At 38.3% G+C, this 72089-nt stretch overlaps 1 protein-coding gene across 1 annotated transcript; it reads right to left on the bottom strand.

The window, feature by feature from the left end:
• Window positions 1-12798: 12798 nt before the first annotated feature.
• Window positions 12799-68504, bottom strand: si:rp71-46j2.7 (uncharacterized). Its single transcript, XM_028815851.2, has 17 exons — window positions 68029-68504; window positions 64601-64751; window positions 56855-57071; window positions 55838-55977; window positions 55172-55331; window positions 51608-51657; window positions 50946-51052; window positions 41706-41804; window positions 35219-35317; window positions 32445-32567; window positions 32033-32137; window positions 31068-31223; window positions 30392-30659; window positions 29964-30003; window positions 19352-19572; window positions 17845-17927; window positions 12799-14934 (listed from the first exon to the last, which is right to left on the bottom strand). The coding sequence occupies exons 1-17, from the start codon at window positions 68185-68187 to the stop codon at window positions 14824-14826; spliced, it is 2289 nt and encodes a 762-aa protein (XP_028671684.2). The 5' UTR covers window positions 68188-68504; the 3' UTR covers window positions 12799-14823.
• Between the last annotated feature and the right edge of the window lie 3585 nt (window positions 68505-72089).

The following is a 72089-nucleotide window of genomic DNA, read 5'->3' as shown; positions in this document are numbered from 1 at the left end:
GGAATGCAGAGTCAAGTTTTTTTCAGAATCACCTGTCCACAGAACAATATAAAATAAAATCATATTCTAGGTATATTTTGACATAAAAAGGTGGTGACATTTTTTTTTGTGGGCAGTATTTTCCTTTATTTTTACTTCTCACATCATGAAGAACTTTGATAGACTGGTCCTGGAATATATAAGTCCTCATGTGGTAGACCACCTGGACCCACTTCAGTTTGTCTATCAGACAAAAATTGGTGTGGAGGATCCAGTTATCTATGTACTCCACAAAGGGGCAGCACTGTGAGGATTATGATTTTTTTAATTTCTCCAGTCCTTGCATTTGCAGGCTGGGTGGAGTAGATGCTTGAGAGGTGTTTACCAGTCTAGCAGTGAAGAGAATTGTGTCATTTGACAAGTCTTGATAGGGTTCAAATGGGCAGATGTTTTTATAGAAAAAGAAAAAATAGGGTCCCCTCACAGCCATTAAACCTTGATTTGGTCTCAGTGATGCTGAAGAATGTGACAGTGAATAGCAGAAAGTGACCAATATTGCTGATGCAGTAATACTGACGTTGCTTTTGTTGCGGGGGAATAATGCTATACAATCAAATTTTTAACTAACTAGAACTGCAGCTCTGGTCTGTGGCAGGGTTTCATATTGGTTCATAGCATGCGGTTATCTTAATCAGCATGGTAAAATAGCTGTTTTATGTTTGCTCCCTCAGGACTGAAGTGCTAAGAGCTATTCTACATGATGTTTGTCAGAAGTACAAGGTTCCGTGGCATTTGAGTGTAGATTGCATATCTGTGTATGATGCAAATCACAGACTTAAGATATCCACATCCTAAGTGATGGTATTCTTAGTAGGACTGCAGTGTTCAATCAACACTGGAACATTAATGGGACCCCTCATTAGCATTATGTGTATTAGTTGTTATGACTATTAGAACCAATGGATCCTGTGAGACATACTGTAACTAACGGGAGTGTTCCTCTAAGTATATTAACCTAGGTAACCCATCTCTTCTCTTCCTTTCTTGTATTTAAATGTTTCATAAATTACTATTTTTTTCTGACGTCATGGTGGCGCTGCTGCCTCGCAGTAAGGAGACAAGGGATCATGTCCTGCGTCCCCACTGTGTGGAGTTTTCATGTTATCCCCGTATCTGTGTGGGTTTCCTTCAGGTGCTCAGGTTTCCTCCCACTGTCCAAAGACATGCTGGTTAGGTGGATTGGCGATACTGAATTGGTCCTAGTGTGTGTTTGGTGTGTGTGTGTGTGTGTTTGTGTGTGTATGTGTGTTTGCCCTCCAATGGACTGGCGCCCTTTCCAGAGTTTGTTCCTGCTTTACGCTCTTTGCTATCTGGCCAAGGCTTCAGCTCCCCTTCCCACGACCCTGTTTAGGACTCAGTGGGTTAGACAATGACGGACTGACTGTTTTTTCTGGTCCTACTGACACTGTTTTCTTACTCTTAACCAACTTATAATTGCAATGTTTCAAATAAGTATTTGGACGTAAAAGTCAAAATCACAATTTTTTCTCTATGCTAAATCACTTTAATTTAAAAAGAATGAATATGAGACAAGAGTAAAGAATTGCAAGTTTTATGTTTAGATATTTGTACGTGTTTCAGTTGAGGATTAATATGGCAACAATACCTGCAAGGTATTTTCTTGTTGGTCAGGAGTTTCCCGTTTTACTTATTGGGCACAAACCAAAGAGCTTTTAAAATACTGTGTTCAGTGCTGGCATTTCGCTTCCTTGTGGAATCTGCTGTAAGACTCAGCAGACGTAAACTAACATGACAACAACAATATTTTCCAAAACAGAAAACAAGTCTTTATTAAGAAAATGGTTCATAAACGGAGCACTACAGAATCATCCATATACCCATTTTCTGTTCCTGCCTTTCCTATCTGTATGTTGTGAGAACCCAGAGTCCACCCCAGCACCCTTGTGTATAAGGTCGGGAATATCCCACACTGGGACAATGTAATGTCATCAGTTGAACACTTATCTCTTTGGGTAGTAGGGAGAAATTCAAGTATCTGGAGAAAATCCAGGCAGATGGAGGGAACACTTGCAAATGTTCCATATGCAGCTGTTAGCTGCTGTGCAATATATGGTGCCACTGTGCTGCCCATTTGACAAATCAACAATATGGAATATCATCATCACCATTTTAATGCCCATTTTCCGGGTTTCCTCAGGTTTGTTGTGTTCACTCACTGTGGTCCTAAGCATCCTTTGGGGCAACAACTATTCATTTCATATCATTTAACGTCACCTCCATCCATGTCATCTTTGGCCTCCATCTTGGCTTCATCCCTTCTACCTCCATGTGGGGACACCATTTCTGTCAACCATCCTCTGCCTTTCACTCCACGTGCCCAAACCAAACATAGTCAGTTTCTCTTAACTCAGTCTTTGCCATCTTCTAACTCTGTGACACTCAATACATTCACCAAGGCATTGTCTTCTCCGTTTCTTTCCAGCTTTGCTTCATGTTTCATCTTTTATGTTTTACTCCCTATGCCTCATACTGTGCCTCACATAACTTTCGAGACTCTGTTCAATCAGAGAGACTCCATCCACCTGGATGACAAAGCCACTATCCATGCATCAGCCCAACCGCTGACTCTAAAGGCTGCTCTAAAAGACCTGATATTTTCTTTGCTGCTGATCTCAGTAAGCTTATTTCATCTGCCATTTTTAATAAACAGTGCCTTGCTTTTACATTTCTATATTTTGCACACCATGAGTGATTGAAGTACTTATAGTAAGTACATACAGGGCTTTTGGTGTGGGGAGAGTGACACTTTCTTTCCCACAATGTTAGAAAGCTTAGGGGAGATGTCCCCAGCCGAGGACCTCACGGTTGGCAGTAACACATTATTGGCTGGTAAGTGTCATTACCAAGAGGTAAAGTAAGCAGAACCCAAAACAAGTATGTATATGTATTTTAAATTTATATAAAGGAAAAAGGAAAACAAGAAAAAAATTGTGAAAGTATATAATTCCTCTCTCACTCTAAATGTACAATGCATAAAGGAAAAACCTTTACGAAAAGTAAAACGCAATGCAGTCAGCATATGGAAAAAATAGAATGTTCCCATAAACTAGTTATAAACTCATACATCAAAATTTGCAAACACAACAAAAACATCCATCCATCCATTTTCCAACCCGCTGAATCCGAACATAGGGTCTACTGGAGCCAATCCCAGCCAACATAGGGCAGGAACCAATCCCAGGCAGGGTGCCAACCCACCGCAGGACACACACAAACACACCCACACACCAAGCACACACTAGGGCCAATTTAGAATCGCCAATCCACCTAACCTGCATGTCTTTGGGAGGAAACCCACACAGACACGGGGAGAACATGCAAACTCCACGCAGGGAGGACCCGGGAAGCGAACCCAGGTCCTCAGGTCTCCCAACTGCGAGGCAGCAGTGCTACCCACTCCGCCACCGTGCCGCCCCAACAAAAACATGTGTTGTATATATGTCAGTAGAACATGCAAGAAAATATTGTAAATACTGCACAAAGGCAAACAAAAAATAAAATATATATACAGTGACAGTATAATCAATAACAAAATAGAAACCAAAAATATAAACAAAAAAACTATGAACTAACTGAAAACTATCAGCCCTTGTTATTAATAGTTATAAAAAACTAATATATACATTTAAATAACATGTAAATACATAAACTGTAAGTACATTTTAGAAAAAATAAACATGCGATCTTAATGGAAACAACTTTAATGATCTAATTAGCATTCTTGCAACTATGATAAAGGTGTAGAAAAGAAAAAAAAACACTCCATAAGCCTAAACATAAGCAGTATCACTGAATTTAGAACGTATTGATGTGATGCAAGGTATAGAGCTGATCAATGCATTTCGAGGAACAACCTCTTCTTCTTCAGGGCACAGCAAACCAATAATGAACTTAAAAAAATTAAAAATATCTTTATATATAATACGCTATCGTGTCTGTTCGTTTGTCTGTCCAGGATTTTAAATCATCTGTGGCTCGCAAACCGTTTGACCTATTGACCTGAAATTTGGTACACATATACTACGTGACGTCTACTATCCGCTTTCAGGGTCATGATTGACCTCCAAGGTTATTCCTCTTTTTATTTTTATTTTATTTTATTGTAGAATCAACTCTCGGCAGTGATAAGCAGTGTGGCTGTGCGGCACATGTGTATGGGTTATTTTTATTCCCTACCACCTTCTCCATCACTTCCCCTACCTCTTCATATCTTAAATCTTTCTTGAGGCAGATTGAAGACTTAAGTGCCAGCTTAAGTGAAAAATTAAAGAAAACTAAGTAATTGCAACACAAACACTGACTTAATCAGTTTTAGTGTGAAAAGATGCAGATGAAAGAAGAGAAGAAGCGGGCTGATAAGGTGGAGAAAAGAAGAGCTGCTCAGGAAGCAGCTAACGCATCAACCTCTGAGCAAATGAATGCTAAACATACAGAAACAGAGTATGAAAACTATGAATGCTCAAGTCAAGTGTATTCACCGCATGTTATCGTGCAGTGCACCGTTACTGGTATACGTATAATAAAACACTGAAATAATGAAAACTGCTATATGACCATTAACCACCAACAACCAATTTAAACTACCTATGATATAAGAACCAGGACTAATAATAGTAGATCCACCAATCATCCATCAATCAATTGACCAAAAATGAAGGCTGTATGAACGATAAAATAACCATAAATTAATTATCACAAATGTATGACCACATTAGAAAAAAACTACTTAGCAAAAGGCAAAGCTCATCTCACCAGTATGTCAATAAGTAAATACACAAGAAAATCAACCACAGGACTTGTAACTAGCTGGAAGAGAAACCAACAAGAATACAAAACAAGTACCTGTAAAATAGAACTAGAAAAACAGCACAAGTTACAAAGTAAAAATAATGAAAACTTGTGCACCTCACACACTCCACATAACACAGAAATCTGCATCTGTTTGACCAGAAATGAAAGTAAGAGGATGTAGGCACTCAGGGGTATATCACAAAAAACACTCCCAGTCAAATGACTCATTGAGACCAATGGGGTGTAAGGTCTTTAATTGAAAAATCCAGTGTACTTCCCTGTGTGTCAACAGATTGTCTAAATTACCCTGAAGGGGTGGCGGTTTTACTATTTCGAGAACAGTAAACTTAAGGTCTGAGTGTTTGTGATTTGTGGTACTGAAATGCTTTAAAGATTTGTTCCTGATGTTACTTTTATGTTCTGCAATACGATAACGGATCGAATGTGAGTTTTTACCTACATATAGCAAGGAACATGGACAGAACAATAGATAAATGACACATTTGGAACTGAAATGTGCACGATTGATCTCTCCCTGTGGGTTAGTAATAAGACTAACCTTTAAAAGCATTCATGCAACAACTACAATTTAAAGAAAGATAATGTCCTAGAATAATGTGCTTGGAAGTTGTGATAGAAGGACTCGTAATTGCTGCACGGTGATAATTCACAAGATAATTGCAAAAATTTCGACCATGAAAGAAGGCAAAAATGGTGGATCAGACAAACTAAGATGTAATCTTAATATATACCAAAGTTTCAGAATAATATGTCTAATTTGATTAGCGTTGTATGAATATGTAAGATTACACACTATCCTATTAGTAGCTGAAGATTTCTTCTCCGATGTAAGTAATAACTCTCTATTAGTGTGATAAGCATGTTTAAATGCCCTCTTGATGCATGACTTAGAATATTCTTTGTGTAAAAAATGAGCTTTCATATCCCTAGCATAATTAATAAAATCATCCTGTTCTGAGCAAATATGACAAATATGAAAAAACTAGCCATGTGCGCCCAACTACATTACGCATGTTAAAGTTGTCTGTGAAGGGCTCCCTGTTTAAACGCGGCTGCCAGTCATGAACTGGGACCTTTGTCGCACAGCATTATGATTTTGTATAAGGGAAACAAAATTACAAAACAAAACCCTTGGACATTGATTCGATAGGAACGGCCTACTCGGAATCACTGTCGGAATATTAATTATGTGGTGGTGGAGGAGCATTTCTGCTTCTCTCCGTTCACAGGCCGTCTCGTTTTCATGACGCTGTCATTTCCTCTCACGATCTCTTCTCAACCTTTTTGCTTTGTGGCAATCCAAAGAGTAAGGAAGAACCAATGCTTCTTTCTTGAACTCCAAACACCGACTGATGGAAAATCACAGAAGTGTGCCCGACTTATATACTCTGACTGCCGACTCTAAGAAGTGGGTGAACATTCGATTTGGACGAAGTGCTGCCAACGATGGTCGACAGAAACACAAAAAAACACAGTCTCAACAAAGAAGCAGGTGTCGACGCCAGATCTAAACACAAAGAGTGCTATCGACAGTGTTTGTAAACAAAAGTAACAACCAAGGTGTTGTGTATTCAGCCAGTACAAACAGCACGTAGTCTCCTTTAGTTCAATCCTCTTTAATCACCACACTCCAACCTCATCCAATGATCCTCCCCCTCACTTCCTCTCCTCCTCCATCACTACTGCCCTCTACTGAACACAGCAGGAACACCACACAAGGCAGTGAATTCGCGGACAAACAAAGATCAATATCCAAATGAAGATTATATATAAAGATTTAGGTACGGGTATATTATTGATGAAGGTGTGTCAGTCACTATATGCCTAGGCTATTCTCAGATACCAAGGTAGCCTTTAGGTCAAGGTTATATTCAAGAATACCCGTTGTGTTCTTCATGCTAATAGTAGCGAGTTCCTGTGTCTGTGTCCTGTTTCTTCATTATGTAAAGCACTTTCAGCTACTTTTTGTATGAAAATGTGCTATATAAATAAATGTTGTTGTTGTTGTGTGGAGTATTGAGGAGTGACAGGTTGTGCTCGCATCACTCCTAATCAGTGCTTAATTTGATCGGGCCTGTGTATGTGTGTATCTTTCCATGTTTGTGTTATGGTTAGGGTACAGGACCAGGACAACCACTAATGAACTTGGTGAGTTCCACTCATCCCACGATAATGCAACACCCTGTGGACTTCATTTGGGAAACTCATACCCAGGTCAAGATCAATTACCTACACTTTTCAGTTTCTGAAATTGAGACTGAAGTCAGAAACCCACCATGAACAAATAACAAATTAAAACACCAACAGTTTAGTTAAGTTCCTCAAAAGAGCCAACCAAGAGTCTAGAACATCAACCCATAACAAGTGTGATTCAGATACTGCATGTGATGAATTTCCAAGCACAATTTAAAATGGCATTATTGTAAAATGTTATTCAGAAATAAAATATAATATTCTGTGCTTTTATATTATTTTTCATTTAATGCCAGTTGTTTGAGTACGGAGCAAAAATAACAATTTTGATTTCACATCATCTATACTTTTGGAAGGCACTTGATGCTGGGATGTGTGAGTGCTTTTCTTAGTCTTTGTAATTGTGTGTATGTTTTAATTCTTGAGTACTTTGTAAAACATATTGTTATGGTAATATACACTCATTGTCCACTTTATTAGGTACGCAGTGCTAGTACTGGGTTGGACCTCATATTGGCTTCAGAACTGCCGTAATTCTTCATGGCTTCAACAAGGTGCTGGAAACATTCCTCAGAAAATTTGGTGCATATTGACATGACAGCATCACGCAGTTGTTGCACATCCATGATGTGAATCTCCTGTTCCACCACATCCAAAGGTGCTAAATTGGATTGAGATCTGGTGACTGTGGAGGCCATTTGAGTACAGTGAACTCATTGTCATGTTCGAGAAATCAGTTTGAGATGATTTGAGCTTTGTGACATGGCGTGTTATCCTGCTGGAAGTATAGCTATCAGAAGTTGGGTACACTGTGGTCATAAAGGGATGGACAAGGTCAGTAACAATACAGTACTCAGGTAGGCTGTGGCATTTAAATGATGCTCAGTTGGTACTAAGGGCCCCAAAGTGTGCCAAGGAAATATACCCTACACCATTACACCACCTCCAACAGCCTGAACTGTTGATACAAGGCAGGATGGATCCATGCTTTCATGTTGTTGACGCCAAATTCTGACCCTGCCATCCAACTGTCATGGCAGAAATCGAGATTCATCATACCAGGCAATGTTTTTCCAAGCTGCTATTGTCCAATTTTTGTGAGCCAGTGTGAAATGTAGCCTCAGTTGCCTGTTCTTAGCTGACGGGAGTGGCACCAGGTGTGGTCTCTTGCTGCTGTAGCCCATCTGCTTCAAGATTCAACGTGTTTTGTATTCAGAGATGCTAAACTTCGGTTATAATGAATGGTTATTTCAGTTACTGTTGTCTTTCTATCAGTTTGGAAATTTTCCTCTGACCTCTGGCATCAACAAGGCATTTTCGCTCGAGAACTGCTGCTCACTGGATAATTTCTCTTTTTCAGACCATTCTCTGTAAACCCTAGAGATGGTTGTTCGTGAAAATCCCAGTAGATCAGCAGTTTTTGAAATACTCGGACCAGCCCATCTGGCACGAACAACCATGCCACATTCACAGTCCCTTTCTTCAGCAGGTCATCTTGACTACGTCTGCATACATAAATTCACTGAGTTGCTGCCATCTGATTGGCTAATTAGATACTTGAATTTCAACTGTACGTTATAAAGTGGCCCATGATTGTATAAACATAAAATTTATTGAAAAATTAATGTAATTAAGAAAGCAAAATCACACAAACCTAATTTTATTTAATTTTTGTAAAGCATGCAACTCGAATACAGCATTTTGACTGGTTGTCAGTCATTGTCCAACCTGCTATAGAAATAATTAAGAAGATTGCGAAAAACTTTACAAATAGATTATTCAAAAGTAAACGTAACCATGCAAAACCTGCTCAGCTTTCAGGCACATGTATGCTTCAGGTAAGTATGTTAGAATTCTCTGATCCATCCATCCATTATCCAATCCGCTGTATCCTAACACAGGGTCACGGGGGTCTGCTGGAGCCAATCCCAGCCAGCACAGGGCACAAGGCAGGAACAAACCCTGGGCAGGGCGCCAGCCCACTGCAGGGCACACACACCCCCAAACACCAAGCACACACCAGGGACAATTTAGGATCACCAATGCACCTAACCTGCATGTCTTTTGATTGTGGAAACCCACGCAGACACTGGGAGATCATGCAAACTCCATGCAGGGAGGACCTGGGAAGCAAACCCAGGTCTCCTTACTGCGAGGTAGCAGCACTACCCCTGTGCCACCGTGCTGCCCCTACACTGGTTGTCAAAATTCCAAATTGAATCATAATTATAGAATACATTTTAGAGAAAATAAACATGTCATCTCTATGGAAACAACTTAGTTATCTATTAGCATTCTTGCACCTGTGATAAAGGTGTAGAAAAGAAAAAAAAAACTTGATAATTTGCAGTGAAAACTAATTTTAAAAAGTCACCAAAGGTAGAGGGTTGTTATAAGTCAGTTTGGAACTTTATTCTGTCCTTAAACATCCAAGTGGCACAACTCCCAGGTTAGCAACTCTTAAGATTAAATTATAATATATAATACTAGAAGACTCTGCCCAGACCTGGGGACCTGGGTTCGCTTCCCGGGTCCTCCCTGCGTGGAGTTTGCATGTTCTCCCCGTGTCTGCGTGGGTTTCCTCTGGGCGCTCCGGTTTCCTCCCACAGTCCAAAGACATGCAGGTTAGGTAGATTGGCGATTCTAAATTGTCCCTAGTGTGTGCTTGGTGTGTGGGTGTGTTTGTGTGTGTCCTGCGGTGGGTTGGCACCGTGCCCGAGATTGGTTCCTGCCTTGTGCCCTGTGTTGGCTGGGATTGGCTCCAGCAGACCCCCGTGACCCTGTGTTCGTATTCAGCGGGTTGGAAAATGGATGGATGGAAGACTCTGCCCCCTGCTCGCTTTGCTCGCCAACCCTGGGCGGGCACTACACGCTAGCCACTTCGCGGCTCTGCCACTCGCGTATGGGCAAGTGGATATACAATTTAAAAAGATTGTTATTTTCATGGGAATTATTACATATGCATAATAGACCTAACTATTTTACATTACAGCGAGTAATTAACCATAGTAAAAAATAGTAAAACGTAATAAATTGAAAGAAAATTATGTTTCATTGCGTTATACGTTTTTGTTCCATTTGGCTTTGAAATTAACATGCAAATACTTTTTAAACTTACACTTTTACTGTAAAAACAATATTTGGAATTAACTTTTCATCAATATCGCACTGAATTTTGATTCCGTGTTTAGACTTGCATCGTGACAACGCAACGTATAACTGCCCGTGAGTGAATATCGTTTCTTTCTCTCTAATAAATAAACCGACTTTTTCAAATGTTTGTCCCTGTGATTTGTTAATTGTCAAAGCAAAAGCTATTCTAATGGGAAACTGTAAACATTTTAATGCGAATGGCATATCAAGATCTCCTTTTTACATTACCTTTCTTGTCACCTGTTAAAATTTTACATGTCAAAATTGTTCGACCAATTTTGAATACAACTAATCTTGTCCAATTGCATAGCCCATCACTCATACATAAATTACAACAACAACAACAACAACATTTATTTATATAGCACATTTTCATACAAAAAGTAGCTCAAAGTGCTTTACATAATGAAGAAAAGAAGAATAAAAGACAAATAAGAAATTAAAATAAGACAACCTTAGTTAACATAAAAAGGAGTAAGGTCCGATGGCCAGGGTGGACAGAAAAAACAAAAAAAAACTCCAGAAGGCTGGAGAAAAAAATAAAATCTGTAGGGGTTCCAGGCCACGAGACCGCCCAGTCCCCTTTGGGCATTCTACCTAACATAAATGAAATAGTCCTCTTTGTAGTTAGGGTTCTCACGGAGTCACTTGATGCTGATGGTTATACAGACTTCTGGCTTTTAATCCATCCATCATTGTTGGAACATCATGGTGCTTTGGGTAGATGGTGGTGGCACAAGCCACCACCAATAGGACACCGGAAAAGGAAACAGAAGAGAGAGTAGGGGTTAGTACAAATTTTGAATGAATAGTTATTATAATGAATTGGATATACAGAGTGTCAGGATTAAATTACAGTGAAGTTATGAGAAGGCCATGTTAAAGTAATGTGTTTTCAGTAGTTTTTTAAAGTGCTCCACTGTATTAGCCTGGCGAATTCCTACTGGCAGGCTATTCCAGATTTTAGGTGCATAACAGCAGAAGGCCGCCTCACCACTTCTTTTAAGTTTTGCTCTTGGAATTCTAAGGAGACACTCAGTTGAGGATCTGAGGTTGCGATTTGGAATATAAGGAATTAATATAATTGGAATTACGCAATAACATTACGATACATCCTTTTTTCAACAGTAATTTGGCTAGTGGAAGACCGGATGGTGTTAACATTTGTAGATATTCTAGGGGATATTGTAAGTTGATGTTGTCATCTTCCACACCATCACCACCAACTGTTTCAGCATAGTCTATTGATACGCATTTAACCAATTTACCATGTAAACGATCAACAATTTTCGTGTTAATTCGGGAGCTCATTCGTGTACTCATTTCTTCTGTTGATAACCCTTCGGGATGAAAGTCCTTAATATGATTTGGACATAAGAAGTCTTCTTTTGTTGGGAACTTAAAGTGTGAAAACATAAAAACTTGTAAGAGCTGAGAGTGCAGGAACCGTGTCTGACAAAAGCCTTCACACGAATGAGAGGTGAGAGGACCATGGGTGTGGGCCGTTAACCGTAAATGGTTGAGAGGAGGGCGGGACTTGAAAAAATCTGTTGGCAATAGTCTCATCTCATCTCAAGATTTTCTTTTATAATAGAGAGATATAAAGATACACAAATGACAGTGATACTAACTTGCAGTTAACTAAATTGCTTAGGGTTAAACAGTGAGCCAATAGTTGGAATAAACTGGAAGCCATAAGGTCTGGTGGATGGCCAGGGCCCTTGCCTGGCCAGGACACCTCTTCTGTATATGGTCTGGGGGAAGAGGCATCGACTGATCAGTACCTCCCCCAGGACGCTAGATGGGCAGCCCTCCTAGGTGGCAGTGGTGCCTTGGATTCCCGCAGGTCTCCATGGGAGATGGAGTTCTCTACGACCCTGTTGGGATCCGGGTGTGCCACCAGGGGGCGCTGCAGTGGTTCCTGAGCCCATGTGGGTGGTTCTTCCGCCATACCCGGAAATCCAGCTGGAAATGGGCCATCAAACACCTGGAGCACTTCCAGATGGGCTATAAAAGGAGCCAGCAGCCACCACTCCGACAGCCAGAGTCAGGAGGAGGCAGAAAAAGCTTGCCGGAGAGGAGTGGAGGAGATAAAGAAGAGAAGTATTATGGTTGTTGGGACTGTGTTGTGCCTGTGGGAATGGGGAAGGCATTGCCCACAGGCAGAAGAAAAAGAAAAATACAACATTTATTTGTTTTATAAGTGTGCCTCCCGTGTCTGTCTGTGTCGGGTCAGGCATTGATATAACTCCTTTGTCACAAAGATTAAAATTTAAATACCTATTAGGCCACAATATGTAATCTACAATTAAATGAAAATACTTACTCTTGAGCACAGCCATATTTTTGACTTTGTGTGCACTAGGTAGCAGGTATATATTGTATACATTGTTCTACATTAACATTTTAGTCTCTCTTGATAATAACAATTCCATCTTCTCCACTGTTTGTCATTTCAATTTTTATGTACTTACCTTGTGGAATTTATTTTATTTTGCACTGAAAATAGAACACTAGATTCTGAAAAAAAATCAGTGACTGCTTTTGTGGACGGATAAAAGACCAGGATATGGCAAATAATCACAAAATCAATATGGCAATTTAATGTTGAAGGGGTGTATTTTCATAGCACACTTTAGGTCTCCACGAGTGGCATACACACACAAACAACTACAAGTGCTAAATTTCTAAACATTGTTACTAATGATTTTACAGCAGATGGTAATAAAGAACCCATCTCTAGATGGGCCTTTTCACAGATTTTGCTCCTTGTAACTTGGTAGTAAAGTTTCAAAATAGTTACTGAAACATGACTGTAAATTCTGTTCAATGTAGTGGATTCCTCAGCTCCCTGATTTTATTTCAGCCATGCACCCATTATAGCAAAAGATCCAACAAGTACTGTATGTGACATGTATCCAGTGTACTTTTGCTGGACATCTGACATGGCCTGACAGATCCAGCTCTTCTGAGGCAAAATAAAGAACCAATTCACTAGTTTCATGCATAAAATTCTGATTTTGAGCTTGTGATTTCTTATGAATTCTTTGCGATTTAAATAATTACATTTTTTTTACTGTCATATTTTGGTTGCCATTTTGTAGTACCTTTGGACCTGTTACTAGTATGGGATCCTTGGTGACACATTGTGTAAAGTCATTGAGCTTCTGCTATAAAATGGTGGCACCCAGCTTCTCCTATGTACCGTGGTGGATTGAAGAAACACTAAAGAAGTTCTCTCTGGTATAGTTAGAAGCAGTAACTCTCTAGTTAGTTCATAGTTACTTTTGGTTCCTCACTCTATACTTCTGTTACTTTGTCTCCAGGTTTACTTTTCGCTCTTTTGGCTCAAACCCATGCTACTCAGTTCTGTCCGTGGAGGCTGCACTGGTTGCATGTTTTTATTCCAACCAATTTTTAAATGAATCGAACTCCTGTATTACTTCAATATCCAGTTATTTGCCAGTTTCAAATTTTATTGTGTCAATCCAGAAATGCAAAACAGGGTTGATTAACTTTAAAGAGAAATTTAATAAGTATGACTAAGTTGAATTGATCTTTCCATTTAGGATTTGGCTGCTTTCGTTTCTTTGATATTTGTCTTTTTAAATTGATGGCTAATGATCACAAAAGCAGAAAGAGCAGTGAAATAGCTGCTGCTGTCATCTGCATCTCTGTCTGTTCTTTGTTACCTGACAGTAATTCACTTTCAATTTCACTAAAAATAACTGGAAAAAAAGGAAACAGGCACTTCATGCTAAAGAGAAATGGCTGTTTTAATAACATTTCCCCTGTAAAATCATTATCAGTTGACTGCTTAAATAACCATAGCATTTCCAAATAAAGCAAAGTCCCAAGGTGTAGAAAATGCCATGTTTTAATTCCTTGAAAAGTTAATATTATTGTGTTACTTTTTAATGTAGTATTCTGTCTAATGAAGAATATGCTTAATTAAGATGGCCGTTCCAGTTAAAAGTAAGTCTTGGTTAGAATAAAAACTGCCGGCCTCCTTGGACTGCATTAAGTACATTGGGTTTAGACATTCGATTCTCTTTTTGATTTCCAGGTTTTGACCTCTGCCTGCTTTCTGACAGAGATGTTCCATTTTCATTTGGTCAGTTTTTCATCTCATGGTCTTTTTTGCCACAATAATTCAGTCACTGCCAAGTTATCCACAACAAAGTGCACCTAATACTGTGGACACATGGTACACTTATTTTTTTAACACAAAGAAATAACAACAGTGATTCTTTTCAATAGAAATGTGTAATGTAAAATATATTTATAACATTCTTATTTGTTATAAAAGAGAATTCAACATATACTTAACAAAATTAATATACTTGAATAGCAGTTTACATATTTTTAAAATTTACAGTAAAAATAAAACTTTAAAGAAATTTGTATATTTCATAAAATAACGTTAACATATACAATTTTGCCATTTTAAACATGCTGGGAATCCCTATGACTTTTTAACACATACTGCGTGTTCACACCTGCCTGTAGCAGTAGAGTGTTGTATTTCCCTCGTGAGAGGTACTGCAGCAGTTGTTATTTCCTCGTAGGTACAGCGGAATGCTATCTTTGGCACAGATAAGATGCTCATTTTGGTTTTCGTTGGTTGTAGTCTTCAGCATTTATCCAGGGAATGTTTTCAGTTGACAGAATTTTGTTTTCTGGTATGAATATATTTAAGAAACGAAACAGCAGTTTCTAAAGAAAATTTGAAGATGAGAAATTACACACTACAATACATACTGTGCTAAACCCCCTCCAGACATGTCAGAAGCAATGACACTTGTGTCTGATTTCAGAGTCTTCACTGCTAGAAGAGGCCACATTAAATCTCTACTTCCATCTCACAGTCCAGCACCCCTAGAGCTAATCTTTTAACAGTGTTTCTGATTTTATTCAGTCCCCCCCACCCCACACAATACAGTTTTCAAAACTCAGTTATTGAAAAAGTACACTTTATAATGTTGTGTTGCTTTAAGACTTTCAATTTGATGTGCAACTTTTGCAAAAACATCACAGTAAGCCACTGACAAACATACCTGCACAATACACAAATGCTAATCAATCTCTAATACCATTTTATCTCAATAGTGGATATGTTCTAAAGTGTGAAAACTAATGATAAAACAAAATGAATATAATGTAAACGGTCTATTATTTCTTTCATTTTCTAAAACCCATTTATTATTTTACAGAATCACAGAAAGCTTAACTAAACCAAGCAGAGTTAGGTGCAGGGCTGGACAAGCTTTGTAAGGCTGTGTGACGTAGTGGCTAAGTCACTGGACTCTAAACTAGAAAGTGAGAGGTTCAAATCCCACCAGTGACTCGCTGTGTTACCCTGAGAAAATCATTTAACCTGTTTGTAATCCAACTGTAAAAAATATGTGTAAACTGCTGTACCTGTAAAGTGCTTTGAGATGGTGTTTGCTATGGAAAGGTACTAAATAAAATAAAGGTTGTTTGTTAGATAGTGTAAGTTGAAATGGTTCTTAACCTAATATTCGACTTTTTAACACTGAAGAAAAAAATACTACGCTTAGATACAAAATTTGAATTCATAACAATGATTAGATTCAATTATTAATCAATTCAGTCTATAAATGCTTATCAAGCACAGACATTTTATCCAAAAACTTTCTCCATGAAAATATGAGACTAAATTTATTCCTTGGCCATGACTACAAACTACATGGATCAGTAAGGTATCATTTATGGGTGGAGTATTCCTTTAAGGGAAACTGCTTTCAAGATGGACACTAGGAAGGACTTGTTTAAGTGTTGCAGGACTCCGGACAATAACTCCTACGTCTGAATGAAACGTTGCCATGACTTTGCTCTTAGTTTAATGGGATGAGTGGTCATTTCTTATTTGCAAAATATGTTACATTCAATTTTATGATAATTTTTCTTTCACTCTATTTCAGGTTGAATTTTAAAATATTACCATCCAGCCATCCATGTAAAGGGGTAAGCTCAGGGATATGCAGGTGGGTGAGCCTAAGCTGTCCTGGAAAATGGACTGTCGGTCGTATAGACTGTAGTTTGTGAGACTCAAGGACTGTGTTACTGATAGGAATGTGAGCAACACAAGTCCTATCTCCTTTTCTCTTCACCCTGTACACCTAAGACTATAAATATAACACCGAGTCATGTCACCAGCAGAAATTCTCAGATGATTCTTCACTTATGGGGTGCATTGATATTGGGAGTGAGGCAGAGTACATGTCAGGTAGAGAACTTTGTTTCTTGGTGCAAAGAAAATTATTTTCATCTTAACATCAGCAAAGATAAAGAACTGGTTATTGACTTTTGCAGCACCAAAGACCCTCTATGCCTGGTCACTGTAGAAGTGGTGCATTGTCACGCAGAAGAACTATATAAGAAAGGGCAGAGCAGGCTCTTTTTCCTCAAGAAACGGTACTGCTGTATTGTGGAAAGTAACATCCTTCTCATCTTCTACAACTCGGTGATGGCCAATGTGATTTTCTATGCTATGGTGCACTGGGCTAGTAACATCATTTCATGAAAGGCCCACCGAATCAACAAGCTAATTAAAAAGGCAGGCTCAGTTATGGACCCTCTGGATGTAGTAATCAAGGAGAGAAAGAAAACAAAACTGACACTCTAACACTGAGTTCTTTCAGCCAACAAATTATTCAACAAAAGTGTGTCAAGAAACGCTACTGGGGCTCCTTTATACCAACTGCAATATGCCTGCATTGTGCCTCACTGCAACTGGGACAGCCAAGTCAGAAGTTTACTTTCTTTTTCAATTCCTTTCTGTTTAATTACTCTGATGTGTGTTCAGGCCATTGTATGTGTGTGTGTGAGTGTGTGTAAATATATTTATTAATTTATTTAATGAGCTTCTGTGAAAAGCCAAATTTAATACTGGGGACAAATATCTATATATTCCCAAAGAACAGAAATGTTAATCTCTAAACAGCTGAAAAAAATTTTTTTTATCCTGGTACATGAATTATTATTGTCTGAATTATTTATGTCGTATTATTTATGTCTGAATTTTTAGGTGGAAACCCACAGAGGCATAAGAGGAATGAGCAACAACCATGCACAGAATTCAAACCCTGGACACTGAATCAGTGAAGCAGCAGCACTTACTACTTTACATGTGAAGTAAACATTTTAACTGCTTCCTAAATAATAGTTTAACTTAGACCTGCTTCTATATTAATTAAAACAATTCTGGAAAATATCACTGGGGTAGAACAGTGGTGCTGTGGTTAGTCCTGTTGTCACAGGTTCAGTCCCCAGCCGGGTCACTGTGTGGTGTACGCACTTTCTGTGTGGTGTTCATTATGTACTCCAGCTCCCCTCAGATCCCACTGATTGTCAGATTAGGTTTGTTCACAACTGTAACTCTATGGGTGTGCGTGACTCTCTCTTAGAAAAAGTGGGTTCTCTAAATGGATGACTGGATGGGGGACTCATGCTATGAGCAGCTCTAAACATACTGAACACCTTAATTAAAGTAATCAAGCTGTACTATTATAACATCTTAGTTTAGTTATCCCCAAATACTGTTTCACAAATTAACAATAAAAACTAATTGATCTCTGTAATAGTTACAGGTAACAAACTTACATAAAGCAGTATCTTGTTGTCATCAGCATTTTGAAGAAACACAAGCCCCTCTGTGATATGTTTTAATTTCATTAAAACATAAACTGAAAATGAAATAAATAAATAAAACAGGTGAACATACCTACCATTTAAAAAATATTAGTTTAATGAACTGAAATTTATGAAAGACTTTGTAGACTGCCACTTTACACTTCTGCAGTGGAACTGGTAAAAAACATACCGTAAAAGGCCTCAAAAGGCAAAAGGAATTAAAAGTCCAATAAAAATGTGATAAAAAAACATTTTATGAAACCTTTTTATCTAGTACAGGTCACAGTGAGAGGATAATCTCAATTTATAAAAATAGAAATATAATGTCTTTAAGGTATGTTGTAACTATACAAAAATAGCACAGATTTATTTGAATACAATCTGGCAAATGCAAAGCTGTCTATTAGATACAGAACAGATTATTTTGATTTGTGAACACCAAACACTGAGTCAATATGAGACATGTACAAATGTAAGGTCTGCAGAGACTTGGCAAAGGCTGAAAATGACTTAAGAGTACATATAGTACAGTATACTCTATAAAGAATGATGTGGATTGGCTGGCCTCTTTGCTGGGTAAGGGAACATTACCCACCTTAGCCAGGAGACCTTAATAATGGATGGACAATATGAATGGATGGGTATCCTGGCCGGGACGGTTATTGTTCCCTTTCCTGGTAGGGATTCCAGAATAATGGAATGAAGGGGGTAGGCTGCCTCCTGGGGTCATGGGTTCCTCAACTACACTAAAGGGCACCTTCACTATGGCATGCCTCCTGTTTGGAAGCCTGCAGGGTTGCATGGAAGTTGTAGTTCTGGAAGGTATCCCTATTGGGATCCATAGGTGCTGCTGGGGGGCGCTGCTGGGTTTGGCACTGATGTGCCAGAAATGCTCTTGGTTATAGCTTTAAAGGGAGTCACCCACGTGAGTCACAGTTGGGAGTGGAGAAGCTCACCTGGGCTGGAGGTTGTGGAGGAAAAGGAAGGAATGAATGAATAAAGATAACTATACTTGGCTACTTTGTGGAAAAAGTATTGTGCGGCATAAAAGCCTCATTTTGAACCCTGGTCTTGTGTCTGGTGCAGTTGTGCCTAGAGTTTAGGGTCTGAGATACCCCTAGAGGCCACAACACCCAGTTTTTTTTGTTGGTTTGCAATACCTATTTTAAGAATTTGGAAATTACATTTTGTACACATTTTTTTAAGACAAGACTTAATTTAAAAAGTGGAATAGGGATTTTTTTTGTTTTTAGTGTCCTTGTTGCAGAATATCTATAGGATAAAATATTAAGTATCTTTGCCAAAGTTTTTTTTAAAGTGGCTATGGTCCTTCACTTTCTAATTTTCTTGTCAAAAATATTTGCTACTAGGAAATAGTTCCACTGGAATATACCATGGCATATACTTAAAAACAACATTTTTCTAAATCATTAAGTCTTTTGTCTTATTGACCTCAATTTTAAAACAAAATACTCACCCTTATTACCACTGTAAGTAATTAACTTTTCATGAAGCAAATTCTGTACTTGTTCTTTGGTTTTTAATTTCTCTTCAGGTCTTCTTTCAGGATAGGTTTCTTGTGGCAAACCATTAGGCCAGAGTGTATCTCTAAGAGAGTCAATGTATGACTCAATTATTTTCTCATCAACATTAACATGACTCCATATATTTGTGAATTTTTCAGAAATTTTTCTAAGGCTGTAAAGAAAAATTGCACACATGTATGAGGCACATACTACCAAATCAGTTAATAACCATACAAATAATTATTGTAGGAATTAAATATCTGCAGTGGGCTGGCATCCTGCCCGGGGTTTGTTTCCTGCCTTGCGCCCTGGGATTGGCTCCAGCAGACCCCCGTGACCCTGTAGTTGGGATATAGCGGGTTGGATAATGGATGGATGGATGGAATTAAATATAGCACTATAGAATTAATGCTTGTTAAAAAATAGCACTTACTCAATTTCAAGCATATTATATATTACCATAAAATAGGGTATGAATATTGGGTTAAATTCAAGGGAATAGGTCTACATTAATCTGTTTATCTAGAGAACAGCAGTACTAGAAAATTACAAAATGAAAAAAGTTAAGCCTTCTTTTCCAGATACTATCATATCTAATATTAAAGCCAAACTGACTGAACATTTTAGTAGTGAATTTTGCTCAATGTTTCCTGTCAGCACTAATGACATTTATTTTTGGACATTACATTTTAAAATTAACTTGTTAAATTCAATGTTTAACTACAAATTGTACAGTACAGAGAATAAAGCATATTGCACTACATCTTCCTTGCTACCCTTCTAGAGAGAAAAGAAAGAAAAATATTTAATCCACCTTAATAAAAGGATAATTGTATGTACATTTTTGTGTCTTTCCAGTTGTTATAGATAGATAGATAGATAGATAGATAGATAGATAGATAGATAGATAGATAGATAGATAGATACTTTATTAATCCCGATGGGAAATTCACATTCTTCAGCAGCATCATACTGATACAATAAATAATATTAAATTAAAGAATGATAATAATACAGGTGAAAAAAACAGACAATAACTATGTATAATGTTAAATATTAACGTTTACCCCCCCTGGTGGAATTAAAGAGTCGCATAGTTTGGGGGAGGAACGATCTCCTCAATCTGTCTGTGGAGCAGGACAGTGACAGCAGTCTGTCGCTGAAGCTGCTCTTCTGTCTGGAGATGACATTATTTAGTGGATGCAGTGGATTCTCCATAATTGATAGGAGCCTGCTGAGCGCCCTTCGCTCTGCCACAGATGTTAAACTGTCCAGCTCCATGCCAACAATAGAGCCTGCCTTCCTCACCAGTTTGTCCAGGCGTGAGGCGTCTTTCCTCTTAATGCTGCCTCCCCAGCACACCACTGCGTAGAAGAGGGTGCTCGCCACAACTGTTTGATAGAACATCTGCAGCATCTTATTGCAGATGTTGAAGGAAGCCAGCCTTCTAAGGAAGTATAACCGGCTTTGTCCTTTCTTGCACAGCGCATCAGTATTGGCAGTCCAGTCTAATTTATCATCCAGCTGCACTCCCAGATATTTATAGGTCTGCACCATCTGCACACAGTCACCTTTGATGATCACTGGGTCTATGAGGGGTCTGGGCCTCCTAAAATCCACCACCAGCTCCTTGGTTTTGCTGGTGTTCAGGTGTAGGTGGTTTGAGTCGGACCATTTAACAAAGTCATTGATTAGGTCCCTATACTCCTCCTCCAGCCCATTCCTGATACAGCCCACGATAGCAGTGTCATCAGCGAACTTTTGCACATGGCAGGACTCCGAGTTATGTCTCTTTCATTCCAACAGATGGCACATCACAAATATTTGTAGTAATAAATTGCTTTGCATTTGTCATTCCAACTTATGGAGTATCAGAAACATCTGTAGTAATGCATTTTATTACTAAAAATGTTTGTGATACAGCATTTTTGGAATGACAAATGCAAAATATTTTTTTACTACATGCACTAAACAATACATTACAATAGATGATGTACTGGAAACATTAATGCTAAAGTCTATGTTGTTTACTTAGATTTCAACCTTAAATGGGTAGCACAGCTAATTTGAAATAATACTACTGAAAAACAGTTCAGCACATTGTTCACTTAACTGAGAACAACAGTAATGAATGGCGGAGAAATGCTAAAAAATAGTGAATTATTCGTCTCGCCTGTGCACCTTGACACCACCTTACCAACTCTGTTAGCGAAAGCACTACCACTTCAGGATGGGAGGGGGTGCTGCTACTATTAATGTCTTATATCCACTACAGTTGAGGCTAAAAAAGACCATCAATGAGGCTCAGCCCCACCTGCCACACCCTGAGTTTGCCATGCCCCTTCCTCCTAGACACCTTAAATGTGGGCATCAGCAGAAAGATGGTGTTCATTTGGACCCAAACACTCCATGAGATGGAGTCTCAAACACCCGACAGAGAGAAGCAAGAAACAATTACTAAGAAAGCCTGTATTGGTTGTGCCTGACACACTGTTTTTGGTTTTATTTTATGGATATTTTAAAACGGATGATCTTATTTGTGCCCTTATGATTGCTTTGTCACGGTTTGTTCATAGGTCACATATTCCCTACCAGGTGAATTAAATTTGTTCTACTTTTTACTTTTAAGAATAACAGGAAATCCTTTGCCAACTGTGTTAATGATATGCAGGTTAAGTTTTTTTCAGTAGGGCTATTTACAGGATGTCTTATTCAAACTAACTCGAATTCTGCAATTTTACCAATTCATCCAATACATTCTGTAAATATAGAAGTGATGAGTATGAATCAGTAATATAAAGCACCACGCCATCTACACTTGGAGATACATTTTGTTTGAGTTTTTCCCTTACAGTACACTTAACTTGATTGTAAACACAAAAAGATGTTCAAAAGATCAATAGAAATGGAAAATAAAATTGGTGATAAAGGACATCTCTGTCTGGTTCAATGTCTTAAAATAAAGAAATATATTGGATATATACAGATACCACAAATATACAGTAGACACCACAATGTACCTAAAAGAGTGAATAAATAAGCCCTTTCAATTCTATCTAAGGCATTCTCTTCATCTAAAGACAGCAGTAATGCATGTTTCAGCATTATAGTCTTACAATGCCTCCACTTCTTGTATTTTAGTTTGGTTAATTTTCTTATTTTTTATTAGTTATGTTGTAGTATTTGGTTGTGTTAATGTTCTTATTAATTTCCTTCATTTGATAGTTTGTTTTTACTTTTTAGTTAATTTTTAAATTATTTAGTAATTTTGTAAAGGCAAAATAATGAGGTATTTGTTTTAAACTTCTGTTGTCTATATCCCTTTGCGCTTGTTATTCAGTTTGGTGTCCTTTGATTTGTAATTTTGAATTTTCTGGATTTCTTTAACCCTTTGTTTTTCTTTCTTGGATTAAGTATGTTGGATAGTGGACTCAACACTTTTGTTATGGATGATATTTCTTGTCAACGTTTTGATATTTAGTAATCTTCTGTCATATACAGAAAGGTGGCATGTTTAAGGAATAAGAGATCAGGAGATGAAATGTAGTTGAAGAAGGGCCAAAGTTCTTTATTGTGAAATCAATGGAGTGAGTTAAAGCCAAAACACTAAACTAAACCATAGTCAGAAGTCAAAAGCAAAGGGATTGACAGCCTGATATAAAATCCCGAGAGAATGCACACACTAAAGCTGGTTTGTATCCACAATTTTAGACAACAACAAAGCACATGATAGTAATCTTCATACTGTTGCAACAGTGTAGTCACACACTAGGCATTTCTGGTCATCCTCACATACCAAAGCAGTAGCAACTGCAAACAAATGGACCACAAAATGCCTGCCCCCACAAAACACATAACGTCGTTGATGGAAAATACAGAATACAAATGATTCACTTAAAACAAAACTGAACGTAAAAATACATGACTGAAATGAGCCCTAGAACACAAAACCCCAAAATGCAGAGGCAGATTATCTAACTTGGGGGACCTTACTCTGACGCTAGCTCCATGCCCCCTGTGACCTTCATGTTAATACAAACACTCCTTCTCTCTGCACCTTACCTTCAGGTAGTAACTGTAGCAAGCATGAAATTCAAATCACTGTATGGCACTTGATGCACATGGCATTGCTGTTTACATATCATTGGAACAATATGCTACAGGCCATAGAGTGCACTATCAAACATCAGCCATATGATATTTGTAACAGTGACTGAAGGAAAAAGCAGTGTGAATCAGTGACAAATGCAGTATGAGCAACAAGGTACACTTCCAACCATTCTGCACAGTGGTTGCTGTCTGGCTAGTCAAACCACAACATCCACAAAACCTTAGGTGAATGCACAAGGCAAAACGGCACAATAGAAAATTCTACAGTATGTCCCACCTTCATTAGATTTGTATTATGGTGTTCCTTGTAGCAAACTTCTTTATGATTCCTGTGAAATTCAGTTGTATCACTTTTAAGCAGCATCAGTGCTGAGTCTTTCCTGTTGCACTGTAGACCTCAGTCTATTTTATGCCATAACCCACTTTGATAAAGAACACTCCTCATTGGCATTACAGACAGGCAATCTGAGATGGGCTAGCATTAAAACTTAGCAGAGTGGCATACCTACAACTGGCTCAACACCACCTATTGTTTCACCCTTCCAATGTTGATTCACAAAATATTCCCTATTGATGTGTAAGTTGTGTAGTGCACTCCAGTTCTCAGGTTTAGTCCTGTACCCCCAATCTGTGTGCTTTTGTTTGAGACAGTATACAGCAGACCCCCGCAAAGTCGCGGCTCAGAGTTCACGGCCTCAGTCATTTGCAGATTTTTCCTTAGAACCTATCTAATAATTGTTAGCGGAAACCGCAAATCCATCCATCCATCCTCTTCCACTTATCCGAGGTCGGGTCGCGAGGGCAGCAGCTTGAGCAGAGATGCCCAGACTTTCCTCACTCCGGCCACTTCTTCTAGCTCTTCCGGGAGAATCCCGAGGCGTTCCCAGGCCAGCCAGGAGACATAGTCCCTCCAGCGTGTCCTGGGTCTTCCCCGGGGCCTCCTCCCAGCTAGACGTGCCCGGAACACCTCACCGGGGAGGGGTCCAGGAGGCATCCTGATCAGATGCCCGAGCCACCTCATCTGTCTCCTCTCGATGTGGAGGAGCAGTGGCTCTACTCTGAGCCCCTCCTGGATGACTGAGCTTCTCACCCTATCTTTAAGGGAGAACACAGACACCCTGCGGAGGAAATTCATTTAAGCCGCTTGTATTCGCGATCTCGTTCTTTCGGTCACTACCCATAGCTCATGACGATAGGTGAGGGTAGGAACATAGATCGACTGGTAAATTGAGAGCTTTGCCTTGCGGCTCAGCTCCTTTTTCACCATGACAGACCGATGCAGAGCCCGCATCACTGCAGACGCCGCACCAATCCACCTGTCGATCTCACACTCCATTCTTCCCTCACTCGTGAACAAGACCCCGAGATACTTGAACTCCTCCACTTGGGGCAGGATCTTGCTCCCAACCCTGAGAGGGCACTCCAGCCTTTTCCGGCTGAGGACCATGGTCTCGGATTTGGAGGTGCTGATTCCTATCCCAGCCACTTCACACTCAGCTGCGAACCAATCCAAAGAGAATTGAAGATCACGGTCTGATGAAGCAAACAGGACAACATCATCTGCAAAAAGCAGTGACCCAATCCTGAGTCCACCAAACCGAACCCCCTCAACACCCTGGCTGCACCTAGAAATTCTGTCCATAAAAGTTATGAACAAAATCGGTGACAAAGGGCAGCCCTGGCGGAGTCCAACTCTCACTGGAAATGGGTTCAACTTACTGCTGGCAATGCGGACCAAGCTCTGACACTGGTTGTACAGGGACCGAACAGCCCTTATCAGGGGGTCCGGTACCCCATACTCCCGGAGCACCCCCCCACAGGATTCCCCAAGGGACACGGTCGAACGCCTTTTCCAAGTCCACAAAACACATGTAGACTGGTTGGGCGAACTCCCATGCACCCTCCAGGACTCTGCTAAGGGTGTAGAGCTGGTCCACTGTTCCACGACCAGGACGAAAACCACACTGTTCCTCCTGAATCTGAGGTTCGACTATCCGACGGACCCTCCTCTCCAGAACCCCCGAATAGACTTTTCCAGGAAGGCTGAGGAGTTTGATCCCTCTGTAGTTGGAATACACCCTCCGGTCCCCCTTCTTAAAGAGGGGGACCACCACCCCGGTCTGCCAATCCAGAGGCACTGTCCCTGATGTTCATGTGATGTTGCAGAGACGTGTCAACCAAGACAGCCCTACAACATCCAGAGCCTTGAGGAACTCCGGGCGTATCTCATCCACCCCCGGGGCCCTGCCACCAAGGAGTTTTTTGACCACCTCGGTAACCTCAGTCCCAAAGATGGGGGAGCCCACCTCCGAGTCCCCAGGCTCTGCTTCCTCATTGGAAGGCATGTTAGTGGGATTGAGGAGGTCTTCGAAGTACTCCCCCCACCGACCCACAACGTCCCGAGTCGAGGTCAGCAGCGCACCATCCCCACCATATACAGTGTTGACACTGCACTGCTTCCCCCTCCTGAGATGCCGGACGGTGGACCAGAATCTCCTCAAAGCCGTCCGAAAGTCGTTCTCCATGGCCTCCCCAAACTCCTCCCATGCCCGAGTTTTTGCCTCAGCAACCACCGAAGCCGCATTCCGCTTGGCCTGCCAGTACCTATTAGCTGCCTCCAGTGTCCCACAGGACAAAAGGGTCCTGTAGGACTCCTTCTTCAGCTTGACAGCATCCCTCACCACCGGTGTCCACCAACAGGTTCGGGGATTCCTGCCACGACAGGCACCGACCACCTTATGGCCACAGCTCTGGTCAGCCGCCTCAACAATAGAGGCACGGAACATGGCCCATTTGGACTCAATGTCCCCCACCTCCCTCGGGACGTGGTCGAAGTTCTGCTGGAGGTGGGAGTTGAAGCTACTTATGACAGGGGGCTCTGCCAGACGTTCCCAGCAGACCCTCACAACACATTTGGGCCTACCAGGCCTGACCGGCATCCTCCCCCACCATCAAAGCCAACTCACCACCAGGTGGTGATCAGTTGACAGCTCCACCCCTCTCTTCACCCGAGTGTCCAAGACATGTGGCCGCAAGTGCAAAGACACGACTACAAAGTCGATCATCAAACTGAGGCCTAGGGTGTCCTGGTGCCAAGTGTACATACAAACAACCCTATGCTTGAACCCACGAATATCCTCCGCAATTTTTATGGCTTTTTTCGTGGCAATACTGCACTGTAGAGAGACCAGGAACCAACTGTATTGGAACACGTGGCTTGGGATGGTGAAAGTAGCCAATAGAATTTGAAACTGCAACTCCCAGTAGTCCCTGCAGTGGCTCTGATTGGTCTTCTGCTGAGGGTACTGGGGCTGTTGTGGTCAAAGGATGTCAGCGCGGTTTTTAAAAAGGGGGCCAGTGACCAAAAGCAAAAAAAAAATTTTTGTAATTTGTGTTACAAGTTCCTGTCTGCCTGCCTTCTGATGGGTTACCTGTACTTATTCATTTTGTCCTGGATCGTTTCGTGCATCTGGATTGTCTGCCGTCTGCCTGTGTACATGAGGACTGTAAGTGGATTCATGGCTATCCTGCAAAGAAAGGAGCGCTCCTGAACCCGTCCACCCGTCTTCACCATTTCAGGAACTAGCAGTAGGACTATCTTTACATTCCCATTCAACGTGCAGATCTCTGGACTTTCTATTTTCATCATTATATTTCATCTGTTGCCGTTTTCAATGAACGTTTTTCATGATTTACTCTGTGTGTTTTGTTTGTGCTTTGTTGTATTTAATGTGTAATCGCCTTAAGGAGAACAGGGGTGGTATCGTTGTTTTCATTTATTTCTTTTGTTTTCATTACATTCTTTATTTGCTGTTTGATCACTGGTTTGCTTTGTTTTTGTCTCTGTTTGTGAGTGTGTGCGGGTCCGGCCAAGGCTGGGTGCGTCCCTGGAATCTCCACCATAAAAATAAATAAATCACCGTCGATGACGGTGTGAATCTTAGCATAACTGGACCGCTAGAGCGTTATTCATTTCTCCTTGCTGCTGATTGACTGTGATGCATCCCCAGCTGAGTGTTCTTCAAAAAAACCCTCTTAAAAAACCACTGATAGACTACCTTCACATTGCTCCCTTACTTGCTGGGCTTACTTGCGGCTGCTGTGTCGCATGATATGCTTATCGTGCGACGCTACGCATACTTAAAAGCCTGAACAGCACATGTCCTTTTTGGCTGATTGCTTTGTTTCTCTCTCCTTCCCCCAGACATCCTTTGCTCCTGTTGCGGGTCCCACTCCCATTGTGCTCCCCTATGTTTGCTTATTTTTTTAATTGATAACTAACTGCATACTGAGCTCATTTTACTTCTGAAAGAGACATGTTTGTTTGAAGTGTTTGAATAAAGTTCCTGTCTCTACAATCTCCTGTGTTTCTGTGCAATTCTGTGACCCAAGCGAGTGCCTGCAGCACTGCAGCCTGACTGTCTCTGGGATTGAGCCGTTGCACTATAGCCTGCCAGCATCAGTGCTTACCTCTGTGTGGTTGCGTGCAGCCAGTTCAAGCGCAGTTGGCTCGTTGATTTCATCCATGGCGTCAGTTACACCTTGTACATATTGTTCCAGTAGTTTTTTAAAATAGTTTTTACAGTTCATTAGCAGTGTGTAAAATGATCAGTGTTGCAGTAGTTGTGATGCTCTTTGCATGAAAAAAGTGTTCCATTAAAATGTAACTTTTTCTTTGTGAATTGTGATGTTTACTTAAAGTGCAGCAAAAAAGTATTTGGCGTCCAGGGATGCATTAACCTCCAAGTATGTGGCAGTTTAAGAGTTAAAGCCCCAAGATGCCGCCGAAAGGCCCTGCACCTTCTAAGGCTTCTGGCAATGAAAACCCGCTTGCATGAATTATAGTACATATAACGGTAACATCAGTATTTTATATTCTAGCACTACGGGAGACATAGCAGCACAGTACTGTGCAGTATACAGGTGCTCTAGGAACGTAACCCCCGCGAATTTTGGGGGTGTACTGTATATCCATTCAATACATCCTTTTTGTTGTCCTTTATTCCTTCTCTTGTTTTGCATTAATATAAACTCTGTAATGTCATTGTTATACATATGAGCAATTTCAAAAACACTTTTTTTGTGATATCTTTAAATGTTTAAATTTGTTTTGTCATAATTTTAACTGAAAATTTGCTCTCTTTAATATATCCAAAAACTGACAACTGATGATAAGAACATTAGACCCCAGGGCCAACAACAGAAAATGGCAAAGGACAGTGGCTATGTCAGTTCTATGCACATGTACCCTTATTAGTAAATACCGGTACTAGATTAAATTGCTAGAACATTAAAAGAAACAAAAAAAAAGAATTCTTATCCATCTGACACATAAATTCTTGTTTTATTCAGTGAAGATTTAGCGTAACTAGTTTGTAATTTCTAGAATGATGCTAAAAAAATAAACTTGGAAATAGGAACTAACTAGGAGTAACAGTCCAATAGAAAGAAGTTGTTTGGGAGAAGACCTGCAGCCAAAAGGAGCCCCTAGGACTGAACTTGAAAACCACTGTTATGGAGGTCCCAGTGCCATAAAAGCTACTGGTGATGCAGATGTCCCCCTGCCTCTCTGACACTCCTGCAACTGCTTTGTTCCCCTCCCTCTCCCTAGTTCTGCTCTGCTCTGCTCTGTTGCAGATGCTACTCTTGGCCTTACAAAAATGACTGTGTGAGGGTCTAAAATGGACAAAGTGAGGTTTTAGTCTGAACTAAATGCCTAAATGCCTAGTGTTTAAAAGTAGACATCCTTGAAAAGTAAAAAAACTGTTTAGTTACATAATAGAAAATAAAATCAAAGAGAAATCTTCAGATTATGACGTCTTATTAACACCAGACGCTGACTAATAAATTATTTGCTGTATCTACTGTGTGTGTATGCGAAAGATCAAATTTCATTGTACTAACCACTTCTACAAGCTAAATCTGCTGCAGTTCTTTATACATAAATCACTAATTTGTTTTTTTAATTTAAAAAAATGTTTTCTCCTCTCATTTCCTCTCCTCTCGCACACTTTTCTTATTTGTATCAGTGCAAGGTAGCTGATGATCACATAATTGAACAGGTGCATTGTATCGTGGACTGGTCAGGTCGTTCTCTCTCTCTCTGTCTCACTTGTGCACTTGTCCCAGTTATTCCTGTTATTGCCATTATTCCTAATAGCCTGTCCAACTCTGCAGGTAATGTAAGGTATATCTGTAAAGTAATGATCGTTTTTATTGTCCTAATTGTGTTAGGATTTACCTTGCTCCTCAATAACTCAAGTAAAGTTTGCAGTAATATATACATTTTAAGAAATTAAGAGCTAGTTATTGGAGGAATTCTGAAGATCTGTGCTTTAGGAACAAAGCAAAAAGTGATACACACTGCCTTAGCGTAACTCAATAGATCTATAGATAATAGATGTTCTACAACATAAAAGTAGAGACATTATAAATACAAATGTTCAAACTTACTTCTCCGCAACAAACAGAATTATACAGGCCAGTTTTGAATCTGCAATAAAAGATAAAAAAACAAAACAGCATTAAATGTGAATTTAAAATTTCTTTTCTCTGTTTAATTATATATCTTAGAAGTTGCAATTCACTGTATTATTATTTATTTACCAACCTGTTATCAAGTACATGCATGCAGAAAATATGAAAAAGATGCACAGTGAAGTATGTGTAAAATACATTTTATGATTTCATTATGGTTTTAATATTTTTGAATTAATGGGAGAGAAGAAAAAAACTAAATGAATGTACTGTGTTTTAAAATCACCATGTCAATGGAAATGAATATTTCACAGTCTAGGTGTACGTAAATGCTATATGTAATTTTAAAATTTGTACACCCTCTGTCCAAAATCAAGTCTATTCATTTTATATATCTAACTTACCACATATTTGTTTGACAAGGTCAAGTACTGCACTGAATGCTTCCTTTTCCAAGGGTCTTTCTTTATCAACATAATGCTGTTTTTTTCTTAGTTTTGCTTTTCTAGGAGACGACTCTTTTAAACATAACCTTTTGGATTGTACACAATAAGCTGACATCATTGGTCTAAACTGCAGCCGGTTCTCTTCAAAACAAGGCACAGCATCCGTTTCCAGGTCATTCTCTTGACTGAATTCATCCTCAGAATTGCAATTTAGTGAGCTGTTGCTCTAAAAAATAAGATTTTAAGTTAATTAAATAAGACAAAATAACATTTTCAAATCCATATCCAATTTAGTATGTTGAGGCGGCTGTTTAGCAGTGTATACACCAGTCCCAGACAGGTGACTAGGCCCTCACAGGGGCCACATTATACAACATTTTTGGTAAAAAGATAGAAATTACATAGTTCATGTGATAAGAAAATACTTCTGAAACACCATCAAGTTAAAAAGCACAAACGTCTGTGACATTCTATATATTTTATTTTACTTTAATGTTTTAAATTTTAGTTTGGATACACTGCATGTATAAGACTTTCAATCTTGTAAGTGTGATCTGTCTTATTCAATGGCACGTAGTTTAAAGAACATTCAAGAAAACAACATGGCTTCTTGTTCTTGAAGAAGAAAAATTACCTGTATTTCATCTTCATTTTCATCTTCAGTGTCTTCACTTGCGAAGTCATTGTTGAAAAACAAGTCACCTAAAATGTTGTTCATCTCCACTCTTTCCTCTTCAGAAAATAGAAACTCAAATATCTCATTTCTGTATTGTTCTTGTTCATTCAAATTCTAAAAACAAACATGTTTTTCATATTGCAATCTTTCCACCTGGCCAACTGTTTGTCATGCTCATAAATCATGTCTTGAAAATCCTTTGTTATGACATTAACAATACATACATACTATACATACAGTATATTCTCAAACCCTCTCAATCCAGTTCATCGTTGATTGGGACCAGAAGCTCCCTCGGTAACATGGGAGCAAGGCAGAAAAGAACCCCATAGAGGTTGTCAGTTTATTACAGGGCGCACACTTGTGCACATCCCTACACTCATAACAAGTGAAAAACATTAGAGCTACAAGTTAGCCTCTCCTGAGTCTTCTCTCAGAGAAACCTAACCTGATATCAGGGAAACTGGACTACCCTGAGGAAAACATGTGTAGACATGGAGAATGTGCAAACACCACCTGTACAAAGAAGGGCACAGGATAATCAATGCCTCACAACATTAAAAATACACATGCAAATATATCTGAAGGCAAGCAATTACATAACATTCACAGTTAATCTAAATAAGGGTCGAAAAAGGCTGTATCCTCTCCTGACAGCATTGGGCAGGAACATCCTCTGAATCAGGTCTATTACAGATCACACATACATTTCCACACTTACTTCGGGCCTATTTAGAGATGCCAATTGACCTAAACGTGGGAGGAAACTGTTGAAGACACTGGAAGCATCAGCAACTATTCTCCCCCAACAATTGTTTGGGGTAATTTTTGTTTATATTCCATAATGTCTGTTATCTTAACCAATGAAACTCTGACAGATAATATGTTAAAAAAGTCATGTAAGCTCTTGTTACTTTTCATACCGATAAGAATGTATTAAGCACTGCTTTTGCTTCTTCTAGTAACTCATTATCAGGTAGGTTCCTTTGGATCGTGCAAAGATCATAATTGAATATTGGAACAGAAACCTAGAAGAAAACATAAATAAACACACATTCATACCTGAAACAATGTGTTATTTTAATAAATGAAAGAGAAAACGGCACAAGCTCACATGTAAATGTTCTGTGAATAAGTATTTCATTGACTTTTACAAAATATTCATTTTCTAGAATATGTATAGTAAATGAAAAAAATCACAGGTGTGTTCAGGAAGCACAGAGTAACTCGTGTTTCCTTGAATATTTGGTACAAGATTAGCGGAGTCTGGAATGGCATCAGGATCTAATGTGATCCAAATTAAACTCTTTTGACAATACTGTATTTAAAATATACCTGGTTAGTACTTCTCTGAAGATTTTCTAGATCCTTCAGTGACTTTTTCAGATCCAAGTAAGTAATGCCATCTCTTTTTTGGAGGCGAAGTGTGCAAAAGACCTCTTTATGTTCCAAAGACACCTGAAAAAGTGTCATGTACAGATAAATTATTTACATAAATAACAACTTAATGAATATCTTCTCCAAAAAGCTGAGAGACAATTGAAATGGCAGGCATCCAGGCTGTTCCTGGGCTGTGCTTCTCTTAATAAAACATAGAAGTAGTTCTGGAGTTATGCCTGGGCTTATTTTTAAAGGAGCCAAATCCTAACAAACACAACCTGATCATATATTTCACATAAACAAGCAGGAGAGCCCCTGACCTCAAACCCTAAGTGTCCTTGTTTCAACACCTTGAAAAGAACAACAACATAAGAGCAGAGGAAGGTGCAGAGACCCTCCAGAGCGACATGCTACTTTAGATCCTTCAATGTTAACAAGATATGGTGGGTCTATGACAGGGATAGTGATGGAATTTCTCTATTTTGACCAATTTTTATTGTATACGTGATTAATTTTATCTCTTTGCACCTTGGTTATGTGATTCTGTTATTTCATTACATGTTTCCAAATTTGTAGTTCCTATATTTGGAGATGTAGTACTAGTAGGTATGAGAGGGTGAAGAGCCAAAATTACATGAATGCACACAGGAATATAATGCTTCCCCCTTGACCCATCTGTTCCAAATGTTGCAAAGCACAGAGGTGTATTGCAAGATAAAAGCCAAGCAATTAATACAGTGTTTTGTTTTTAAATTAATATGATAAATGTGCTTATTCCACTACAATTTTCCTTAGGTTTCAATAATCCTCAAACCTGAAACCAAGTAAAGTAACTCCTTCATACCTTAAATGCAGCATGATATTTTCAAATTTCCCTAGTGAAGCACAAATTAAAGTATGGCATTTGCTTTATTTGCAGTGTAGTTCATTTTTTACATCAAACTAGACACTTTACAAACCCACTTATTTATTTAATTACAAGTTTGTAAAAAGGCATAGCTAGAGCCTACCTCAGAAGCTTTAATAAAAGAGCTTTGGTGGATGCCAGACCACTATATAACACACAAACACATAAAAGCACTCAAATCAAACCAAACCAATTTATAAATCCGTATTAACATGTACATTTGATTTGAATGCTAAAAGAGATGTTAATACATACATCACCACAGATACTCCTGTGAATATCCATACAGGTCTAATTTATAGTTGACAATTAGACTAACTAAGCAATCTTAGCAATCTTGCGGGGCTCAGAAACCAGAATACTAGCATATACAGTAATTTATTAGGGTACAGGGAGAATGAGAAAATGCCATTGACAGTTCCATGAACCAAAAATCTAATCTAGATCCCAGGACCTGTAAAGCAACTTAACTAATTACCTCTGTGCTATCAGTACATTATACACAAACATTAAACAAAATGTTAAATTGAGGCTAACACAAGAGGAGGGTTTGGCTAAGACTGTTGGCTACAATTTATTTAGTTTTGTTTTGTTTCAATAAATTAGAAGTGTGACCACTTTCTATTTTAATCAAACCAAAACATTCTTTAGACTGCATCCTGAGACGTTCTCTCAATTCATGACAGGGACAAGTTAAATTACAGTGTAATGTTGTGGCTAGTCAAGAGTTTGGATTGGAAGTGAGACAGATGCTAGCATTGGCTCCCACGTCATCCTTGGATGTACTATCAGTAGCATATAATGCAGCAGGTGACACGTGATCTCATGGTCTTCAATTTTTATATCACCAAGGGGAGAACTCTGATTTGTTAATACAAGACAGTAATCTATGTCTCTGTGGCAAATTTAAAGTAAAAGAAAGGAAAAGAACAAACTAATGTTTGAAAGAAAAGAGTAATTAAACAGAAAATGTGTTTATTGTACTAATCAAAAAGGATGGCAGTGATATCTTGGGTTTCCATCTGGTTCTACTTTTGTTAACACAACTAAGTATGGATTTTTGTTATTGTCTAGCTTAACCCTTACCACGCAATCATTAATTAGAAACCTAGTGACGAAAGAGGAAATTTCTTATTATACTGTTTTTTTAGATCATTGCAGTGATTATAGAGGGCTCTGTGGCTAAGGATCTGCACTGGCAATCGAAAGGTTGCTGGTTCGAATCCCGTAAATGCCAATTGGGACTCTGCTCTTTTGGGCCCTTGAGCAAGGCCCTTAACCTGCAATTGCTGAACGCTTTGAGTAGTGAGAAAAGCGCTATATAAATGCAAAGAATTAATTAATTAAAGGGTTAGGTGTTTATTATTAGCGGTAATTCTGGTTCCCTAAGTTGGCTATACTTTTCTTAAAACCAAACTAATTGACAGGCCATGTCAGTGTGCGGGTTTAGTTCCTGTATGCTTGTGATACTCAATGAAATAGTAAGGGATCTCAGTGTATTTTTCTATACAGCCAAGAAAATAAGCAAAAAATAAACATTCACTATCAAGATAAGAGCAGTGCGGAAAAATGCACACATTAAGTGTAATCAGATTGCATGCCTTTTGTGTTGTTAAAAACATACTAATTAGTCAAAATAATTTAATTACAGCATATAGCAGAGTGAGCACTTCATTTTCACAAAAGAAAAATGTGTCCTTTCTAGAATAAAATATTGATGGCAATTTAAATATAAAAAGCACTAAAGCTTCTAACGTGAATTAACTGTAAGAAATTCCTTTGATTTTTAAAAGCATTGTTATTAGAAAAACATGTTCTTCACCTCAGTAACCGTCATCGTCCAACTTTCCTCTTGCCAGACAGAATGAATAAAATCAAGACTATCAGCAGATTTCACACTATTACAATCGATGTCACCATCCTGGAGAAGAAAATAAAAAGAAGTGAGTAAAATATTTTAACAAAGACAATGTGATATTAAATCAGAAAAAGAGTCATATTTTGTATAAATGTCATAGTAAACAAGTAGACAAACTTTGGCCAGTGAAAGCTTTCAAACTAGCCAGTGATCAATTTCCAAACGTAAATACCTAATTATTTGTCAAAGGTTCCAGGGTTTTTTAAATGTATTGACAGTGGTAAAGCACTTTTGAAGTTACAATGGCACACAGCTACAATTTATGTGTTCTTTTCGTTAAGTTGCAGCGACATGACACATTGAGGTTTCAGGCACCTTTAGATATCAAGACAAATTTAATTCTCTTATCTGAAAATGTCCTTTACATTTGCAAATCACCTTTGTTTAAAAAGTTCCTACAGTAGGCCCAAACCTTAAAATAACAGAGCTAAATCAAAACAAATATTTATTTTCATATGATGAACATACAATACATTACTGTATGTCAAGACCTGCATGTGTCTAAGTGCATTTGTGTATTGTTTTGAAATTTTTGGAAGCATTTTGGCATTCATTTATAACATTAGACTTTCAGAAGCCAAAGAATATAATAATATTACTAATACCCTGTAAGATAGTGCACTTATCCTTTCCTAGATTCATATTCTCTCTGTCATTCCCTTCCACCTTTAAATATTAAGAGAAAACAACAGACAACAAAATGACAGTTGAACAAGAAGAGTTGTGTACAAGCAGTTACTGCATATCATGTTCAGAAATCTTTAGGGGAAGTGGATACATTTTTTCAAGAATGCTGTTCTGCATGAGCATCTTTCACCCCAGTGGAACCTGACCTGAGAGAGAGAGAATTTAATTTCTCCTCAGGGGGGAAATAGGGCCTTTTACAGAAGCTTTTTAAATAAATACATACATAAATGGTAAATAAATAAATAATAATAATTCTTTATATTTATATAGCGTTTTTCTCGCTACCAAAAGCTTTACATAGTGAGTGGGAAGCCACCACAAATGTTTAATACGTGAGCTATTAGGTGGCAAAGTGGTGACAGAGAGATAGTCAATTAAAGACACGGGATGGCTAGTGGCCAGAATGACTAAGCCATGGAGAGCAATATAGCCTTTACATCGGGATACACACTGCACTTTACAAAAGATGCTTGGGGATCTTTTATGGCCATAGAGAGTCAGAACCTCAGTTTTACATCTCATCCAAAGGACGTCACCATTATTACAGTACGGTGCCCCTCTCACTGCATTGGGGCATTGAGATCCACAATCAGACCCCAGGGTAAACACCCTTGCTGGCCTCACCAACACCTCTTTCAGTAGCATCCCAAGATTTTCCTAGGTGCTCTCCCATCCAAGTACTGGCCAGGCCTGAACATACTTAGTTTCAAGTGGATGACCTGTTCTGAAGTGCATGTGAAATTGCACACAATGGTCTGAACATGCAACAGAATGACTAAAAAGCAAGAAAACTAAAATATAAAAAAAAACTTCTGACTTGGTGGTCACAGTCACAGTAAGGCATTATGCTGATTATATGAAGGAGCCCCAGTAGCATTTCTTGACACATTTCTGCTGAATAATTCATTGGCTGAAAGTACTAAGTGACAGTGTGTCAGAGAGAGGATGTGCAGCATTGTTCATAATGGCATTCAGTATTGTTTTAATTCTCTCCTTTGCTACTACCTACAGGGGTCCCGAGTACGTCCTATAACTGAGCTTGCCTTCTTGCTTACCTTGTTGCTTCGGCAGGCCTCTCTTGAAGTGATGTTACCTGCCCAGCACAGCACAGCATAGAAAATTGCACTGGCCATCACAGACTTATAGAAGATGTGAAGGATGTCATTTCCCACATTAAAGGAACACAGTCTCCGAAGGAAAAAGAGCCTGCTCTGCCCTTTCTTATATGGCTCCTCTGTGTTCCAAGACTAGTCCAATCTGTCATTAATGTGGATCCCCAAGTACTTGTAGGAGTGGACCATTTCTACATCCACTCCTTGAATAGTGACTAATTATGAGACTAATTATTATCTGGTCCTGATGATTTGTTTGTCTATTTAATCTGAGCAGTACATCTCCCTCTACAACTTCCAAATCATACAGTTCCTCCTTAGTATTCCTGTTTATCTCTGGGAGGTTATCTGCTTCCTCACTTGAAGACATCAAAAAAATGCAAGTTTAGAGCATCTGCTATTTCCCCATCTGTACAGTGTACTTTAATTCCCCTGTACTATTCCTGATACACTTCACTTCCCCATTGACTGTTTTTGTCTACTAAATTAGTAAAAGAATTTCTTCGTTTCAGTATTTCTTTCTAACTGCCGTTTAGCATCCCTAATATCTTTCTTGATGGTTGTCCTCATGTTCTCATACTGTATATATATATATATATATATATATATATATATATATATATATATATATATATATAGTTTTATACACCTTATACAGCTGTTTTCTTTTTATTTACATTCTTTTTACCTCCTTACCCATTGCAGAATATTTTTTTAATTTTACACTGATTCCAATTGTTATATGTACCTGTCCTGCATTATGTGTAAAACATTTTTTAATCTGTTCCACATTTCCTTGATTGCCCCCAAATTTAAAAACTTATCCCAGTTTACCCCTTCTGGACTTAGCCACATCTATTCAAAATTTGCCCTACCATAGTTAAAGTTAACAATTTTAGCCTTTCCATCTGTGCTCTTTCAGCACACTAAGAATTGTAATATATTATGGTCACATGACTCTAGTGGTTCAGTCACCTCTACAACCTCAGTTCTGTCCTTGTTATTATAAAGCACTAAATCTATACAGGCTTTTCCCCACATTGGTGCCTTAACATACTATGTTAAAAACAGTTGCTAATTACAAATATTACATTTTATTTATATAGTGCCTTTCTCCTGCTCTTGTGCTGCAGTATTTGCAACCTTAGCCCAGTTAATATTCAGGCAGTTATTGTCCCCCATGACTATAATATTCCCCTGTAAACTTGCCTTTTTAATATTATTAAAAAATACATATTGAAATTACTGTCTGCATTGAGGTGTCTATAGCACACTCTTAAAATAAGGCCTCTTTCCATAATGCTTTCCAGATGAATCCAGATGTCCTAACTAAGATGTGGCTCATCCGACTGAAGAAACTTGCATTTAAATTCTGCATTATATAAATGGCAATCCTCCTTTACTGTTCTGTCTGTCCTTCCTAAAAATGTGAACCCATCTATGTTATACTTATCCCCATCTTTGTTATTTAGCCAGGTTTCTTTTATTGCTAATATATCATAATTATCCTCAGCTACATAGATTTCCAACTCACTTGTTTTATTTTTGATACTTATAGCATTAAGGCAAGCTATTTTAATGTGTTACTTATTGTACTTTTGTGCTTAAACTGTGTGTTAAAATTTATGTTACTATCACTCTTCCATTATCACAATCTCTCTCTTTCTGGTTACTGGTTTTGAGGTGGCCCACTGGGGTTCCTCATGCCTGCCCACCATCTTAAATTCTTCAGAGACACTGCCCAGCTCCACAAGGACCCTTCAACAGATTGATGTCACCAGACAATGTGCTTTGCCTTACACCTTGAGGCTGTGATTCACCGATCTCCACCTGTCTGATTTGGAGTCTCCTCCCTCGCCACCTCAAGAGTGCACACTATCTCTCTAAAAGACACCTAGGCCAGGTCCACCAACTTTCTGCTACAATGCAGGTCAGCCTGCTCCTCCAGTTCAGCGACTCTTAGCTCGAGGTGCTGGATCAGCTGGCATCTCCTGCAGACATAGCCTTCAAGGTGGACTGACTCCTCCAAAATAACCTGCATTGTACTGGCCTCATTTTAAAAATTGTCTTTGGATTACTAAACTGCTCAACTCTTTTTATTTAATTTAAATTAAGTAACGTGAATAATTAAAGTAATAAATAATCCTTCATATTAATGAACGCTTATGCTATTGCCCTCTTTAATTACGCTAGCTTTCTTACCCATTAAGCACTGTTCTAAGAAGTAAAAGAGCAAGTACAAGTAACAAGTAACTTTCCAAACATTTCCCCAAACATTCAACTACTTTTCATCTTGTACAGAAGAAAAAAAAATTTTAAATCTTCAATGATGGGGGAAAAAAGCTTAAACAATTACTCTGTTGCAGTCTCCAATCTTGAATTTCTGTTTGGTTCTCATTTTGTTAACACTCCTTGATTTAAATTTCAATTTGTGGCTTGTTATATCATAGGTATGATTTTGTTGATTGTCTAACTTAACCTTCACCATTTTTTCTAGTGACCAAAATAGGAAGTATCTTATTTTACTGGTCTTCTAAATAAGTGGTTCTCAACCTTTATTTTCTCAAGGTCATTCAGTATACCATGAGAATATGTAAAGCCCCCCTACATGATATTCACCCTCTTGTACTTTTGCTGCAGTCTTGACAAAGCTACTTGTTTTTAAACTTCCATTTATTTACAAAAATATATTCTGCAAGTGCTGTTACACTGCTTGTATTTTTTTAAACATATAACAAAATTAATAAGCCATTAAAGAATAGCCTGTGTTTTTTAGTTAAATGTATTTTTTACTATTGCCTGAATTTCATAATCACAACATATGACATAATGACATTCTTAGTGATAAAAACATAACCAGCAATAGATTAAATATAGAATTTGTCAATGCAGATATTTTGATAATAAAAAAAGCTTCTCACTATTCAATTGGTTCATTAAGCTTAAAATTATTACATAGTTCAGCCAATAAAACCTAAAATGTACTTTTAAAATGCAGAAATAATCGTGGTAGACATTTTTTCATATTGTAATTACAGACGCTACTTTGTTATCCTGTAGACTGGCATATTTCAATCAGAGATTTAACACAAGTAGAAATACAAGTGCATTTTCTTTCCACATGCAATAGGCTGGTGGAAAAGATGAAGCATTGTGTTGGGTGGTGTTAGCAGTCAGGTAAGCTGCACAAGGGTGGTCACCTGTGAAGCTTTAAAAATCAAGCGCTGTGGCTGCAACAGCTTGTGAGTCTGTCATGAGTTCATCAGACATTTGCCATCAAATTAAATACTGTGTTGTGCAGATAAACAAGCGTGATCATTAAATCCAGAATTGCTGTGTGTATGTGGGGAGTCCATCTGATCCCTACTTTGAATGGAGACTCATTTTAAAGGCAGGTATAAAGGCAATCCAGCTAAACTACTGTATATACAGATGCAATCTATATATTGTAGCAGCCTTTGTCTTGGGTAGAGGAAAGGGAGTCATGCCAAGTCATTGAATGTAGTCAACCAAGAAAATAACAGTTAATTAGGGTGTGAGGTTCAAAACAGGAGAGATACAAGAATGGTGCAGGAAAAAACAGGTTAAAAGAAATAACATTGTGAACTCTGCACACTGTTCTGGCTGTTGGGGGCTCTTTAACTGAGTGTTGCTGGCATTTAGCTGATTAAAGCCAGCTGCTATTGCTGGCTTTTCTCAGACACACCTTGTACTCCTCTTCTTCGCCCTCTGCCTTAACAGTAGCTGGTGAAGCAACACTCACCATCAACCTCTATATAACACACTTGGTCGCTACTGTCTTCCTTCTGATCTTACATCCTTTTCTGCTTTCACTCCACAGTTCACTTGTTCGTCACACTTGATTCCCTTTTTTTCTGTCAATCTACCCCTTTGGTTAATGTCAATCTTTGTGCACTCCAATCATTGCTCCTGCTGGCAGTATTTATTTTTATATACAATATTTTACCTTTATAGCTAGCAAGCATCGACCATGCACACTGCGCATGTGGTAGTGTAGCTGAGGTGCTACAATAAGAAACACACATTACAAGGGGGTCTTTGAGAAAACTAACAGTCATTGTACACATTGTAAAATGTTTGGGATATTTGATGAAGTTTTGTGCTTTTCTTAAGATACCCTTTCCCTATTCTTCCAGTTTCATAGACCATGTCACTGTTTGGCTTTACTTCATTTATGCTTGTGATACACATATACACCAATGAAGCAGTAAGGGGTCCCATTCTTCGATATGGCCTAAAATTAACAAATTAGTCTTATAACGTCTCCAGTTTTAATGTCTGTTGAAGCTAATACTTAACGGCAGTGAGGAAAAAGAATGAAATTAAATGTAATCAGAGTGAACGGATGCATGTTTTAGGTGCTGTTTAAAGTATGCCAATTAGTCAAAATAATTTAATTATACAAGGGACAACGAACACTATATATTCACAAAAGAGAAAAGTATTCTTTAAGAATAAAATACTGACAGCATTTTAAATATAAAAGGCATTAAAGCTCCTGAACTACGTATTTGTAAGAAAATTCTTTGATTTTTTTAAAGCATTGTTATTAGTAAAAACATGTTCTTCACCTCAGTAAAAGACATATTCAAATGTTCCATATTACAGCTACGGAAATGATAATTGGGATTATCAGTAGATTCCATGCCATCACACACGATGTCAGCATCCTGGAGGAGAAAACAAATAGAAATAAGTAACACATTTAAACAAAGACAGAATAATATTAAGTGTTATATTTTTGTATCTTAGTAAAGCAGTAGACCAACCAGGCTATTGAAAACTTTCAAACAAGCTTATGCTGAAATTCCAGAAGCAAATGCCTAATTATTTGTTTTTAAATAATGTGAGGTAGTAAAGCATGCCTGAAGCTGAGGTAGTATACAGCCACAATCTGTAATTTCTTTTAATTAAGTCACTGCAACATGACACATTGAGGTTTTAGGCACCTGTACATATCAAGACAAATTTCACTTTCTTGTCTGAAAATATCCTTCACATTTTCAAATTGCCTTTGTTTAAAAAGTACAAATTGTAGGCCCAAATCTTAAAAGGGCTAAATCAAAACAAATATTGTTTTTACGCATGATGAACATTCAATACACATGCTGTATGTCAGGAACTGGAGATGTGTGGATGTGTTTGTGTGCTTTGTTTTGATTATTTTGGGAAGCATTTTAGTATTTGTTTATAATTTCTTTAGACTCTCAGACGTCATACAATACAATAACACTACTGATACCCTGAATGATAGTGTACTTATTCTTTCCTAGCTTCATATTCTATCTGCGTTCCTTTCACTTTTCTGCCTTTAAATTAAAAATTAGGAGATAACAACAGACAACAAAATATCTAAAATCTAAGATGGCTCTGGCAGGTGAAAATAAAGACCTGTATCCAAAAATGTCTTCCGGATCATGTAGAATAGGTTGTTGAGCAAGCATTATACCTTCCAGTTTTAAGTAGTTTACTATATTTCTAAGACACTGCAATGTTGGGAGTGGTACAGGATTTTTTTGTGTTTGATAAAATTAGGCTGTGAGCTAGCTACAGTCAGGTCCAAAAGCATTTGGACAGTGACACAACTTTCATAATTTGGCTCTGTATGCCACCACAATGGATTTGAAATAAAGCAATCATTATGTGTGTGTAGACTTTTAATTTTAATTTAAGGGTTTTACCAAAAATATCGTATGAGCTGTTTAGGAATGATAGCCATTTTTCTGCATAGCATTTTCAAGGGGCTTAAAAGTACCGTTACTGTATATGGACATATGACTGACAAGTTGTTCCACAGCCATGTGGGAGCAGTTCCCTGATTATTTTATTAACTATTAAGCAGGTAAAAGGTCTGGAATTGTTTCCAAGTGTGGAATTTGCATTTGGAAGCTGCTACTGTTCACTCTTAATATGAGGTCAAAGTAGCTGTCCATGCAAGTAAAAACAATCCATCATTAGACTGAGAAAACAAAACAAACCCTTTAGAGATATAGCAGAAACATGGGGAGTGGTCAAATCAACCATTTGGTACATTCTTTAAAAGAAGGAACACACTTGTGAACTCAACACCAGAATATCTAGATAAACACAGAAGGCAACTGTGCTGGATGATTGCAGAATTCTGTCCTTAGTGAAGAAGGACCCCTTTACAACATTTAGCCAAACCAAGAACACTCTCCGAGAGGTAGGCCTATCATTGCCAAAGTCTACAATCAAGAGAAGACTTCATCAAAGTAAAGACAGAGGGTATACCACAAAGTGTAAACCACCGGTAAACCTCAATCAAAGGAAGAACAGATTAGACTTTGCCAGAAAACTTTTTTAAAGCCTGTCCAGTTCTGGGACAATTTTCTTTGAACAAAGGAAGTGAAGATCAATATACAGTGGTGTGAAAAACTATTTGCCCCCTTCCTGATTTCTTATTCTTTTGCATGTTTGTCACACAAAATGTTTCTGATCATCAAACACATTTAACCATTAGTCAAATATAACACAAGTAAACACAAAATGCAGTTTTTAAATGATGGTTTTTATTATTTAGGGAGAAAAAAAAATCCAAACCTACATGGCCCTGTGTGAAAAAGTAATTGCCCCCTTGTTAAAAAATAACCTAACTGTGGTGTATCACACCTGAGTTCAATTTCCGTAGCCACCCCCAGGCCTGATTACTGCCACACCTGTTTCAATCAAGAAATCACTTAAATAGGAGCTGCCTGACACAGAGAAGTAGACCAAAAGCACCTCAAAAGCTAGACATCATGCCAAGATCCAAAGAAATTCAGGAACAAATGAGAACAGAAGTAATTGAGATCTATCAGTCTGGTAAAGGTTATAAAGCCATTTCTAAAGCTTTGGGACTCCAGCGAACCACAGTGAGAGCCATTATCCACAAATGGCAAAAACATGGAACAGTGGTGAACCTTCCCAGGAGTGGCTGGCCGACCAAAATTACCCCAAGAGCGCAGAGACGACTCATCCGAGAGGTCACAAAAGACCCCAGGACAATGTCTAAAGAACTGCAGGCCTCACTTGCCTCAATTAAGGTCAGTGTTCACGACTCCACCATAAGAAAGAGACTGGGCAAAAACGGCCTGCATGGCAGATTTCCAAGACGCAAACCACTGTTAAGCAAAAAGAACATTAGGGCTCGTCTCAATTTTGCTAAGAAACATCTCAATGATTGCCAAGACTTTTGGGAAAATACCTTGTGGACTGATGAGTCAAAAGTTGAACTTTTTGGAAGGCAAATGTCCCGTTACATCTGGCGTAAAAGGAACACAGCATTTCAGAAAAAGAACATCATACCAACAGTAAAATATGGTGGTGGTAGTGTGATGGTCTGGGGTTGTTTTGCTGCTTCAGGACCTGGAAGGCTTGCTGTGATAGATGGAACCATGAATTCTACTGTCTACCAAAAAATCCTGAAGGAGAATGTCCGGCCATCTGTTCGTCAACTCAAGCTGAAGCGATCTTGGGTGCTGCAACAGGACAATGACCCAAAACACACCAGCAAATCCACCTCTGAATGGCTGAAGAAAAACAAAATGAAGACTTTGGAGTGGCCTAGTCAAAGTCCTGACCTGAATCCAATTGAGATGCTATGGCATGACCTTAAAAAGGCGGTTCATGCTAGAAAACCCTCAAATAAAGCTGAATTACAACAATTTTGCAAAGATGAGTGGGCCAAAATTCCTCCAGAGCGCTGTAAAAGACTCATTGCAAGTTATCGCAAACGCTTGATTGCAGTTATTGCTGCTAAGGGTGGCCCAACCAGTTATTAGGTTCAGGGGGCAATTACTTTTTCACACAGGGCCATGTAGGTTTGGATTTTTTTTCTCCCTAAATAATAAACACCATCATTTAAAAACTGCATTTTGTGTTTACTTGTGTTATATTTGACTAATGGTTAAATGTGTTTGATGATCAGAAACATTTTGTGTGACAAACATGCAAAAGAATAAGAAATCAGGAAGGGGGCAAATAGTTTTTCACACCACTGTATACCAGGATGTTGGAAAGAGAAGAGTATGGAGAAGAGAAGAAACAGCTTATGATCTGATGAATACCACATCATCTGTGAAACATGATGGAGGCAGTTTTATGGCATGATCATGCATGCCTGCGAATGGAAGTCAGTCACTAGTGTTTTTTGACTATATGACTGCTGGCACAAGTAGCAGGATGAATTCTGAAGTGTATAGGGCTATACCGTCTGCTCAGATTCAGCCAAATGCTGCCAAACTGATAGGATGATGCTTCATAGTACAGTAGGACAATAAGCCAAAATATACAGCGAAAACAAACCAAGTGCTTTTCAATGCAAAATAGTGTACTATTTTTCAATGGCCAAGTCATTGAACTGTTCTTCACCCAATCGGACATAAATTGCACTTGCTGAAGAAAAACTGATGTCAGAAATCCAATGAAAAACCTGCAACTGAAGGCCTGGTAAAGCATCCCTAGGGTGGAAACCCAGGATTTGGTGATGGCTATGTGTTCCAGACTCCAGGCAGTCATTGACTGTAAAGGATTTTCAACCAAATATTGAAAATGATCATTATATTTATGATTATATTAGTTTGTCCAAATACTTTTGAACCCCGGAAAATGGATGGCTATGTAGAAAAATGTCTGTCTTTTCTACACAGCTCATACAAATATTTTTGTTAAACCCCTTCAATTACAGGTGAAAGTCTATACTTCAATCTCATATTGATTGCTTTGTTTCAGATACTTTGTTGTGATGTACAGAGCCAAAATTATGAAAATTGTGTCTCCGTCCAAATACTTATGGACATGAGTGTATGTAGCCAAAACAAATTCTTTAGAATTATAATGGAGAGAGCAATAAGAGGCTGAAGACCTCCTAAAATTCAAAAGATACAATAGTTGAAAGCATTGTAAAAAGTCCAGTAATGTCTAAGCCAACAGCAAAGTCAATATGTCCAAGAGAAGTTAATGTCTGATACCACCTCTTGCAGATGAGCAGTGGAATGTGGCAGCAAAATTACTGGACCTTAAACCCCAATGTTTCTGGTTCAATTCCAGCCTCTGCCTTACTGTTTGACCCTCAGAAAGGCACTTAACCCACCTTTGCTCTAACTGTATAAATAATCTGTAAACCATTCTATTGTATCCTGATTTTTTTTTTTCTTATGGAAATGTGTCAGCCAAATATAAAATTATTATAATTCACCTTCAACCTAGCTTATCCCCAACTGATTGCTAAGACTTTGGCCCAAGCAAGGGTAAAAAATGGGGAAACTGGCTTTAAAAGTTTAAGGAATACTTTGGAGTCTCAAAATATCATAAACACCTCATAAGAGGGTTAAACCATAAATGCTCTGGCTTGCATAATGACAATTTAAACAGGAAAACTTTGAAAATTAATATTTTAATTTAAAAAGAAAAAAATATAGCAAAGGGCTCAAAAGGAGCAAAAGAAAAAAAAGGGAGTTACCCAAAAGATTGTTAAGAAACAAAGTACTAAAACACAGTCCAATAGAATCCAATCCAATAACCAGACCAGAAATAGTCAAAAGCCAGGAGATCAAAATCAAAGAAAACACAATACTTTGTAAGACTCTATGAAAAAGCATATGAACACTCCAACATAGCAGGTCACAAATACTATGTATAAATGCCCAACACAAGCTGACGTGTTAGAAACAAATCTTCATAAAGATTAAATTGAAGGATATTTTTTATTTGTTTTTTGAAATTTAAATAAGAATAGATAAAACTTTATTGATGCCATGGGAAAATTCAAATGCATACAGCAGCAGAAACATAAAAAACAAGTATACAGGTTCACAGGACAGATAATACAGGCAATCAATCAAAACTTAACAAGTATATCGAGTTGAAGAATTGAATTGCCTGATACCGATGGACAGCAAAGACTGCCAGAAGTGCTTCTTAGAAAACCATGGTGGAATGAATCTGTGGCTAAAAGTGCTCCAAGAGAGCACCTCCTGGAGGGGATTTTTCATGATGGCATACAATACTGCAAAACAGTTCCAATATGTTTTATACATACACTGTGGGAAATTTTTGTAGTTATTGATCATTGATTATTTTTTAAAACATACATTGCTAGATTCATGTGGCCAGCCCAAAAACATCGCACGACCCAACCCTGCTATTCCCCAACTGCTACCCAAGACCTAGGCCTAAGCTAGGCCCAAAAATGGGGAACTGGCTTTTAAAGTTTATGGAATACTTTTTCAGTCTCAAAATACCAAAAATGCCTTACAAGGTGGAGAAACAGTGAACACTGTGGCTTTTAAAAAGATCATTCAAATGGGATCTTTACAAATAAAGATTTATTTAAAAAGAAAAAAATATCACAAAGGGCACACAATTAGCCAAAATGGAGCTTCCCAAAAGGCAATCCTAAGAATAAAAGTCAAAAAACACAATCCAATAAAGTAATCTAATAACCAGAACCAATCAAAAGTCAGGATATCAAAATCAAAGAAAACACAACATTTAGAAAGACTCCACTAAAACCAATGCACCACTACTGAAGTTCCTTTCTTCTGAGCTTAAATAACCAGAGGAAGTTCTCAGGAGTGGTCACATCAGGGCTGCCCCATTGCTTGAGGTATCACCCATAGAACACATGAGACGTAAGTACATTTAAAGTTACAGTACATAATTAAGAGAAATAACACAAGACAAATAGTATCTTAAACTTAACAAAAACAAGAATAAATCAGAAAATATAAACTAGAAATAAACCCTGGTTGTAATACAACAAAATTAATAGTAATAATCTTTCAAATGTGATTTAATCTTTTTAAGTGATTCAGCAACAAAGAAGACATTTTCCTTTTTTCTAGTCTGGAAAATGAAAACCAAAATTTTGTTAACAGCATTATGATATTATGGTTTTGGCCTTGGTGTACCTCTAGTTTACAGTTTGGTTTCCCTGTGTTTAGATTTGCATTTCTGGCTTTTGACCCGATTTTTGTTTAGTGCAGAAGCTGTTTAATGTTCTTCACTTAATTACAGTCAAACTACAGACCAAGAAGAAATATTTTTCTGTTCTGTGTGACCATGACCTAAACTCCAACAAATATTTTATGCATGTGTAAACTTAATTACACTCATAAAATGTGTTGGGGTTGCTATACTAATATATAATTTGGTAATTATAACAGCACCACATTTAATGTCTATCATTCTCCTGATGTCTAATTACAAAAGTGATGGACTGTGCACGTGACCCAAATATTCTCCATCATTAGAACAGTTACAGATTCAGAATATTCAGTATATCCTATATTGAAAGTAAATGTGAAGTATCCACTGCATTCCCATGCCATGTTTGGGAAGGGTAACTGTGATGGTGCGGTTGGCTCCACACTGCCGGTCCCTTTCGGAAGCCTCTTGAACCCACGACCGCCGATAACATAACCGAGATAAGCCTAGCAGGTGAGGACACATACACATCCAGTTAAGGGGTAGGTGCAAACATAAATCAGTACTTTTATTAATATCCAAAATCATATCAGTGTTTAAATAAATAATGCAGTGCTCTACATCCATTACAAATAAATAATCCATAAAATCACTGTGAATGTGCAGGTTAAATCCAATAAATACATCCATAAAAACGAGGTTAAAACCTAGCAGGAATCTTCTCATTAAAATCACAGTCCCCAGTGCTTTAAAGCTGACACCTCTCCGGCTTATCCTATTTGGATGTTGAAACATGGAGACTCAACATCCAACAAGTACACACAACTTTCAGTCCTGCTCGTGTTCCCACCGCCCATGTCTTGCCGATCCACGGGGCACTGCCAAGCCTCATCCCCTTTGGACTCCTGCTGCGTCCCTCCAAAGTAAAGTTGCTGCTGCGCTGGCCACACGTTTATCTCCCAGGACTCCATTTTCCTGCCCTTCTCTTCCTCTGCTTTTTTGAACCTCTCTTTTCCTTTCGTTCCCCTTCCATTCTGTGTAGGCTCCTTTTAACTCCACTGCCTAACTGGGTACAGATGTTAGGAGCCATCAATACCCTAAGACAAACATTGCATCTGCAATGCTCTTTTCTGGCATGAAATCAAACTGCTGCTCACTAATCATCACTTCCCTTCTTAACCTAGATTTCACTACTCTTTCCCATAACTTCATGCTGTAGATCACCATGCTTCCACAGGTATGCCATCTGGACCAACAGCCTTTCCATTCTTCCTCCTCTTCATAGCTGTCCTTGCTTCCTCCTTGCTAATCTGTTTCACTTCCTGATTCACTATCTCCCCATCATCCAACCTTCTCTTTATTCATCAACATCTCAAAGTGCTCTTTCCAGCAGTTCAACACACTCTCCTTGCTTGTGAGTACATTCCCATCTTTATCCTTGATCACCCTAACCTGCTGCACATCTTTTCCAGCTCAGTCCCTCTGTCTAGCCAATCGGTACAGGTCCTTCTCTTCCTCCTTAGTGTCCAGCCTCTTATATAACATTCACCTTTTCTTTAGCCTTTGCCACCTCTCTCTTCACCTTATGCCTTATCTCCTTGTATTCCTGTCTACTTTCTGCATTTGCCTGAATATCCCACTTCTTCTTCAACAACCTCTTCCTCTGTATACTTTACTGTACTTCCCCATTCCACCACCAGATTTCCTTATCCTCCTTCCACTGTCCAGATGTCTCACCGTTCTAGCTGTCTCCCTTACCACTTCTGCTTTGTTGCCCAACAATCTGGTAACTATTCACTGCCATCCAGTGCCTGTCTTACCTCCTCCCTGATCTCGAACTTAACAGTCTTCCTTTTTCAACTTCCACCATTTGATCTTTGGCTCTATCCTCACTCTCCTCCTCTTCTTGATCTGCAACATCATCCTACACAACACCATCCTATGCTGCCTAACTACGCTTTCCCCTGCCACCACTTTGCAGTCTCAGTCTCCTTCAGACTGGCCACTCATCACAGCAACTTTTTAAAAATCTCTGTTTCTTTTCTTTAAATTACATAAATTACTAGCTGGCTAATGTTTTCCTTAACATGACACAAGATGCTAAAAAGTGTATACTGTTAATGCCTAGAGATCCAGAATATCTTATAATTTTACTGACAAGCTTTAATATACAGCGTGGCTTCTCTAATTACATGCCAAAACTAAAAAAATAAGGCTACTGAAAAAAAAGCTAACTATTTCTCTCTTCCTGAAGGATATACTCTTTTTGGTGGCAACATTGATGTTAACTTACCCTACAATGCAGGCTCAGAGAATTAAACATCTTAGTCTGAGCAGATAAAACTGTGTGAGGGCTTAATCTGGTTCATCAAAATTATCAAAGGCATCGATAAAGTTGATCCAGCAGAATCCATTCAAAGCAATTCATCGCAAAAATTGTTTTGGAGAAACTTAAAAACTAATAAGTCATGTAGTTCAAGTGAAAACCCTAAACTTCTGAAAAGTGTCTGGGTTGCGCAGTGGTAACACTGCTGCCTCACAGTAAGGAGACCTGGGTTTGCTTCCCGGGTCCTCCCTGCGTGGAGTTTGCATCTTCTCCCCGTGTCTGCGTGGGTTTCCTCCGGGTGCTCCTGTTTCCTCCCACAGTCCAAAGACATGCAGGTTAGGTGCACTGGCGATCCTAAATTGTCCCTTGTGTGTGCTTGGTGTGTGTGTGTGTGTGTGTGTGTGTGTGTGCTCTGCGGTGGGCTGGCACCCTGCCTGAGAATTTGTTCATGCCTTGCGCCCTGTGCTGGCTGGGATTGGCTCCAGCAGACCCCCGTGACCCTGTGTTAGGATATAGCGGATTGGATAATGGATGGATCAGAGAAATCTAACATACTTACCTGAAGCATACATGTACCTGAAAGCTGAGCAGGTTTTGCACGGTTACGTTTACTTTTGAATAATCTATTTAGTGCAGATTTGCATTTCACAATCTTCTTAAATCTTCCTACAAAGTAAATAAATAAGTTAAACAAGTCCAAATAAATTGTTATTAATTTGTGATCATTTATTAATAAATACAAGTGCAATAATAGCTGTAAATGATTAAATAAAAGATACCATTATCCGAACACTCTCTTAGTATTTTTGATCAGATCACCATTTCAGTTTCTTAGCCGCATCAAACCAGTTTCACTGTATTTTGTACATTTGGGAATACTACTACTACTTGAACTACTAAATTTAAAAAGAAACAATGCAAGTGTGCCCCTTATTTACTTAAAGCAATCAGTAAGCCAATAAGGAAATTTTAACTTAATGTGTTATCCCTATAAATAAATTATTCGTAAAGATTAAGCCTATAAAAACTGTTACTTTAATTCAGCAAATTTGATTATAAAACCAAAAAAACATGATGGTTATTTAACTCCAATATAGTATCATTTTATATATCTTTTTAAATTAAACACCTTGAAGTGCACACTGTAACAAAAAGTGTTTGTAAAATATCAATAAATACAGCAAACAGCCCTATATAGTATCAAATAAGGAATCTACACACCTTTAGGTTTCTTCTTTGGCACAACCTTAACCTGCTCTTCAGGTGGTGGTCTGTAAAGAATTGTTTAAACTACTAAGAAACCAAATCTTGTAGCAAAATAATCATAACATTTTAATCTCAAAACATACAAATGAGTAATTCATTTGTTATGTTAAGCATTACAATAACATATATCCATTTTAAATTATGTTGCTTTTTTAAAGCCATAAATGTCTTTAAAGTTTTAGAATATGTATTTTTTGTTCAAAATTTACAGAATCATTTGAATATTATTTGTCAATCACCTTTAGGAGCATTTACATCAATAAGTCCTTTAAGAGAGGAATAAACCATAGATGTTGAGACTTAGTCATAGTCCATATCCACATTTACCCAGGTAAGGACACTTTTGAGTTACCAATGAACCTGTATATTTACCAAAGAATACAGCAGAAAATTACAGTAGTCATTTGGCTGGGGTCATTGATGAACATGAAAATGTAAGTAAATCATGCTTCAAATAGGGTAACCCAGAACATCAGTTAACCTACTGAAAGACACTTCAGTATAATTCCAACTATGAGCTTCTCAGTCAAGTCCAAATTAAAGATATACATTCTTGTTATATTTAAAATACATTGGCACAATTTCTAGTAATATGTATAGGAACATAATACTATACAGTATATACTAAAAAGTTGCCTCAGTAACTTTATTTTTATACAGTATCAATCAGTTGTTTGATAGTTATTAATTATTTTGTTATTAATTATTTTATCTTTGAATTGTTCTGAATAATTTGTGGTTTTTAATTTTTTTCTCTCAATGAGAGACTTTGCTGAAGCAGGAATATCTATGTAATTGAGTGAACAATTAAACAATGGTGCCATGAGGCATGGAAATGTCTCATGTTGTCAGTGTTGTGTGATGCAAATGTCTGGCTCAGTGAATTAAGAATTTGCCGCAAGTACACAGATGTTGCTGCTACCTCGTTTGAAGATGGACTGGACCCTAGTGATTCTAGACATGTACTGCTCTTACTGTGCATCGACTCAGCTTGATGCAGCATCTGATAATGTTTTGTCTGTCTCCATTGATCTGCCCGTCAGTTTGTTTTGGTAGATGGCTTAAAAACTAGTGCAGATGGTTGGCAGCTTTGGACTGCCAAGTCAGATGACCTCTAAGAACTTAGCTTGCAAATTTTCACTCTACTTGTGCTTCACGCTTCATTTCTAAACCTGAACCAACAATATCTTGCTCAATACTGAAGGACTATATATTGTGGCTCATAGGGAGTACTCTCAAGCTGATTATGAAACCCAATAATGCCAAGGAAGCCAAGATAAAGTTGTTTTTTAACAAATAATTGGTAACAAAACACAAGGGTACATGGTATGGGAGACTGGATTACTAATCAATAAAATAAACAACTGACCGGCACTTGGGTGATAACTAAACACATACAGTATCTTTATCTTATATGTAGGGAGCCTATTATACTTTTCCATCAAGCAGGTCTCCAGCTTGCTCCTCCTACCTTCTCTCTAACCTTTGGCCACTTTTGCTAGTTGAATCCTACACCAACCTATGGACACCAACAAAATGGCTGAAGTGAAAAAAAAACAGTCGGTACTCCAGGTGTTTTGGCTGCTTCAACTAAAGGTTGGGTTTGGAGTCCCCTTCATACATATTTAATCTGGGATATGGACAGATTTTATGTAGGATACCAGGATGGCACCCTTTGTACATATATAACCTAGGAGATGGAGAGATTTTAGATTGGAGACTCTTTGGGGGTTAGATAGCTGTAGGTTAATGTATATGGCATTATAGTCAAGAAGTTAGAAAAGCCAGTAAAAAGTAGAAGAGCTGGTACAGACTATTGGTACATACTGGCAGTCTTCAAATACTGCTGGTACATAGGAAAGTTCCTAGTACTCCTAACAGAAAAACATAAAAAGTGCTGGCATGGAGTACTGGCCCACTTTAAGCACTGGACTCCAAACTCCCTAGTCTGATGACCAGAGGGGACTTTAAGACCCAGCCAGGAACTTTTTCTGGTAAAGGCCCACCTATCACTTCTGAGACTAGGAATGACCTACTGAAATCCTGGGGCTGTCCTGCTAAAACCCCAGCTTTCTGTTAAAGAGCCAGGTAGGATGGTACAATCAGGGGCTGTAGATGTCTGCTGAGAAATTAAGTATACCATGTTCAGGAGTAAGTAGTTTCATCAACTTATTAATATTAATTATGTGACTGATACCTATATCCAAGGTGATATATAACATACAAGATACAATTGGCTACATTTCTTTTGTTTTTAAATTTGGAGCTGTAGAAATAAAATTAACTATAACTTGCCCACCCACAGGGATGGAAGAATAATGTAGGAAATTGGTGTATGCTCACTCAGTTAATTATTTTTGTATCGATTTTACCTTCGACAAAGCTGGTAATTAATTAAAGCAATCAACAGGACACACTCAAGGCACACCAAGTTAATATAGGCTGAGAGAGAGGTTTCTGTTTTACTTTTTGGCCAGGACACTGGAAATGTGAAGAGATCTGTACAGTTTACTGCACGAATTTCATAAATCAGTGAAAGTCTACACATTAACATTTGCATTTCTATGTTGTGGGTTGACGTGGTGATAGACTCATTTTCATAAATAACTCAAACATGCTTGATAGATAGATAGATAGATAGATAGATAGATAGATAGATAGATAGATAGATAGATAGATAGATAGATAGATAGATAGATAGATAGATAGATAGATAGATAGATAGACAAGCAACACAAAGCATAAATTACGGAAGGTTAGTCTAACTTTTTCTTTCTTATAGAAAAAGGCACATAACTTATGAATTCCGATCTTGTAATTCATGTGTTCATGATGAAGTAGTAGTTTAGCTAAGTTATTAAGCTTTTTGTGGTTGCACTACAGCATTCATTTGCTCACAGGTAGCCTCTGCGCTGGCTTACCACACCCTACCACACAGTGTTCTGTGTGTGAGTACATATGTGCGAGATGGTGCTCTACACTTTCTTACTGAATTTAGTATGAGAAGCTCATAATAGCCAGAAGTTATCCTTTACAAGTTATTCATCTTAAAGTGACTCCAACACCATAAAACATTAGCAGGCTTTGTCCTATTTATTAAATTAAAATTATTAGTTCTTGGAATCAAAGCATTACTTATGGTTTCAGGTGAACGATGCTTTGTTCATTATCTGGTCGGCTTTCTACAGACACCTGCATGCTTCCCTGAGAATTTTCCCATCACTGGCACATAATCTGGAACACATGATTCTATTTTTATGAATTTGAAGTGATGATAAAGGTAGGGCTGTACTTACTTTTTCCATATGACAAATTTGTATTTTTGATCATTTAGATTATGAGAATGAATTCAACATGTAACTTTTATTTGTCATTGATATTGTGTGCATGAAGATCCAAAGTTTGTTTGTTCAAATATATTAAATCAGTCAACAAATCCCATGATGTGTATTTACTAATTTCACATAACTATATTTAGAACTCTTGTTTGCAGGTCAAGTAACACTACATTGCACTTACATTTGCTCAGTTCCATCTCCTATCTCCTGTGGAAAGTTGCCATGCATTTCTACTGTAAACTGCTGCTGATCTGACATTTCACATTCAGAGTCACTCAAGAAACTGATAAGCCGCTGGTTGATAAAATCTGGATCTGACATCAAATTTACAATGGATTGCACTGCAAAAAGTGACAAACATTACTGAAACCGAGACAGTTCCTATTTTAACAATAACTAAACAACAAATATTTTTCTCAAACACCTGGAAAAGTGACATGACAGCTATTGTAATTACTATGTCATGACATTATTTTTACTTCAGTTTAGCTTTTCATTACAGCAGTTTGTGGGCATAGTTTGAAAAACTTTGGCAGGTCCAGAAAAATAAAATACCATGTTGGGACAGGGCAGAGATGGAACAAGTAAAGGACAAAAAGAGTAAAGAATGACAGTAGACTGTAGCGTAACCCCAAAATAAGAAAGTGGTACTCTACTGGATCAATAAAAACAAGCACTAACACCAAATTAACATTAATTTAAACGTGAAAGCCTCTCTCACCACAGTGCTTCATTAGTAGTAGAATGATGTTTAGAGAGAAAAAGCATAGATGAAGCAGCAAGACACAGAGAGCATTGGTATACACAGATTCTGGCAAGGAGGAAAGTGTTTTACATCCACAATTACCTCTAAATGCCAAAATTTCGGTCAGCAATTCTTGAACATCATTCACCTGACGATCGAGAACAGGCAGATCAGAAATGAAAGTCTTAGAGCACATTCTCAAAAAGGTAATCTCATCATGTCTCATCAAGCTTGGCATTCTCCTGAAAGCAAACATGAGACTTAATGCAATTAACAAATTCAGTTTTTCATGGATGAAGTCTACAACTTTGTATGTACAACTTTTACTAAATGTGCTGCTGAAAAATCCCAGAGATGCATTTTTAATATCACAAAATTCTCCCCTAGCTGGGATTCAAAATCAAATTTTGTATCTCTTTTGTTCCTTCTTAATTTTTTATTTATATTGATTAAGTGCATCATCCTTTATTTTTGATTGTGTCTATGTATATAAGCTGCCTTTGCTATGTTCCATGTGATTTGTTTAGTCTCCTAAGAGGCAGGACCACCTGCCAATCACTGTCAGTTCCTGGTGGTTCATTGTGATTGTGCTCTGGAGTTGTTGAGTTTACTTGTGTTTTGTTGTGCTTGTGCCTTTTGTATATTTTTTGGAATTCTGACCATTTTTTTATTTACTTTACTTTACTGGGACTTGGTTCACCTTGGATTGCTTTGCTGGCAATTGCTTTATGCCTTTAGTGCTTTTCAGAGTTTTACAGAGCATTTTGTGAAAAATAAATCGCTTATTTTATAAAGATTTTACAAGGCCCCACTAGTGGGCATTTTTGGAAGTGTTTTGGGACTCCTGGTTCAACATTTGCAAAATGGACGGACTAAATCAATGGGACTAAAGCATGTAGTACAGCTCATGCTGTAACCACAGACTCTTATAAAAACAACTAATGCACAAAAGTAGCTCTTGTTTATAGTGTACTTATCAAAGCCCAACATTAAATTATCACTACAACAAATAAACAGCTAGTGTAAACTTTTTTACGTTTGGTGGTCTGCTTAGCAGTTTTATTAGTCACAAACATAATCATGTTCCTCAAATGAAACATAAATTGTGTTACACTTTACCTGGGATTTCGCTTGATGTCCTTCAAATGTGACGTCACAATTCTGATGAAATCCACAGCTGTAGCTTGGAGGTTAATGTGTGTAGCTCTTTCAATGACATGATCAATGATTCTAGTGAAATTTCTCTGTAGCACACAATATAACACTTGGTCCTGTTTGTCAGGTTTGGGATCATTGTAACAAGGTAAAAATAGCTGATTGTACAAGCAATCAAACACTGAAAAAAAGTAAACAAAACAAATAATCAGGCATATTAGAGCTAAGAATTAAGATTAGAATCATCTGTCCCTTATTTTATATGAATATTGTGCTTGAATTTCTAAAGATACTTTACTACTGTCAATAAATGCAGTGAATTGAGGAACTTTTGCTGATAGAAATTTTAACATTATAATGTTATAAATAATATTTAATGAGACAGTGCAGGTCAGCTCCAGTTCCTCTTCCTCTCTAGGAACCTCTCAAACCCGACACCATCAGTAACGTAACCGCGATGAGCCAGGCAAATGAGGACACGCTAAGCAAGGGGATGGTGAACAAGTACCAATGTGCTTGTAATAAAAACCAAGCCCAAAACAGTGTTCAAAGTGCAGTGCTTCCATATCCATAATAAATAATCCAATAAAATGAAGCTTTTTGCGGTAAATAATAAGTTACCATAAATAAATCCATTTAAAACAGACGTTACAAACACACGGTCATTGGATTCTTAATGTTCTTTTTAGGATAGGATGATCCCAGCCCACCTCCTTCTTCATCTCCCCACCCCATCCATAACTCATGCAGCCAGCGGAGACTCAGCAGCCACGGTCTTCATCATCCAACCCCTGTCTTGGCTGCCTCCAAACAGCTCCAGCCAGTCTGTCCGAGGTCAGTACTCCTCCCATTATCCTTCACACACCTGCAGTCATACCTCAGATCCCTTGGGAGGTCATCCGCCATGCTTGCCCCACTCCACACAAATGATCAGTGGGGTGAACCAGCTCTTAAAGCGCCAAAACCTATGCTCCTTTGCAGGGCCCCTGATCGCGCTGCCTTTCCTCCCTAGGTGGCTGGATCATCCTGCCCAAGACTGCTCTTCAGGCTCTTTTTAACCTCCGAAATCAATTCTTTTCTGACACATTCCTTCCTCCCCTCTCCCTGACCCATGCAGGCTCTTTTTAAAACTGTTAGCCAATTGGGAGCAGGTGTGAGGAGCCGCTACCTCCATGCCAGCATGGAGGCTCCTGATTGATTTGCCAGCCTCTACACATGAATGTGGCACCGTCAAACAGTGCCTCTGCTAACCGTAGAATGAAATTTACACATTTACACACCTTCACACCCACTAACAGCCTGCATCCAAACCAGGCATGATTATTCATTTAAAAATCGGCACCGCACCATGGACAACATACCACATGCAACACATTTATTATTGCCACTCAAAGTAAATAAAATTGGTATTATTGGAAAAAGATACAAGTGTGTTTTCCTCTTGGTTTTGCCATGTCCCTGAAGATATTTAAGATAAATGATGATGCATAATTAGCCCCAAGTGTGTACTATTAAGTGTGTGTGTGTGAGAGAGTGCCCTGTGATGGACTGACACCACGTCTAGGACTGCTTCCTGCCTTGCACTCAGTTGTGCCAGGACAAACTCTGAGCTGCCCAAGACCCTGAATTGTATTAAGTGGGTTTGAGAATGTTACAATTTTGTTACTTTATGATATTCCCTTTACTAGCAACACAAAGATACAACTTTGTGTTAATGCAGTCCACCTTTGTAATGGAATCTGTTTATATACAGGTATTTGCATATGAATGAACATTTCACTATATATTACAACATGTCTTTCCAGCAAACTCCCTGACTACAAAATTTAAACATATCTATCACACAAGCCCAATAGTTTACTTGCTACTTTATTAAAACTTTGATGGTCTTGCTAATCAGCACACAGTAATGCCAGGATAAGACACTCTCAATGTCAGCAAATCTAAGGAACTAGTTATTGACTTACAGAAACAGGGTTCAGTATATGGCCCCATCATCAGTGACAAAAAATATGCGGAGGGAACTCAGGTTAACATCCCTTGGTGTTACTTTCACTGCTGACCTTAAGTGGGCAGAACACATCAACTGTGCTTAGGAAAGCCCACCAGAGCCTTCACTTTTTTAGGTAAGTGAGGAATGCACAAATGTCTTCCACAGTCCTCATCAATTTTGACAAGTGTGCTGGGGAGTCTACTGCAAACTTGCTTTGCAACTGCTCAGTGCTGGATCACAAAGTACTACAAAGCACAGTGAAAAGAACACACAAGATCAGCGTCACACAGCTTCCAGCTATCTAAGACATTAATACCATGAACTTGTTCACAAAGGCAAGCTAGCTACAATATTAAGGGCCATTCCCATAATCCATTGGTATTTTTGTCTTTTCTTTCCATCTAGTAAGTGATTCAGGTCCATGACCACAACCCACAGCACGTTTTAGGGGCAGCTTTTGTCCTAAGGCCATAACACTGCTCTACATGCATTATTATTGCAATATACAGTAAATACTGTCACACTGTATGTAACTGCTGCTTATTTTGCAATTCACTTACTATGCATTAATATTGTTATTTGACTGTTAGTCTACTGAGAAACATTAATATTGTTGGTCTTGTAGCATTGCTTGTATTTATCTATTTCTCTTGCCCTATCACTCTTCTGTATACTTCTATATACTGTTGTATTTTGTACTGGATGCTGTCAGCTGCTGGTGGCAACTTTTTTGTCCAGTGTTACATGGTACAACTCCTATACTGTTAATTTTTTGTTGTGGTAGTCTGCGGTTTGGTATGCAAGAAAGAATTTTATTTAATTTTGTACTCTGTACTATGTACACATGAAAACCTTTGAACTTACTGATCTGCCACCAAAAAAGCTGCTGCTATAACTGAATATTATGTTGTTATCTGAGCACCTAAAAATGGTACATTTCTGGCTGATTTTCAAGGTTAAATGTTTGGTTTTGATATTTATGCCATTGACAATATGCCAGTATAATGCCTCACTGCAGCTGTAACTGACAATTCGAAAGGTTTCTTTTTTTAGTCATACTGGTTTATATTTGAGAGGGGCTTGTTTTTATATCATAATATAATAACATTAATTAGTTATTGAGCTTTTGTAAAAAAAAAACAAATTCCCCCTTGTGGACAAATAAAGTTCTAAAGTTAAAGTTCTGAGGACAAGTAATGGGATTACAGCACAGAAGTGGAAGGTGCCTTCTGAATTAAAAAAAATACAAAAGGAGATAGGATGCAGGATAATTGTGAAAGTGGAAAATAAAATATGCAGTGGTAGGAATGGTATAAATATGTATCACATTGCTAAACATTGCTCTCACTTGTTAATCTCCTAATCATAAAGAAATGAATGTCTCTATTAAGGCAAAAGTTAATTTCCATACCATGCTATGAAAAACAATTTGCCCTCTTCCTGGTTTCTCTCTTATTACTAATTGTTAACACAAACCAAACTTTAATCACTTAAACTTTATCTTTTTTTAGTGGTGGGATCCAGTTCTTCATAATTTTGAAATACAGCTTTGGCACAACTTGAGTAAAATTGAAATGCTCTATCATGTGTATGAGTGGACTTCCCCTGGGTCTACATTTATAAACATTGTGAACTTAGAACTTGTAATTATTCAAAGTGTTTTTTTTAAAGGAAATTGTGATCCCTTATTTATATAAATGCTTGGTGCAGAATTCTCTCCCACTGTGACATATAGTAAATGACAAGGAAGCCATACATTCAAGTAATCAATCCCCACACTGGCCACTTTGCAGTCTTCCAAATAACATTTTCCTCAGAGTGTCACCCAGAATTTTATTCTCTTTTTTGTACTTCCATGTACGTTATTCCCTCTTAAACTATCTGGCCTGCAACAATTTATATTCAACTAATCAAAACGTTTTATCTGGGGTTTTTTACACAGTGCTTCATAATAAGACTGCTATTAAAACATGTTAGGATATTACAGCTTGATCACTAACACAGTATACAGTCACTGCCTGCTGCTATATCATAATTTGAAGTATATGTAGATATTTACTTGTATAACTCTGCTCACCATATGTTGGGTTTGTAAACTGAAAAATGTAACCCATCAGCAATGCATCACCTTTTTATATATATGAAGTTGAACTTTATGTTGCTCTTGTCATACCTGGCCATTTAAATGTCAGTAATTTTTCTCTCCCTGGTGTGTGACTTTCCGATTCATGTTCTGTATGCGTTTAGACAAAGCTAAAATTAAAATTCTCTGTACCATTGTAAAAACAGGTGTATTAGTGAACAGCAGTTTGCTTCAACTTTTGTTTGACAAAATGGTGGAAAATGTTTGAGAGCTTCAACAAACTGGCAAAATGAATTGAAGGCAATGGGGCAGAAGGAACTGAATTAGTTTTGAGTGGATTATTATGGTGCAATGGTCTTTTAAGTATCCCTGAGGGCTAGGGAAAAATCTGCCAACTATGCTGGACCAATATATGTGGCCAAAAATTTGACATGAGCTATAAGGCAGCAGTGCTAACCACTGAGGTACCATACTTAGGACAACAAAATACAAATACAGAATGATAACTGCAAACAAAATACAGTACAACAAATGACCATAAATTAGCAATAATTACAATTATATTTATAATTATAATTAAATTATAAATAATTATAATAATAGTAATTATAAATAATAATTAAAATTCTATATATATTTCATTATGCTCATAGAGTTCTAGTCTTTGGCTATGTCACAAACCAGTGACAATGAACTTGCTCATTCCATTGTTAAAACTTTGGACTCCGGACGCAGCTAAAAAGTCTCTTTTGTTTACAGTCTTATCTGTTCCGATGCTTCAGAAATAATAATTTCAGTCAGTCAGTCATTTTCCAACCCGCTATATCCTAACACAGGGTCACAGGGGTCTACTGGAGCCAATCCCAGGCAACACAGGCAGAAGGCAGGAACAAATCCCAGGCAGGGCGCCAGCCCACCACAGGACACACACACACACACACACACACACACACACCCTCACACTAAGCACACACTAGGTACAATTTAGGATCGCCAATGCACCCAACCTGTATGTCTTTGGACTGTGGGAGGAAACCGGAGCACCCAGAGGAAACCCACGCAGACATGGGGTGAACATGCAAACTCCACGCAGGGAGGACCCGGGAAACGAACCCAGGTCTCCTATCTGCAAAGAAGCAGCACTACCACTGCGCCACCCGAAATAATAATTTGTCTTTAATTATTATTATTTCACAAGGTCTCATGTATTTTCTGACTCTGTAAAGGCAAAGACTCCTTTCTTGGTCAGAGGCTAAATTTTACATACAAGCATTCAAGTAAGTGAGCACACAGAGGTCAGTGTTATATATTTGGTAGCAGTACTCATAATATTCTCAATACTTCAAGTTTTTTTTTTTTTTTTTGAATAACATCCAGGGGCAAAATCAGACTGGAGTACAGATCAGGTAGAGAGACCTTATGCATGTGTGAAGCAGATCTGGCAATGACATAAATAGTGATTGGAAGCACACTCAAGAGTACACATGTGTGAATATATAGTGCATGTCTGCTGTAGCTCTGTGATGCCTTACAAAGCATCGTAGAAAAAAAAAAGATTCATATAAGCCAGCTGCACAGCGAATTTCCAGAAACATATTTGCTGAACAAGGTCATAGGCAAACTCAGCATATTCCTTGTGAAAAAATGCTTAGGCAAATTTCGCCAATCGACACTAGTGAACAGTCAGCATGGGTACATATGGAGGAGATCATATTTTACTAATATGCTGGAATTCTATTAGGACGCAAGAAAAGTATTTATACAACCAGATAAGTATATATGATATTATTTATCTGGATTTTCAGAAAACCTTTGATAAGGTACCATATAGAGGTCAGTCATTAAAATAACAGAAGTGGGAATTCAAAGTGCAGAAACTGGCTTGAATACAAGAAGCAAATTAGTTGTTTTAAAATGGAGTCCCTCAAGGATCAGTACTGGGGACATTGCTTTGATCTGGATAAGAATACGAAAAACAAGCTGTTTAAATCTGCAGATGATAAAAAACTAGGAGAAGTGTCACATAATTTACAATCAGCTGTATCACTACCACGGGACACCGACAACAGAATACTAGAGTAGACAGATTTCTGGTGCATGAAATTTAATTTAAACAAATGTAAAATGTTACCCCGACAGAAATACAAATTTTACATTTGAATATATGATGACAGATTTAAAACCTAAAAGTACAACTTATAAGAATGACCTTGGAGTCATTGTGGACTCACATTATCTACATGTAGACATTGTACGGAAGTCATTAAGAAAGCTAATAGAATTATAGACAATAAAGAATAATGTGTAAATTGTAGGTCAATGGAACTTATTCTTGAGCTATATACTGTACAATACACTTGTGAGGACTCATCCAAAGTAATGTGTGCAGTTTAGGTTTCCATATTACAAAAAGGACATAACAGTGCTGAAGAAAGTCCGCAGAAGCGCAATTAGGCTGCTTCCAGGACAGTGAGGTATAACCTATGAGGAGAGACTGAAGAAGCTGAACCTTTTCAGTTTAAGAGGTGACATGACTAAAGTTGGATCCCAGCTGTTATTTTAAATGAAGTTCTTCAATAAACACACAGATGCAAACATGTTAAGGTCATACTTTGCACAAAGGTTAGACAGTGTTTCTTCACGTGGAGAACCACAGAACACAGAATAAACTACCAAGTATTGCAGTAGAGCAGTATTTGACCCATGAAGAGCAATTTTCTCGGTGCTGGGGTGAACATTCATGTTTAAATGTTGCCTTAAAGGTTTCTGAGAAATTATATCAGAGTGTCAAGTGACAGCCACAGGTTCTATTGTAAAACCCTGAAAAGTGTTCAATATAGGGTCCATTGTAGATCACTTGCGCAGTGGTAGTGCTGCTGCCTCGCAGTTAGGAGACCTGGGTTCGCTTCCCGGGTCCTCCCTGCATGGAGTTTGCATGTTCTCTCCGTGTTTGCGTGGGTTTCTTCCGGGTGCTCCAGTTTCCTCCCACAGTCCAAAGACATGCAAGTTAGGTGGATTGGCGATTCTAAATTGTCCCTAGTGTGTGCTTGGTGTATTTGTGTGTGTCCTGCGGTGGGTTGGCACCCTGCCCAGGATTGGTTCCTGCCTTGTGCCCTGTGCTGGCTGGGATTGGCTCCAGCAGACCCCCGTGACCCTGTGTTCGGATTCAGCGGGTTGGAAAATGGATGGATGGATGGATGCAGATCACTTTACAGTGGTCTGTTTTTGAATGGACATGTAACAGTCTTTTGTAAGAGTATTCACACACACACACAAATGAAACAATAATTGGGAAGCTCTTTGGTACAGTGGTTAGCGCTACTGCCTCACAGCCCCATAGACAAGTGTTTAATTTTAGGCATGGCTTAAGTCTATGTGCCATTTCCATATACTGTACTCCTCTCGCCCTCACAGTTTTTCTGAATGTACCTCAGTTTCCTTCTACATTTCAAAGGTGCTTATTAGGTTAACTGGTGACCCTAAAACTGACTTGGTATGATAGAGAATGAATGTGCGTACATATCTGTTAGGAAATTAACTAGTATTCCATACTGTTTGGATTATGCATTGTACCTGATGGGTTACCTACCCATATCGGATTCAGAAAATGAATGGAGGCATAAAAGAAGAATACCTTTTTCAAGAGATGCTTTTACATTAAGGTAAGAAGAATGTTCTGGTTGTGCCACCTGATTGATTATGCCAGTGTCAACACAATCTGGCACAGAATGTAGATCTTGCTTTTTTGTCACTTCAATGTGATCTGGTTCATCATTTGTGCAGATCTATAAAATAAGAAAAACAGTTTCTAGATTTGTGAATGTCCACAGGATAAAATATTAACATAAGCATAGTGGGGATAACATAAGCATACTATGGGGTTTTAAAAATAGGATTGCTTACTATTAATATACACATTTGCAACTTGTGTTTGCCATTAAAGAGTATAACTGGTATCACCACACACATGAACAACTACTTTAGCCATTTGTAATATACAGTAGTTTAGGAATTCCCTCAGTTTTGAGAATCACTGTGGCTGCTGTTTTTCTTCACTTAATTTATTAAATTGGTGACAAGTTACTATTCTCATTGAAACCTGTTTATTTAGATGTGCTTCCATTGTTATCTTTTTGAATCCTTTTCAGAATTACCTTCCAGGGTATGCATGCCATTTTAAAGAAACCTATAATACAGATAGTGACCATAAATGTGGAAATGTTAATGTCAAACATTCTCAGATTCACTGATCTTGACTTTTCCATGCTAGTTTTTATGGTGTTCAGCCTCTCGAGAATTAGATATTTTCTATACATCTAATGCATTTTTTTACTGTCCACTTAATTTTGCTTACTAGAAGAAGTTTGTGGTGTGAGTGATATCCTAGCTTATGTTTTACTTGCAATTTAAGATACAAATTTGAGCAGAGATATCAAGTTTAAAGTAAACCAATAGCGATTCACATTTTGCACAATCTACTAATAGGTGTCACGGAATTTGCAGCTAGTCGTTCAGTTATTTTGTGATCAGTTATAGTCAAAACCACAAACTCTGTGGACTAAATTAACTGGCATCAACTGCAATAGGAACACAAGACCTTATGCAATGGGATACTGTGTAGAACCAAAGGCTCTCATTTATGCCATATCTGAGAACAAACCACAGCAAGAAGCATTTCGAATTGGAAGAAAACGATGAACCAGGGTCCAAACATTTGGCAGGCACAATTTAGAATGGAACTCTGACACTTGTCAAAATGACACAAACTTCACAATTAATAGAACCAGTGATCATAACAAGTCTTTCAAATGAACTCGGAGTGAAAACCCCATAAAGGGCCGTGACTAGTTACATTTTTTCTTGGCCATACATGCATTATGAACGGGGTCATTATCATCCTGGAAAAAACCTGGCTGCAACGTGGCACGTAGTGTAGTTTATCACGCAGGAAAATGAAGTATTGATTAACATTGATCCTTCCTTAAAGGAGACACATAGCCATGCACACCATTATTTGTTCACCAGAAACTACCGACTTTGAAAACTCTGTTAGGTGTTTGCTAAATATGCATTTATATGTTTGTGGGTATTGTGGTAAAGGATAATACATTTCACCATGTTACATTTTTCCATTTCTCATTATTTAATTGTTTATCAACTTTGTAACTATGTACTCTTATATATGTCAGTCCGTCAGACATTGTCTAACCCGGCTCGGTCCTGAACACGGTTGTGAGGGTCTGCTGAAGCCTATCCCAGCTAGCATAGGGGGCAAGGCAGGAACAAACCCTGGACAGGGCATCAGTCCATTGCAGAGCAAACACACACACCCAGTTCATCCAATCTGCATGTCTTTGGACTGTGGGAGGAAACTGGAGCACCCGAAGGAAACCCACACAGACACAGGGAGAACATGCAGACTCCATGCAGGGAGGACCCAGGACGCAAACCCTGGCCTCCTGCGCCACCGTGCTGCCCACTTCCGTATGTGCACTACTAAGTATAATTAGTGATGGCATACAGCTTGGATGAGTTTGCAATAACTCTGTTATTTGTGATTTACTGTAGTCACCCAAGTTTTTTGGCAATCAAAAACTTGCCTCATAACACAGAGAAAAGTATTCAACTGTCACTTTGTCTTGTGTTCTAAAATCCAAAGAAAGAAAGAAAGAAAATCAAAAGTGACCAAAATAAAAAACACCTTGTTAGTGTACTATACCTTTCTTCTATTTTTCACAGCTCTCTACCAATCTTACTAACACTACATGGAGACCTTGCTGCATATATTTTAGGCAATGAGGAATGTCTGAATGATTGCATGTATGCCTGCTGTATAACTTGTGCTATGCACTTTTATCACTAAGTAATATTTACATTTTATGGATTCATTATCACATTAAAATTTAAAACAGTATAAAAAAAGCATACGTAATAATAATAATAGAATCCATTTGCAGACTCCACTGCTACAGATTTATTTTTGTCAATGGGCAAGTTTAATTATTTTCACCATTCCTGCTTGCAATGAAAAAAAAACCAACCCAAACCATCAGTCTACTACTGAGCCTGATTTTAGTTCCACTTGTTTCCTAGTAGTAGTGAAAAAAATTACATTATTCCATAACTCTGCAAATCACATAAACTGCCAGTACTCTGGTTGTACAGGAATGTAAAATGTGCACTGAAGATTTATGTGTTATGAAATTGGGTGCATTATGGAAAATGTGAAGTGCATCACAAAAAAGGAGGAATAGTTAAAGTATTTAATTTTAGCAATGGATTATCCATTCATTTTTCCCTACAATTTCTCTTTGTAATTTTATGTATTCCATGGAATTATAGGCATGTCATATCATGTACATTTCCTGACCAAATTAATAAATTCCTGGGGCATGCAAAAACAGCTCCAAATTAAACATGAAGTAATAAAACTACTGTATCGGGCCTTTTTACAACTATTCTGAAGTACACTATTGACAGCATGATACGTTTAAAATGAAGTTTTGCTTTAGAACTAACATTTTTCATATGACAATAAAAACGATGGAAACAAAAAGAAAACTTTTTAACTAGATATAAGTGGAAGGATAAAGAAACAGTTTTGCGTTGTTCTGGACGTTCAGAGTAAGATGAAGCAGTGAAACAAAGATGCAAACAAAACTGAAAAACTGACACTATTAGCACAACAGTATTTTTAGTACTGGATTCAAACTGCAAATCAGGTTGTCAGACTCGATGTGTGGATATAAGTGAGGAGCAGTTTGTAGATGATGGCAGAGGTTTGTTTTAATCACCCGGAGCACATCAAACGGTGAACCGCTGTGCGAGGAATGGTTACAGTACAGTACTCTGGTAAACAGGACAAACATGTTCGGGTCAAACTTACTGTGCACACTGGCGATGGGTAGAAAAAACGCAAATCTGATGTCAATTCCTAAGCAGTGTATGCGTCCTAGAAAAGAAAAATGACTCTCCTTCCGTAAAGGAGCGCCTTCGTTACCTTCCGAAGACAAGAAGTCTTTTACAGTCATACAAAGCAGTTTCAGTTTCATTTCAGCTTACCTGCTCAGATTCGCAGACTTCCCTCCAGAAATAACTTCCAGAAAAAAAATTCAGGACCCAGATACTGAACATCCAACAGTATAAATATGTCATCCACGAGCCGAAAGCCAAACACAACCCGTTTATGGGAGTTAGAATCAGCAAGAGTGCGCCCAACATATTGTCGCCAAGGCATTAAACAGTCAAACAGTCGTCATTTAGCTTTCTACCTCAAGCAGATGCCCAAGGCTGCCAACGTGTCAAACACCAACGCTACTTCAACAAAGGAAAACCTACGGCGTGCAGAAAGATGTGACTTCACATTCTCTCGCTTTCTCTCAAACTCTTCGTTCAATTAACAAAATGGGCGTTTCGTTATGCTAATAACAGTACGGCTTGCAACACACAAAAATGTGCAACAGATTCTTTTAAAGAATAAGCGCCTCCTCTGCCTTTTCTGCAATGTATAGTGAATACATACCTGTAGTTGAACAATTTGGACTCGCTGCACACGCCTCTTTCTGTTAGTATGAATGGAAAATGAAACAAAGGTTGTTTTTTTTTTTGCACATCAAGTAAATCCGTCATCGGTCGGCTACGTGTTAAAGCAAAACTGTTCTCTTCTGGTATAACCAAGGTGCCCCCCTTGGTGTCCCGGCCGAAGTCAGGGCAGTTGACACAGCTGGACGTGAATATACCCAGACCTCTGAATATCAAGAGTTTGGTATGGTATATGGCACGTAAAGCTGGCTCAGTCTTAGCTATTATGATTAAATAAGGTTTTTTTGACAAAAAAATTGATTATTAAAATCTTTAAATCCAATTCAGGGTATAGAATGCAAGGGGGACACCTCCTGGCCCAAGGTAGCAGGAACTGACCCTGAGCAGAAAAAGCGGCCAGGTCCAGGTCAAAATCGAGTAAGTAGCACTCATTCACGTGGTGTCACCAATTACCATACATCACGCATCTTTTGGTGATGTTGGAGGAAAATCTGAGTCCCTAGACAAAAATCCCTGCCAACACAGGTAGAATGTGTAAATTGTGTAAGCAGAGAGGCCAAGGATTCGAGCCAGGGCATCTGGAGCTGTGCGACAACAGCGATTACACTCGTCAACAGAGATTTTGTCCCAGAGTAATTTAGGACTGTTTTAAAAGTAGTTTTTCGTGCTGATTTCTGATTACTCAGAGTTTTTATCCCCCATAGTTCTTTGGGTTATGTCTTTTTCAGGCTGTATATTTACTATAAAAACTAAAAAATAATTTTTAACTTAAATTCATTATTAAAATATTTGTATTGCTGTTTGTGGACATTTTATAACTTTATACACTTTTTTCAATTGAAATCTCAGAGTGGTCAGCGCTGAGAATGGCAAACGATTTCATCAGGATATTTCTGAAAGGGGGACGGCACGGTGGCGCAGTGGGTAGCGCTGCTGCCTCGCAGTTGAGAGACCTGGGGACCTGGGTTCGCTTCCCAGGTCCTCCCTGCGTGGAGTTTGCATGTTCTCCCCATGTCTGCGTGGGTTTCCTCCGGGCGCTCCGGTTTCCTCCCACAGTCCAAAGACATGCTGGTTAGGTGGATTGGCGATTCTAAATTGTCCCTAGTGTGTGCTTGGTGTGTGGGTGTGTTTGTGTGTGTCCTGCGGTGGGTTGGCACCCTGCCTGGGATTGGTTCCTGCCTTGTGCCCTGTGTTGGCTGGGATTGGCTCCAGCAGACCCCCGTGACCCTGTGTTCGGATTCAGCGGGTTGGACAATGGATGGATGGATGGATTTCTGAAAGGGAAAAGCAATATTGAGGCAAATGCTGAACCCTTAAGAAGGATATTCCTGGAGAAGCGACAGACCCCTCTTTGGCTATTGGAGATGGATTCCTGAGGCCAAATACTACCCTTTAGGTGAGACGCTCCCAGCATGTCAATATATGGTTATTGTAAAACTTAAAGTTCTTGTGTGACAGAGAAAGTCTGATTAGGTATTTCAATTCAGTATGAAAAATAGGGTAAGATTTACCTATATTCATTCAGGTAAAAAACATGTTACCCTATGTTATCACAGAGACGACCCACAACCAAAAATTTGTAACAAAAGATAATACAGTCACTCAAGAAAATACTGCTTATCTGACTTTACTAATGTACTAGGGTGTTGTACCGTGTTAGCCATGGATGTAATGAAAAGTGAAGAAAAATGACACCTTTTATTGGCTAAATGAACAGATTACAATATGCAAGCTTTCAAGGCAAATCAAATAATTTTAAAAAATATCTTATAAAATCAGGCCCCTTCTTACATCTTGCCTGAAGAAGGGGCCTGATTTTATAAGATATTTTTTAAAATCTTCCCAACACTATCCCAATTTGTATCTGTAAAAATGACATTTTAAAAGTTTAGTGGGAAAAAGCCTTCTCAGAGTACATGTCTCTTAAATGCACAATGTAACAAAAAAGATTCCTATACACTCATGTTTCACATAAAAAAACAAAATCTAAAACAGCAGTGAACTCTCATATGTGGTTTGGTAACCATTGAACCTTCAGGAGAAAAAAAGATATGGAAATAAAAATCAGTAACCAGGTTTGGTTGCGTTATGTCTGATTGCTGGTGTGTGTGTGTGTGTGTGTGTGTGTGTGTGTTGTCATGTTTGACATATTCAGCAATCATTAAATTGTACCACAAAATGCTCAGATCATGTTTCTTTGTTTCTGGCCCTCTTAGCCATCAGTCAATGCAATTTTTGTACCCTGCTTTTTCCATGATAGTGTTATAAAGAGATACAGTTTATATGTACAACATCAGGTAAAAGAAGGATGGAATGCCAGGAAATCTCAGCGTATACTCACACATAACCACATTTACACATACCGGGTCCTTGTACTAAAGAGTTATCAATTTAACTAGCAAACACATTTGGTGATAAATACATATTATTGTTGTTATTTTTTTTCTGAACAGAAAAGAGCATACATACAATTTTAATAACAGACATCTTTTAAAACATACTGTATCTTAACAGTACATTTCAACACATATTTGCCCAGACCCTTGTATCATATTTTCTTATATTATAAATAATAAACCCTGGCCAAGAGACTGGTCAGCTCTTCTTCTTTAACCTGCCAAGGTTTTGACTCCTTCTTTTGAGAATAAGATCAGGGCTCTCTATAGATCCACTTTGTAATTCTGTCAATCTTATTCTGATCTTCCTTCTCATTTCAGGCTTATGTAATAATTCCAGATCTTTTTCATATATTGTACCACTCCTCAAACCCCTTCTGTTTTGATTGTTCTTTTATTATGCATATTTTCACTCTGTCACTTCAACTAGCTTGGCTTCAAGCATGCACAAGTTGGTCCACAATCTGCGTTAACCAATCTGTTCTAATCAACTTCAATCCCATTTTTAAACATTTTTTCTTTTACAAACCATTAAGTGCATTATTTCTTTTCTCTGTCTGTTATGTCCTTGCATATTTTTATTATGTATTTTAATTCCACCACAGAACACAAATGGCCATTGTCCTTATTTTGAAAGACCTCCTCATGCAGAGCCACACCACTCTGCCCAGTAGTGGCTCTGAGGCTAGGGATCTGTGGTGGCAATCGGAAGGTTGCCGGTTTGAGTCCCATAAATGCCAGCAGTGATTCCATTCTGTTGGGCCCTTGAGCAAGGCCCTTCCTGCAATTGCTCCGTCCTGGGTATAACGTTAACCTGCATCCAGTCCTGTAAGCAGTTCCACCGACTTGCAGGGAATGCTTGGGGGATTGGCACTACAGCAACTAGGAAAAAAAACCTAACAGTGTTCCACTCCATTCAAACTAGTGTAGTGCTGAGGTGTCTTCCACTGAATGTCTGCACTGTGGTCCTAATTTGTGATCCTGAGGTGGTTTGTTGTGTGGTATGTGTGGCAACATGCTGTATCAGTGCCTGCTCCCATCCTCTCTCATTAATACTGATACTGATCTTCCTTCTGTGCTTCATTTCCTTGGTTTCACTGATACCTTTAACACTGTTGACTTCAAAATGATGCTACATCACCACTACCTGGTAAGTTTTACCGGACAGACCGGAACCTTTGTTAT

Source organism: Erpetoichthys calabaricus, chromosome 12, assembly GCF_900747795.2.
Source record: "Erpetoichthys calabaricus chromosome 12, fErpCal1.3, whole genome shotgun sequence".
NCBI lineage: Eukaryota > Metazoa > Chordata > Cladistia > Polypteriformes > Polypteridae > Erpetoichthys > Erpetoichthys calabaricus.
This window is presented reverse-complemented; position numbering and strand designations above follow the sequence as displayed.

Coding starts and splice junctions, on each gene's coding strand:
- si:rp71-46j2.7 (XM_028815851.2), bottom strand. CDS start 68,187: ATGTTGGGCGCACTCTTGCTGATTCTAACTCCCATAAACGGGTTGTGT. Junction 57,072..64,600: donor AAAAGCATCTCTTGAAAAAG/GTATTCTTCTTT, acceptor ACTTTTTTTCAG/TGTTTGATTGCTTGTACAAT. Junction 14,935..17,844: donor ACAACAAGATACTGCTTTAT/GTAAGTTTGTTA, acceptor AATTTTCTTTAG/AAACTGCTGTTTCGTTTCTT.